At 40.8% G+C, this 72,089-nt stretch overlaps 1 long non-coding RNA gene across 1 annotated transcript; it reads right to left on the reverse strand.

Annotated features, from left to right (window-relative positions):
* Window positions 1-37,120: 37,120 nt before the first annotated feature.
* Window positions 37,121-38,113, reverse strand: LOC311286804. Its single transcript, XR_014626650.1, has 2 exons — window positions 37,800-38,113; window positions 37,121-37,190 (listed from the first exon to the last, which is right to left on the reverse strand). It is a non-coding gene; the product is annotated as an uncharacterized lncRNA (long non-coding RNA).
* Between the last annotated feature and the right edge of the window lie 33,976 nt (window positions 38,114-72,089).

Below are 72,089 nucleotides of genomic sequence, written 5' to 3' on the forward strand. Positions count from 1 at the left end.
GGAATTAATTTGTTAAATTTAATTAATAATATTGCTTGTAATCTGTTGCCACAATTTTATTGATTAGATATTGCGTATTCATTTTTACAGTGTAACTATAAGTAACTTTGTAAACTACATGTCAACTGACTCTCATTAGTGTTAGTAGACTGTAGAAGACTGTTAGTAGACTGTTAGGTTAGGATTAGGGTTAGTAGATTAGTAGAATAAATTGACGTGGTTGCAAAGTTACTTAGAAGAATGACTGTTGGGGAGCATCAGAAATAAAGTATTAGCAGATATTAAGCAGGCAGTCTACTCTAATGAGAGTTAATTGGCATGTAGTTGCAAAGTTATTCATAGTTAATAGAATGTCTAAAGTAGACTATCAATATAAAGTGTTACTGTTTAATTTTATATATTTTTTTATTTCTATTTGCCAAAACAATTTTTTTTTTTTTGTACTTTTTTTTTTTTTTTTTTTTGCTGTTTAATCTTAGGCTAATACACTAATTAGCTTTTAAATGGTAAATTCCCTATTCTGGGAAATATCTGTTGGTGTAGACATGTGTGACAACTAGAAAGATTTAAGAGGTGTAAAAAGTACAGCAAACTTAAACTCAGATTATGGTTACCGTGTTAAAATTTACCTCATTAAAAGCCAAAGTACTGTATCGGCACAGTATTTGGGTGAAAGTTTCTATTTATTAAGTTTTATCAAGTAACAATTATAAGGTATTAAAGGTAAATATGTTCTGAGCTTCAGTAACTGAAACATGACCTCAAGCAGCGAAGGTGATTTTCCCATTAAAGAAACTCTGATGACCAAACTTTGTAAAGCAACTTGTTTAACCACAATGATCTCAGGTCAATGACTTTGTAATGCTCAAGGCATTATAAATGTAGTTCAAGTAAAGTTCAACCATCATCAATGTTGAATATTAAAACTACATTAATTAATGCATTAATTAAAGCATTTGTTTTGGGTGTACCTCTGTATTGTGGAGACTAAAGAGAGGTCTCCTCGCAAGGACGAATGACTATAGTTGTCGCCAAATAGATTTTACACAGAAATGTTTTCAGGAATTTTAAAGTTAAAAAATGTTTTATCATTTAATTGGATGTTGTTTTTTAAAGAGGAAAAATCTAAGCCACTGTGACCTTTTGGAGGTCTGCATTTGCAAAAAGTTTTTTTTTTTCGAAATGCTTCATTTTGATTGTCCCTTTTGAACGAATGTTGAATATAAGTAACTTTGCAACAACATGTCAACTACTGTAACTCTCATGTAGTTGCTTTATATCTGCTAACTCTTTGTTGTGATGCTCCCCAACAGATATTCTGACTATAAGTAACTTTGCACAGGTCAGCTTATTCTAACCCTAACCCTACCAGTCTACTAATACTCTACAATCACTCTAATGAGAGTGAGTAGACATGTAGGTGCAACATTACTTATAGTCAACAGAATGTGTTAAAGGGACCATCAAAATAAAGTGAAACCGAAAAAAAATTCAAGTATCAGCAGTACTTGAGTAAAGTACAAATTCATCTAAATAATACTTCAGTACAATTAGGCTACTAAAGTAATAGCCAAAAATACATTGTATGGGTCAAAATTATAGATTTTTCTTTTATGCCAAAAATCATTAGGATATTAAGTAAAGATCATGTTCCATGAAGATATTTTGTAAATTTTCTACCGTAAATATATAAAACATTTATTTTTGTGAGTGAATGCAGCACATTAATCGCGAACATAAATGGACAACTTTAAAGGCGATTTTCTCAATGTTTTGATTTTTTTGCACCCTCAGATTCCAGATATTCAAATATTCCGTTTTTTATTCATTTATTTTTTTATTCATTTATTCAGTAATATATAAATCTAAATTTAAAAAAAATTGACCCATGTGACTGGTTTTGTGGTCCAGGGTCACATTTACCCCCTCATCCAGGAAAGAGAGATGGAAATAGACTCTTTAAATGCTCCATGAGTCTGCAGAGAGCGCAAACAACATCGTCAACATAACTGCGCACGCTGCTCAGCTGCATTGCCCACATGCGATTCAGAGAGAAATTCTTCATGACTGCAGATCTCAGGGGACAGAGGGGCTCTAGGTTTATTGACGATTTAACCGCAGTGTTAAAGGTGAGCTAATCTTCAACCTCAGCTCAGTATGTCCTTTATATGCTGAGTCCAGTGGTTTCGATGCACATCACATGTTTTGTTACAGCCAAATAAATCGGTATAACAAAACAATACCTAACAGACACAGGACTTTTCTAGTACCTCAAAACATGAACAAAGATAATGAAAATACAACTATAAATATCTCAACACTACGTGGAACTCGCCAGCACTGGGCTTCTTTCCAAAATTGATTATGAAGCGATGCCAACAGCTCTCGGACTGCATTCACGTGAGAACTGCAGAGGATGTGCGGCATTGCTCTGCCTCATGTCTCATTTGGTGGCTGCGAAGATGAAATAATTTGATTCAAACCAACACACACTGCATAGTGGTGCAAAAAGCATGAAGATTTCTTGTGCCGTAGTTCATTTTTGTACACAAAGTCAGATAATTGGTCTCCTGGGAGACTCCCGTTGCTGTATGTTAAAAGACATTAAGGCTTAATAAGTCTGTAAATACAGTCTCACACTTAAAATACGCTCAAAGTCGCACACAGACACGCATTTGCTCGTGAGCTTCTTACAGTGCTACGGTCTGTTATCTGCAGCATTGTACTGTACTGTACTGTACTGTACTGGAAACTGCTGTCAGGAGAGCTCCTTTTTAATTATCTCAGGGAAATCTCAAATCTCGCTTTAAAATCAATCATGACAGCTAACGTCTTCTATTTTTACATTCTTCTCTATATTTCGCCCTCTTTCAGTGCTCTGGGAACAGCGTGTTATCTTTGTTACTCTTAAATCTCTTAGAGAGGAAGACAAAGAATTCAAAGAAAGAGAGGTGGGGAGAGAAAGCGAGAGAGAGAAGATGCACATGCTTGCAGAAACGGACACCTTTCAAAAAGCTAAAGCTCCATCATTTTCTTAATCTGCTATAGACAGCAGAGATCTCTATGATGATTTCACTTACAGTTATGACATTGAAAGTCAAGAGAGGGTCAACAACGGCAGCAGGAAATGGAATGCAACTCAATGCCCCTGTGCTCTGGTAATATGCATACCTCTTCACTTATTTATAAGGTTATGGGCAAATCCAGGCTTTTACTGTCATTACAGAGCTGTAATGTTGACTGTTACCGCCGCACAACATTGTGATTCATTTGCGGTCTGTTTCCATTGACTTTTTTCTCTTTTTTTTACATAAACAGAAAATAACTTTTTGTAAAAAGTATTGTATGTGGAACAAAAGCAGAAGGTTAAATTACTGTAATACAAAACAATCTCAAGTGCTCTATGACATTGTGGTGAAGACCATAAGACTATAAATAAATACACATTCACACTGAACAACAAAACGACCAGAGGCATTTATAGACTTTATGCAAATGTGTAGTAGCACGGTGTGGGATAACCAATAAGCACTTGTATTCGCCTCAATCCAGTCGATTATAAACGCCTACTATCAACCAGTGGGATAAATAAACAAATAAATTAAATAAAATAGGTAGCTTCTAGGAATACTCAAAATGATCAGCCACTAAACGGAAGCAGCTGATCATATTTGACCAATTTCCTTCAAAATTAAAAGGCAGGAAATTCGAAATAAATTTCATACCTCTATCGAACTGGCATTTGCCTCTTTTACTAAAAAGGCAGGACCATTCATATAGCCACTATACTGATTTTTGGGATGAGTCGACAGCAACTTGTCAACCTCCAGTGTTTAAGTGCAAACGTTAGCAATATGACACCATAGTTTAGGTGACGATTTAAACATTATTATATAGGCTGACATTCAATGCTTTTTCTCATGACGACACAATACAGTGGTACTCATGACGAACCCTGAACTGACACTGAGAGGACTCACTGTTAGATATTTTAAAATGCTCATGTCTGTCATGTCATTATGCTAAGTCTACTATGACAAAGCTGAATGCTCTTTCTACTATTTTGACAGTAGTTGAATCAGAGGTTTCAGGCTGATTTTAGCCCCACCTGGCTAACGCCCTCTGGCTGCTGGAACCAGCAAATCTATAGGGGCCAATTATCATGGAGCACAGTCACAACACACACACACACACACACACTCTTCTCGAACTATTGTGTGCCTCTGTCTGTATGTAATCAGTCAAGGTCACAGCAGCGATTAATGTGAAGTGAATATGTACAGCACTTTTATTTCATCAGCCACTGTCATAAGTTATCACTCAGCTCAAGGTCTACGCAATTTACAGAGAAAAATGAATGTGATACCAACAGAACAGGAAGGCCAAAAAAGAAGGTCTTATTGAGTCTTTTCACACAGCGCCACCTAACAAAGATCTTCACTTGAGTTTATGTACAGAATGCTGTTATTTTGTATGGCACTTCCCATCGAGGTCTCGCAGAGTCCCAGCTTTTATCACTTTTTGTTTTTATGTCAGTGGTCTACAGTATATACTCTCCACCCTGCTGGAAACGTATGCTCTGCATAGCTGCCTTCCTCTCCCAGCATCCCAGGGGACGAGTCACAGGAGCCGGAAGGGGTTCAGTAAGCTTCGGTGAAAGGCCTGACATCGCCTTGGGGTGGATGTTTAACAAGCTCTCATGCATATGCAGCTTCCACTGCGCAACGGATGTTTGGTAAATACAATCAACGACTAACAAACTAATAATTTATATTCTGTCATATTATTATATTACATCTTAATTTTCATCTACTCAGAAATATACGTACATGATTTACTGTATATTTTTCTTACATTTTACATTACATTCTTACATTTTGACCAGTGGTTCTCAACGGGCTTTCTTTCAAAACCCAGATCTTACACAGAACATCAAGTGGTGAACCTTAGTAATTTAGCATGCAAAAGTAAACAAAAAAATCTTAAAAATGAAATACTGAAATGTAGATTGGTTTATTATTGGTCTCTTGAATTGGATAAACTCGCAAGGATGAACTGGGTAATGTATTTTTTGAATACCTTGTGCTGTTTATTCCAGTGTTGTTCTTGTTAACTACTGCTAAAACTATTCAAAATAGCTTTTGGTAATTGAAGTAAAGCTAAAATATAATAGATGGAAATCTTAAACAAAAAAAAAAAACAAAAAAAAAATTTCAACTAATTAAATTAATTAGTTGAACTTTAACTAATTCAATTAAAGCTATATAGATTAACTGACGCTATATAGAAATGTAAAAAAAAATGAACCAGTTACACTTCAGTATGGGGGCACAACTTTTGCCTCAATAAACTAAAGTTAGTAAGGTAATTATTAAGTTTAGGTATTGGGTAGGGTTAAGGGATGTAGAATAAGGTCATGAATAAGGCATTAATATGTGCTTTATCAGTACAAACAGCCAATATCCTTGTAATATGCAAACTAATATGCTAATATGCAACTAGAAGTGAGAATTGAATACTAAAATAATGTGTTACCAAAAAACGAATAAAAATGACAAATAAAGCACCTAAAAAAATGAAATCAAACCAAAACTAAAATTAAATGAAAACTGAAAATATAGAAATACAAGCTAAATACTATAAAAGCATATAAATAATACTAAAATATAACTGGTTTGCTCCTGGTTTTCAGTGAGAACATGTCACAACCTGTCAATGTTGGCATATGGCTAATTTGGCTATAGCTTACCAAGTGACATATGCATTTGGCCCAAAATAATGAGTTTGACTGGCACAACGTTTGACATGAACAGTAAATAAAATAAGAAGGATTTTTTCCTCCATTTTGAATTTCTTTGGGTATATATTTTTCATATTAATTTAATGTTTATTTACACCAAGCATGATTTATAATATTATATATAATTTATCAACTGGAAATGTTAAAATTTATTCATATAAATTAATGTCACGATTTCGTGTGTTTTATGTTCAAGGACTCTTATTTTGATATTCTGCTGCCTTACTGTTTCTGTTGTTTCCTTTTTTTTTTTACTTCCTATGTTTAGTTACTGTTTGCCATTGTTTCCTTTGTTACCCTTGTTAGTCACCATAGCGTTTAATCAATTTCACCAGCCTCTTGTTACCCAGTGTATTTATATCCCTGTGTTTCAGTCCTTGATTGTTGGCCATTGTCTTTACATCCTTTTGTAAAGATGTTATGTTTCCCCGTTGGAATATTATCGTCTTCATGCTTGGATTTATGGTTTTTGGATTATATTCATCTGTTGTTTTCCCATTTGGATTACCTTTGTCATTCCAAACCTGTATTACTTTATTTCTTCTGTGGAACATTTAGTTGAACTATCCCTTTAACAAACATATACAAACTTGTAAAGTGTTACCGTATTTTGCAACCTGTGCATGATTATATGGTTAAATGAATTATTTTATTCGATTTTAGCAGTTTTCCCCCCCTGCTGTCAGTGACCCTGTCACAACAGACCTGTGCCCCTTTTAGGGGTCACAACCCACCAGATGAGAACCACTGTTCAAGAAAATTTGGAAAAGAGTGGAATTTGGAAAAGTAAAGGACAGGAAAAACAGCTTAACAAATTTACATACAAAGAGTGCTTCACTAGCTTAGCAGTGCCCGCAGGGTAAACACATGCACTTAGAGGACAGAACCCACACGCACTAACAAACAAACGCACACAAAAACGCACGCTCATGCACAACAAATGTACTTTTGAATCTAGACATCTTATTCGCTGAAGACTCTTCAAAGGCTCATTATATGAACATGTTTACGTGTCCCTCGAGTCAAGGACATTACACATTCAAGTCACGGAAATCATAAAGAGCAGTTATCCTCTCTATCTTTTTTTCTCAAACACACACACACTCCCTCTCTCTCTCTCTCACCATCTGCCTCAGCCCCCAATACACACATGCACATAATCAACCCAATAATTTCACATGAAGTATGTGACCAACTCTCTCTCTCTCTCTCTCTCTCTCTCTCTCTCTCTCTCTCTCTCTCTCTCTCTCTCTCTCTCTCTGTCTGCTTCTCCCTCTCTCTCGTTTCATTGTTGTCTCTCACTGACACTTCAGGCGTAACCCCAATCCCATCATCCTGCTTTTTTGCCACTAGAGTATTAATCATTCATAACAATCTCTGAACACTAGTTATGATCTGTCTTCTGTCATAATGCAGCCTGACAAGATCAGCTAAGAGACTAAATTACAGTACTTCATATAGTGTCTTGCCCTAGGGAAAAAAAATGCACGGCCCGGCTCCGACTTGAATCCTGAGATTTATATCTCTACTTTAACTTGGCCTCTCTTTTTTATGTTTATCTGTCCAGACTTTTTTATGTTTATCTGTTTCTAATACATGTTTCGAACTCCTTCATACACACAGATACTCAGTTTCCATTGATGTAACAACTCATGGGTGTTTCTTTAATTAAGGGATATTTTGGAGAAATGAAACTTACATAAACAACAACAACAACAACAACAACAACAAAAACCTCTATAATTTAATTTGTCTACTAGTTGGTCCAATGTTGGTAAAGATGGCAATATGGATGTTTCCTGAACTGTGATGGATAAATGTATTTTCCAAAACATATCACATCAACATTTATTTCATGGTGGACATTACATTTTAAACATTTTAGAACAAAACATTTGCTAAGATCAATTTCATATCCTAAATTTGACAAAATTACAATTTGTTTTGAATTATGCAAAACAAAAATGTTCTGTCCATGATATTTACCTTGATTATTCATGGATCATAATACACCTCTAGCATTCTCTTCACTTCATTTTTGTTCATTTAAATAAAGCTAAAATAGTCTAAAATAGTCTAAGCATGAATTACTAAAATTACTAAAACTTAAAAAAAAAGCTAAATAGAAATACAAAAAATATATATTTTAACTAACTAAAAACTAAAAAAGCACATAACAAAATACTAAAATACATAACAAAAATAATACAAATTAAACTAAAATCCAAATTAGATATATAAGTAATATATATATATATATATATATATATGTAAATTATGTAAATGATATATATATGTAAATTATGCATACATACACACACACACATATATATATATATATATATATATACTGTATATATATATATATATATATATATATATATATATATATATATATGCATAATCTTTAATATTATACAAGTAATCCTAAAATATACTGTTTGCAATGAATTACAAAGGCATCATACAAAGTTTTCAAGGCAGTTTCAGAGTGACCTTCATATAGCAAAAAAGAAGTAATCTGTTTTAATAAGCATTAAACCACTGGGACATCAACATTGCCTGTGATTGAAGAAATACCCAGCTATCTCACCTGCCATGAGCTTAGTGAGCTGTTTCTATATCACACTGATTTAAAACAAGGATTTGAGAGCACCAGTGACTCCCTTGACAAGGATGGACATGCAGGGAATTGGTGTGTTTTATGGTCAGCGCAGTGACGGTGTGTTTTTGTGATTTAGAGAGAGAGACAGAGAAAGGGAGAGAGAGAGTAAAGAGCAATATTCTGCTTATCAAAAAACTGCAAAGTTGCTTCACTAGGCAATTGCTGTTTCTACTCCCTATATTAATAAGGGAAAAACCCAAAGAATACAAACAGAGAGCATTTTCTAACATTAACGCTTTCCAACAAATCCACAGGAGCAGGTCCAGTGGGAGCACTTGGCTAAATGTTCACCGCAAAATGCTAATGCATTCGAAATGGTCTAATCAATTAAGTTTTCACATACAGTAAATAATTATTTTTTCAATAATCCCTTTAAGGTTGCCATACTAAAAGGTGTTTCAGAAAGTAGCTTAACGACTTCACTTCTATGTGCCAACATGAAGCATTAACGGAAAAATTGCTTTCTAACTTAATCCTATTATCTCTTCTTCTCCCAAAGTCCACCTCCATCATCTCCCAGCAGGTATAGCACTCGAGAACTTAATGTTCAATGGCCACAGTATGACATCTTTTTTTTCTAACTAGGAAGTCATTAAATTACATGAAAGTGTGCAAGAAGGATATAGCCAGGATTAGAAATCATGAAAACAACTTGTCTATGGTGTTAATTTTTTGTGTGGAATGCAGAGTAAAAACAAAAACAAAAAAACCTTCAGATGTCAATCCAGAGTGTAAAATGTCACAAACCCTAGAATGTCAAAATATTACAATAAACTATTACTCTAAACTATCTATTACTAAACTATCAAATAGTCTCCGTTGGAGAAATGGCAAATAGCATGGAAAAGGTTATGACATTTTTATGCATGTATATACAGACCCTTTCCAAAAAAATTTAATATCATGGAAACGTTTATTTATTTTCATAATTCCATTCAAAACGTTAAACTTCCATAGATTATAGATTCAGGGCCCACAACTTAAACGATTTCAAGTATTTAGTTGTCTATTTGTACATAATTTGGGCTGTATGTATGCACAATATGTATGTGAATGACCGTATGTATGTGTGTTTATTTATTTGTTTATTGTTTTGTCCGTATATTTATTCATTTACTTACGATTTTTTATTTATTGTGCATATTTATTTATTCATCCCCCCCAAATAATATCAGTAATCCATGTATCTGCTAGTTGGCCGTGCGTGTCACCCACTGACCTTACACAACAGTGTCAATCCATTAAAGAGGATAGACCTACATACAGACGACTACAGTTAAAAAAAAAAAATCAATATCTCAAATACCGCCAGCTTAGTCATATGTTATGTGGGCATCTCCAACACAGCACTGTAAAACTTTTTTGAATGCATAATGGGTTTCACGAGTTCACACGTACATAAAATTAGATTAGAGTAAGGGATATGCGTATTTGGCGTGGTGTCCGGGGGGAGGGTATACTTGCTCATTAAGTATAAATATATACTTTAATATCATATATATTATTTTATTTATTGTATTTATAAAAAAAGGCAGATTTCATATTGTACGCTAGGGGCTGTGCCAAGCGAGCAGCTGCTATTGAGACAAATGAGAAGGCTAGCCGACAGATTTCTCCCAATACTCGCACTGATAACATCGCAACAAAACTAGAACACTCTCATTATACATTATTGCTTGTCTGCAGCTTCATTGATCATAACAGGAGTGGTCTAGTTGTGTCGCGCCACTAGCTTGACATTGTGTCAGGCTTCAGAAAGCAGAAGGATCAAAGTGTGCTGACCTCACATCAGCCGGTCCTGCACTAACAGGGAGGAGCTGAGAAATGCTGATTGAACAGATTTAACACGGGGCGGCAGGTTTCCACATCCAGCTGAGAATAACCTGCAGCAAGAAGAGATAAAGAGAAAATCCAAGAGCGGGCTCTCCAAAGGCTCATTAAGAAGAGATCAGAATACAAAGCATTTAATAAAAGCAGTTTCATGGTTAATCTTGGCAGAAAGTGGATGGGCATCACGCTGGATAAAGACATGAAGATTTAGAGAGAACCGTGTAGAGCGAGGGGGGGAAAAAACAAGGGAGAGTGTAAAAAGTGGGTGTCAAGGTCAAGGCACTGGACCGGAGAAACAGCAAGAGAGAGAATGGAGGGGGAGAGTGGGAGAGGGATGGAGGAGGAGGATAAAAAGAAGAGACAGGGAGAGAACGCAAGAGAGAAAGAAAGCATGACATATTAGGCATGAGGGAGTCTGTAGCATGCCAATCCTCCCCTGGAGCCTCTCTCTGGTTCTTTAAATACCCTCGCAGCGCTTTGTTAAATATGAAAGATATGATGAGGTTTTATTCTTTAATAGATCATCTTACCATTTTAAAGTAAAAGACATATAGACATGATGGCCTTTTTGGGTTAAGAAGAAATTCTGTTATTTTGAGGTGCAGTGAGGTTTTATTCCTTCATCACACATGAAAGAGTCTCAATCATCAGTTCAAAGGTTGATGGCAGATGCTGTAATTACACTATTATGCTGATTTTTTTTTCTTTCATTATTATTGTAATTAACTCTTTCCCCGCCCACGTTTTTTTTAAGTTGCCACTGCCAGCGTTTTTGATCATTTTCACAAAAATATGTTCGAATTTGTTGTATGAATCCATGAACATGCAATATGTCAAAATAAAGACCTCTGCTTAAAAAAAAAAAAAACGTTTTATTCTAGATTCATGCATTCTTTTTAAATCAACACTTGAATGATTACATTACCTCTAGATCGGATTCAGAACGATGATCAAAAGATAGATGGAGTAGATCGAGTTCATCAACACCCCTGCTTGCACAGTTATATACCTCGTCCTGGGTCGACATTAATTCAGTAATTTTAGGTAATTTGATTTATATGCTGTTTAATGTTGATGATAGTGTTATTTCACATATGCATGTGATTACATATCGCGTGTTTCTGCATCCTCTTCGCATGTGTTTTGATTAGGAGATTCAGAGTACTCTTTCAGAAGATAGTAGCGCCCCCTACCGAATAACAGTGAAAACATGGACAACCGGAAAATTCCGTCAATGTCATTTTTCAATTCCGTCATTTTTCAACAAATCGAATAATCTGAGTGAAAGATTCAGTTACTCATTTATAAAACAGGTGCTGCATCAACAGTTAATACTGTATGTCTGTCCCATATTTCTGTTGACTCAACCAGCGATCCTAATTATTCATAACTTAATCATTCTTTTGAGTCGGTTCTTTCTTTTCAGTGAATTAGTCAAACAGTCTGAATCAATTTGCATATGTTCAAATCGGCATTTTCTCAGTCAGTAAAACAAGCAGATGGTTGATGTGCTTGGATTATTTTTATTAATTAAATAATAGATCAAAATAAGACATGATTTGAACTGATTATTGGCATCCATTCATCCATCTTCATCTGTACAGCCGGGTAAATGATATTGGAGTAAAGAGTTATGTTCCTATAATGTTAGGGGAAAGTTCTGCAAACATAAAAACATTCTAATTCTGAAAGAAACCGTACCTGGCTACCCATGGTACCACGCATGTTCTGGGAACGTTCTGAGAACTTTCCAGGAACCAAAAACTAACGTTCCCAGAACTTTTTTGGTAACAAAAGTTGCTACCTAAGCAAGTGTTTTTGTGTCTGCCGCTGTTTTCCTGTTGAACATGTGCTACAGTAAATGTCTTTGCAATATGGCAGAACAAGTCCTGACGTCTAAATAAAATAAGCAATCGTCAATCGGTAAGCTGACATTAGACTCTCCGGTTCCCAGTTCCGCTTGGGACTGCACATGCGCATTGGCTGGTCCAACTTGAAATATACGTTTTTTTAAATGCTATTTGACAATAAGAAGCAACATTTATGGGTCAGTGCATGTTCAGATTTTACTGCTGAAATATATTATTTAAATGAGAATTTGTCAAGCAGTTTTTGAGATTTCAGTATTTCTCTATTCTCGGAGTTAGTCTTGTATGCCCGAAATAGTTGCCCGGAGGCGTTGCAAAAATGGCCACAGAGTGAACAGACTTTCCTTGAAAGGTACTTTGATGCACTTTATTACTATTTTTAATTAGCACACATGACAGAGACATCAAGCTCTGCATTTAATTCAAACCCATCGGCGTATGAGTGTATGAGGATCAGAGGCGGATCCTGGCATAGACGATGTAGGCAACCGCCTAGGGCACCAATGTTCTCCAGGGTGACACGGGTGCCACCCCCGCACAAAGCTCTCAACTGTATTGCTCATTCGCTGCAGTACACAGATTCAGTACAGGTTCTTTCAGATATATATTATATATATAGGCTCAACCAACAGCATAAGTTTGGGGGCATGCAATTTGGGAAACCTGTTTGGAAACAGTCACTATTTTTGTCATTCACTCACGTGCAGCTTTATTTATAATATTTGTATAGTATTTGTATGCATTTTTTAAAAATGCAATTATTAACCAATATTGTATTATATTCCATTTTATTGGAATGGAACGTGATCCATGAGGCACTAAATGCGCCAGGTTGATCACTAACCAGGATGTATGACTATGGGTACAGAACAGGTGCAGTAATGGATCAGTCATCATGGTAGTTGTTGTGGCGACATGCGTGCTGCCCTCAGGTGGTCGTTGTGGGAGTGTTGGGCAATCTTTGAAGGACAATCTTTTTTCTCTCTCTTTTGAGTGATTGTTCTTTTCTCCTCTTTCTTACTGCAGAGTCAGGGGTTTTGTCTCCTCTACACTGTATGCACTGATAGACAGAGCTTAAAAACAGACACAGCCTGGGGGAAGTTTGAGAGTGTATGGGTGTGTGTGTACGTGTTTATGTCCATGCAAGGCATGCATGCTCGTGTTAAAGCCAGTGTTCATCATCTATGAACACATTGTGTGTGGGATGGTGTGTGTGTGTGTTATGCCAAACAAGGGTCAGTGCCTTGCTTTCTCTCGTCACATCAGAGTCAACATAAAAGGCTTGTGCATGTGTGTGTGTGTGTGTATTTGAGTGTATGCGGCTGTGTGCTTTGGGTAGGTGGCTATGGACGGATCAGTCGGGTTGTGACACACGCTGGTGAATTTAAATTTAGAGAGCTCAGCGCAATATTGCCAGAGGCAAGAGTTGTCCTATCTAATACCTACTTAAAACAACAAGCAAAAAGAAGAGAAAATGGGAACCGAAGGGGAGAGGGAGAACAGAGAGATGAAAATATGGATGTTAAGAAGACAAATTAACTTCTACTTTTGCTTAAAAGAGTTTGACTAACCTTTTAGGGTCAAACGCACAAAAACTGCAGTTCATATGAATTCAAACACAGATAAAGCAAAAATAAATGCATGTTGTTTGCAATTGTTTAATCACATGCCTGAAAATCATAATTGCAGCTGAAACGCATAATTAAAATCTTCTCTCCCCTCTGCCTGAAATAAAAGAATAGTTGTATTTCCACACAATTCACCTACACGTTTACTATTCATTTATTGTCCACAGATCTATAGCAATCTACTATACATTGTTTAAAAAAATGCATCCATGAGTAAATGCTGCTTTTATGCAAAAATCCCTCAGATATGTTTTGTCATTTGACCCCATCAATAAGGCAACACATTATGGCTAATAACAATCATGTATTCTTTTGCACAGACAGGTATTGATCAACAGAATACAAATAGATATAAATGAATCCCCCTCAATATTAGGTCTTGCTATATGGATATACAGTATGTGCTTTAGTGTGAGTGTGTGTGTGTGTGTGCGTGCGTGCGTGCATGCGTGTGTTGCTTGTGATCTAGTCGATCGTTACTTAAAATCTAAACAGATTTTGTCTCCAGGGCTTAAATAAGGCAAGAGAAAATCAATATACACATGGGACATGAGAAAGTTGTATTTATGTGTGTGAGAGTGTGTTTTTTGTTACTTATGTAGTAAGAAATAAGCTTTTTAAAACGTGCATTGTCCCAATCGATTGTGAGAATCCAGATGTTATAATCAAACATGTCTCGTGGAGCATTCTCGGAGTATGCATTTATTTGTCGTTTCTAACTGTTTGACTTCAAAGATTTATTTTTTGTTGCGTCCTCCATAAGCCATGACCAGCGACTAGTTGACGTCAAGCTTAAAGCGTCATGGCAGAGCATTTAAGGCGACTTATCTGTGCAACCCCTAATATATATATATTAGGCCTGTCCTATGATTAGCCAATCATTCTTTCAAGTGCTTTTAAACCATTCAAGCTTGATAAGAGAACTCAAAATGCAAACGCAAAACAGAACTCAAATCTTTACTGGTGCGCTCTCTGTGTAGCCTGGAAATCCAGACCCAATTCTGAAAGATGAATGGTCTGGCATCGACTAATGAAAATCGCCCAGCTCGAGGGGCGGCACCAAGCATTCATTTGAAAATCTCACTGCACGCAATTGGATAACACTACGACCAATCACAACAATAAGCCCCATACACTTAGCTACCAGCGGAGCTAACTTGTAGATTAAACTCTTGCCGTATCCGGTCGGCAAAACAGCAAAAACGTCCTTCTTGCAAAGGAAGGATTCGAGCACCGTCTTCTGTTCCTCTTTTAGATAAAAAGCCAAGTCTAACTCGTTCATTGTAGCGGCCAAAGCCGTTTCAAACAAATGGTGTTCATCCATAGCCATCTTGCAATGTTTACTAATGACTTTGACGTCACAGCGCTGTCGTCATCTCGCCTCTGGCCCGCCTATATCAGATAACCCAATGTGATTGGTGAAGCTCGGATACAAGGGCATATTTAATGAGCATCATTACTCAACGCCAAAGTAAACTCGCTGACCAAATTCAATTTGTGCTCTCGCGAGAAATCTGGATTTCCAGGGTACTCTCTGTGCGCATACACTTGAAATGCGGGTGTATATTTTATGACTTATGTGGTAATATAAAAATAAATAAATATAATATTTCTTATAATTACAATTGAATTTTTTTAGAAATGTATTTAGGACGAAAACATTTCAGTTATACATGGTATATAAATATATATAATTTAATATAATTAAAATATAAATACAGAAAATATATACAACCAACCAACCAATCTCACGACCAATTCGTACGAATGATAAAAAGTTGGCTAATTCGTATTAATTCGTATTAATTCGTACGACCTCACTCGTACGAATTTGTACGATTTGTCTAAACCCACATGATGGGTAGGTTTAGGGGCGGGGTCAGGGGTAGGTCATGGCCAATTCGTAAAATATGTACGATTTTGCAAAAATCGAGTCAGGTCGTATGAATTCGTACGAATAAGCTACCTCGTAGAATTTGTACGTTTTCCCGTGAGATCGGGCTCATACAACTAGCATTGGGGTCAGTTTAAAATGAAAGTGCATTGCACTCACTCTATATTCTCTTTTTGTCTGTGTGTATGTGTGTGTTTTGCTGTGTCAAACTAGGCATGTGTGCAACAGCAGAAGTGGTTTCTTCTGGCTCTCTTGAGTATACACTATGGGAATACTTTAGGCACTCACTATGCAGATTAGTATTCACAGGCCAAAGGAAGCACTGCGACACTCTGTCTCACTCTGACACACTTGCATGCCACTAAACCACCCAAAAAACGTATACGGGTTCATGCTGGACACTCATGAGAATTGCGAGCCCTCTAATGAACCTCGAGAGGCAAGATGTAACATCAGATATGAACTTGAAACACAGACACGCATATTTACACCGCGACAATCTCCCAACAAAAATCTTTAACAAGCCACACAAGACTCTGATTCACAAAAACAATGGAGGACAGTCTGAGGGATGTGAACAATTGTGTGTCTACCCACACAAAAAATAATCGAAATGCCCTTTCACACTTGTACGTTTTGTAAATCTGTAAACATAGTACTGAAAATCTCTAAGAGTATGAAAGAGAAAGCAAGAGAGAGAAGGTGATAGAGGGTGCATGCATTTTATTGTCACAGGAACATTTATCTGCGGCACTTTGTCTTGTCTGTAGCCCTATTGAACCAGAACACCACACTACAGATGACTAATAGAGACATTATAACACACTCAACTATACAAACACACACACATATGCTACAAACACATGCACATATAAACACATGCATGCACACACACGCTCGCACGCATGCACACACACACACACACACACACACACACACACACACACACACACTATTATGGAGATTATACTAGATTAGATAACGTTAGATTAGGGATGTGAAAATCAAAGCAGCAGTAAATGTCTGGAAACAGAACAGATTGGCATTTTGATCCAAATGTCTCATTTAAAGGGTAACTCTCGCCAAAATGCAACCTAGGTTCTTTTTGTTAATCTACTCGAAGCAAACTTTCATTTAAAAGCATAATTAGATTAGATTTTCGTTTTAGGTTAAACGCCTTGTGAATGGGAGTGAATGGGACACTTTTATGATAACATCAAAAATAGCTATTTTTAAAACACTAAGAAGGTTCGACACAACATGAAACTTTGCTCGAAGTATCATCAGGGGCTCTACACATAAACTCGAGCATTGAGAACATTGTTTGTGTACAAAGAGTTTTACTAAAAAGAACGATTTTGAACAGCTCACTGTGTTTCCGTCCGCTGGCATCAGTCATAAATAGTCGATCTCCGTAACAGGGAGGAGAGTAAAGATGGAAAGCTCCTAAAGCTTAGTTCAATATAAATTCACGGATAATTTGTTGTTTTCTTGTTAGTGAAAATCAATATTGACCTTGTATTTGAAAAAGGATCCTCATATAAGAAACAATACTAAAATTCAGAGTCAGTTCATTCACATTCGGAAATCGACTATTTTTGACTGTCAAAATGCCGGCGGATACAGCTACAGTGAGTTGTTCAAAATCTTTCTTTTTAGTAAACTCTGTGTACACAAACAATGTTCTCAATGCTCGAGTTCATGTGTAGAGCCCCTGGTGATACTTCAAGCAAAGTTTCATGTTGTATCAAGTTTTAAAAATAGTGATTTTTGATGCTATCATAAAAGTGCCCCATTCACTCCCATTCACAAGGCATTAATTAAACAAAATACGGTCAAACTTAAAAGTGGCGTTTCCATTCTAATTATGCTTTTAAACGAAAATTTGCCTCGGGTAGATTAACAAAAAGAGCCTAGGTTGCATTTTGGCGAGAGTTACCCTTTAAGACCTTCTGATGACAAAACATGGCTCTCTCCAGTAAACCTCATAACATGCACACACATTTGTCACAGTTTTGGATTTATCTTGAACTCGCACACAACTCCTGCAGACACAGAACCTTGAATTTATATTCTTACAGTTTTCCATTTACATCTATTCAATACATTTCATGTGTTTTGAAACCTGTATTATCATCCGCCTGCTACGGAACACAAAAGGAATTGTTGTCAAAAGATTTCAAGGTTTTCAGTGAAAAACAACAAATTTACGTTTATTCCTAATTTTCAAAGTTGTCATATGGCTTGAGAAAATTTTGAGTATGGCATGATAGGTTTATGAAACTTACCGTTATTTTTGTATTATTATTCTTTGGAGCCTTTCACTGTATAAAATACATTTTACTAAATGTATCTTTTGGTATTCCACAGATGTAGTGGAATGACATGTGGGTGAATCATGATCATGTTAGTTGATTTTTTGTTTGTTTTTGCTTAAATATTTAATTCCACACTAGATTTCATTTTAAAATGAATGCTTGGTTACTTAAAAAATAAAAATAAATGTTATTTGTGAAACTACAAATTACTCTTGAGAGCTGATAATGAATTAGTAATGAAAGGGGCTGGTGGGCTGCTGGTTTATTCCCTGATATCTTAAGGAGCGGTTTGTAGGATCCTTATTCTTGAGAATCTATAAATTAACACATTACTTATCCAGCTGAAAAGGAGGTTTACTGGTTTTAGTGAGTTTTTGCTAAATGGCCTTCAACTGGTTTAGCAGATCAGCCAGCTGGTTTTTAGCTGACAAGTACCCAAAAACACCTAACCAAAACACCTTATGCTGGTTTAACCTGTGTTTTTTTGCAGGAGGTTACTGATTTTATGAATCTTTTTACACACATAAGGTCAGACACAAACAAAGCAAAGTGAATCAAGTAAAATCAAATGACACACACACACACACACACATACACACAAAATGATGAGAATAAAAACAGACAGAATGAAAAATAGAGAGAAAATATGGCAATTTCTCATGCTGCCACTATGCAGAGCATCAAAAATCAGAGGCCGAGGGAGTGAGATGCACACATCAGGTGTCAAGAGACAGAAAGAAAGAGGGGCGAAAGAATGAGAGAGAACATTGACTTGCAAGACATACGATCTGTCAAGTGTCATTCCATCTCTCCGACCCCTCCGTATCACTCCACCCCGTAACACAAACAGACAAACAATTCAAATTTGCGTCGGTGGCTGAGCAGAATTACAGTGGCACTTTTGCGTATCTTTCAAACCTCACGTGTATAAGATGATATCATCCAAAGTAATATAATAGATAATAGGCCTACGAGAGTCTCTGTCTTATCTTAGATTCTTGATTAGCAATTAACAATCCACAATTAGAAAACCATTTTAGGTTTGTCCAGGCGAACAGGATTTGTGACAGAGGGATATCCACTAGAGTAACAGAACGAGCGAGCTGTCTAATAGGATTAGCAGCATGTCATTAAACGAGTTGTCCCGGGCGGAGAGAGAAAGAATGGGACGAGAGAAGGACAGAGAGATTAGGGATGTGAAAGTCAAAGCGGCAAACGTCTGAAAACCGAACAGATATTTTCATCTAGGAGTCTAAATTAAGTAGCCTGGTAATACCAAACTCTGCTACTTCGCTTTGCTTCGTAGACAGAGTCTGGAATGGCATAATAGAGTAGTGTTTTCTCTCTTGAGGGGGGTGCTTGTCTGAAGTTTAAAATCATTGGTTACCCGTAAGCCAATCACATAACGTTTGGTTATGGCGTGTGTTATGCGCATGCTCAGCCGCATCTAACTTCCACTGTAAACACATGTATGATGCGAAAACAAAACCATCGAGCGAAATACCGGAGTGAACATGGCTGTGCGCGACTTTTGCAGATTATGTGAAGTAAAAATCAACGCATCCACGGTACAATCAGCGTCTACGTCACGGCTCTCAGCCCGCCCTCTGTTCGTTGATTGGCTCGGCTGTTTTCAGGCCGGAGGCTAACGGAAAGCTATTACGCTGTATCAGACTGACTACAGAAGCGAAGTGAAATTGAGCGGAAGAAGTCTGACGTAGTCAGGCTATAAATTACTGTAAGTCCTCTAACAACAAAACATGGCTTTCTCTAATAAATGACGCACAATGAGGGCCGAATACACTAATAGGGTTTTAAATGTATTCCACAACAGATACATTTACATACAGATCATTTTATGCCAGATTGCATGCCATAAAATGTCATTTGTGATGTATTCCATTATATTTATCCTCTTATTTTAAAGTTGTCAAGAAACGTAAGTTGCAATAGTATTTTCTTGACTTTTGTGATTTATTTCTGAGTGAAACAGCTTCTCGAACAAGAAAAAAATGTAGGGCTTGATTTTGTCTTTTGGGAATTGATTGGATCGTTGTGGTTTGCTATTGCTGTGATATGACGTCATCATAGTGATAGGCTTGGTGAGTAAAATTATATTTATATCGTCTTGCTGTATATGTCGTTTTCTGTAAATTTTCTGTCTAAAAGTAACCCCCCCCAAAAAAAGCCATTTTAATGCAGTTAAAAATCCTTGGGAGAGGATCTGACCTCTACAATTTTGTGTGCCTCCATGTCTTTAATGAATACCAAATGTAGGTCAAAGGTTTTGAATATTAATTCAAATTGTTGGCGTACTCAGCAATGGATTGTGATTTTACAAGATTACTTACCTTAATTTGTACTTAAGTACAAGTAGAATTATATACTCCTAAAAGTACCCAAATACAAATACAATACAAGTAACCTCAGTAGTTGTAATCTGTTACTTCCATCCCTGGGAATTACACTGTGCAAGTGTACAGCACAAGTGTGCAGCGCAGATATTGTGAGCACATTTGCGCCCTTACCTGATTTGAACCTGCCAGTAAAACAACACAGAAAGCATGTGCAAATAATCGGCACTATCAGCCGGCACATTTCAGATTTGGTGAATTGCCTACTCTGTTTCTTTTTACTTGTTGACAATGATAACCCATTGCGATGTAGATGTGTTGCTCACACTGCAACGCTGTGTCCTTGTAGTGTGCATGTCAGAAGAACTAAAAGTCTCTCCATATTTTAATATTTCTTCAGATCTTCCTCACTCTTTCTTCTCTCTGCCTGCACTACTCAAAATTCCCTTTTCAATTCACGAGAGTGGAGGGAAAGGGGAAAGACTTGTAAGACATTCTCACTACCAATTGGATCAGTCATTTTTACCGCCTCCTCACAATCAGTTGACTGGAGCATGTACATTTAGAGCAGCTGAGTGACCTGCACTGATTTAGAACCAGAACCAAGTGCAGAAGCTTGTTTAAGTGATGTTACACTACCTCAGTTCACTGGCAAAGGCAAGTAGAGCATGCACCTTAGAGCATTCTCACCTCCCCTGAATTTTATTCACCCTGACGCACACACACACGCACACACACACACACACACACACACACACACACACACACACACACACACACACACACACACACACACACACACACACAGACTGACTGCACAACACAGCAGCAACAGCAGCCAAATTATATCTGATTTGTTCTTGCAACTGCCGAAACGAAGCTATTGTGAGAAAACTATGAAACCAATATATATATATATATATATATATATATATATATATATATATATATATATATATATACATCACAGTATATATATATTTATTTATTTATTTTTATTTATTTTTTTTATAGGAAATATGAGGTCAATAATAACCACAAACCAACATTTGATCCAAAACTTGGTAGATCACTGAAAGGGTTAGTTCACCCAAAAATGAAAATTCTGTCATTAATTACTCACCCAAAAATGAAAATCTTTTTAATGAAATCTGAGAGCTTTCTGTCTCTTCTTTGACAGCTTATGCAACTACCCTTTTCAAGTCCCAGAAAGGTAGTAAAGATGTCATTAAAGTAATAAATAGCCGCGTTTCCAGTGTCGGGCCAGTGCGAGCCAGGGCTTTAAACGGGCCGTGCCGGGCTAATAGCCTCGGGCTAATAGCACCGGGCCTGCGTTTCCACTGTCGGGCCAGAAGCTCCACAGCGCTTCACTAAAACACGCCCGTAACACGCCTCTCTGGGACAACATCACACTAACCCATCATTTCACCAACAAATGGAAGTTTTATCAGAAAACTAATCAGAAATCACTGGAAACAGCGTTGAAAACAAACATGATAAAAGCGGCCGTTTGCTGGCATTTTTGTTGTTTACTTGAATATTTAAAACCCAAGCAGGTTTACAATAAAAAGTGATACATTGATCATAATGAATTAATTTATGTAAAAATTGCACATTAGTCACTCAGAAATAAATTACCGTTAGGTCTATTTCACAAAAGAAAGAGGACACACTTACTTCTTAAATTGCGTCTGTTTCTGTTTATCTGGTAGTTACAGGACATATTTACATCACATTTAGAAAGAATGATAATTTCTACAAATATATGCCACCAAAAATACGACCTGAGGAGCTTTAGCACTCTCTCGACTCCCATACAGATATTTTCAGTCAGAGAAACAGAGGAAGCTCCCGAAAAAAAAGTTGCTTTATTTTATGATAGTCCGGTATAAAGAGACGAGACGTAGGCTACTGACAGATAAAATAAAAACATGACTGTGATAGCTTTTATGATTGGTCTGATTTCTTCAAGCATTCACTATGTTTTTATACTATGCGTATCTTCAAGCGTTTACTATGTTTACTATGGTAATTGTTAGCGCGCATAGTCTTTTGCATCACAAACAGAAGGCATTCAAACATGAACGCGAGTTAAATTATTTTAAAAGTCTTTAATGCTGACAGAATCATCCGGCGCTGCCGTCTCCCGACCCGACCCGACTTCGTAACCACTCCTCTAGCCCGAGCTGGCCCGCTTTGGCCCAAGGTATTCGATGGGCCAGAAATCCTGGCCGTTGGCCCCGAGTAAGCCCCGGAAGTGACAGTGGAAACGCGACTGGCCCTGGCACGCACTAGCACGGCCCGGCCCTGGCCCGACAGTGGAAACGCGGCTATTGTGACTGTTTAACCTACATTTTATGAAGCAACGCGGTTGCTTTGTTTGCGCACAAATACCCCCAAATTACCACTTCCATTACAAAATATGACGATTAATATCTTGCGTTGCTTCATAAATTTGAGGTTTAACCTGAAGTCACAAGGATTACTTTTATGACCTTTTTTGGGGCTTGAAAGTGGTAGTTTCCCTCAGATTTGATTAAAAAAAGATCTTCATTTGTGTTCAGAAGATGAACAAAAGTCTTACAGGTTTGAAATGACATGGGGACGAGTAATTAATTACAGAATATTTGATTTTGGGCGAACTAACCCTTTAATGTGGGTTAAACTTATAATCTACTTACCTATTTTTGTATATGATTTTTTTTTGTAAGTTTATTTGATAATTATTTATTGTTTCTTGCAGAACAAAATAACTTAGGCTACTGAGTTTTAGCTATATTTAATTTTGACTAACATTTATGTGTAACTGTATCGGTCTGTTTTTATTTAATTTTCATTTATTGCACAAATAACAGTATGCAAAAATTCATACAGAAAATACAACAGCTTATTAATATTTAGTTTAATTTTATGAAGGTTGAGCACTTCCTTTGTTTGAATATCTTGTTTTGGCTATATTTTTCATGAAAATGCTTGTATCATTCCTGCTCAACAATAGCCAATGTCTGTCTTGTAATAAAACATTGAAAACGTATAACTTTTAATATCTTAAAGTTACAATAAAACATTAAACAAGATTCAAACAGAGGAATTCATTAATATTAATGGCCCTCAACACAAAAGAGCATTGGTAGACCCAGTTTTGCGAAGAACCTGCTTTGCAATTAGTTTCGCTTTTGTCCATAAAAAGGTGTATCTCTTGACAGGAACTCCACAAATGACTGTAATTACTGTAATGCGGACTGCGGTAATTGCCAAAGTACATTTACATAGTCATGTCAATGTATCGAGTGAAGTTTTTGTTGTTGCAGTGTGTGGTCTTTCCGTGGACCTGACAATAGTACGAAAAGTGAGCTTGTAAACAGGACTTCACTCTTAAATAAAGGTTCTTTATGGGCATTAATGGCTCCATGAATTACATTTAACATCCATGGAACCAACCAGGTTCTTTATAGTGGAAAAATGTTCTTTAGATTATTAAAATGTTCTTCACACTAAGAAAATAAATGGTTCGTTTAAGAACTGAGAGGTTCTTTGGGGAACCAAAAATGTCATCATTATATGGCATTATATGGCATCACTGCGAAAACCTCCTTTTGGAACCTTTACTTATAAGAATGTGTGATTGTATTACATCTCTGCATAGTTTGTGTCAAATCAACAATCAACTTGCAAACTTATGATACATAATTTTCCATGATTCTGATTACTGAGTATATTGATGCTGCCTCTTTGCATTTAAAAGGTCTATGTAATTACACCTTTTGTTATATGCCAAGAGCCAAAGATAACACTAGTCAAGCGGCAAATTCACTGGCAAAATGGAGTTTTGTGTCCATGAGGAATGGTAACAAACTTTCAAGAATGCCAGTCTGACTGGCAATGACTGTCCAATAATGATAGAAATGATATCATTCTGAATTCACTAATTCATTGGACCTTTTTATGCTACTTCAGCTACAACTAAATTTGAAACTAGAATTCTCCTTTTTTCCCCTGTGGCACAAAAGTAAAACTCCATATGTGCCAACGGCTAATTTTAAATTCGGTTGTTGGAAAACTAACATCAAAATGGCAAATAAGTGTGAAACTGCTGACTGAATGTGTCAAGTCCAAGGGACATCTCTGTTACCAAAGTTAAAATTAGTGAGTGTTCCTGACAGGCCCTCCCATGAGTTTTAGGGTGCATTCACACCTGGCTCGTTTGGAGCGTTTGTTTCAGAACCTGGTGCATTTTCTTAGTTTGGTTCATTTAAGCATATATGAACATGGCAATCGCGCTTGGATCCGCACCAAAACAATCACTCACCTGAAAGAGGAGGTAATTGTAAACAAACTATGGAGAAGTTCGGTTGAGTTGAGAAAGCAATCCGACCCAACGGACAAACGAACCAAGCGTTATCATAATTCATAACGGCAAATGTGTTATATAATAAAACAGCAGTGTCTGATTCTGTGAGTCAGCACATTAGATACTGCAGTTGAAAACCTAAGAGCGCCTCTTCATCTTAAAATGTTGTGTAATTGCTCTTCTTCGTGCATTGCAAAAAAGCTGTCCTGACGAAGCCTTGCTTCCTGCTCTAACTGCATTATATAGGCTATATAATAATTGCGGGAATGACGGCTACATTTGTGTATTTGCATGCGGGTCTGTCGGCAGTTACAAATAAGCCACTATAAGCTTGTGGGTGATGCAGAGGAAACTCTGGCCAATAAGAGGATCAGTTTTACTTGCATGTAACTTGCATAAAGACATTTTGGTACACTTTGAAATGTTGCCCAGCTAAAGTGAACCTAACCAAGAAGAAAGTGCAACATTGTAACAAATTAAGTCCCTTTTTAGGAACAAAGCAAATGATCTACAGGTCTGCAAATGCCCTTACTTTCCCCCAAACAAATCAAATGGTTCATGAAAAGTCAGTGAAATCCAGTCCATGACCGTAAATATGTAATTAGTGATGTATCAAAAGTATTTTTTTTTTTTACATCTTCAAAGAGACTCGACTCGGATCATATTTTATGTGCAAACATTCTTTCAGTAATTAATTTGTTTATGATGATCTCACACTTGTAAACCTGGTATTTGATGCAACGGAAGGGAATGTTTTTGTGAAAATAAAATTTGAAACAGAACATTTATCAAAGGAATCACTCTATGCTATTTCAAATTATCTAGTTACAAGATTCTATTAAATGATTTATTTGAAAGTGATAATATAATAGTACTAAAAACGAGAAGATACCAACAGTGAATATTATAAGACCATCCATATACAAAAGGGTCATTAATAAACCCACTGCTTATTAATTGCTTCGCCGTATGAAAGGGTTTGGTTTGTCACACCTCCTTCTAGAAATTTGAGAGATACTGAGACAAGAAACTTCTTTTGACAGAAGCTCTACAAAAAGCTGTAATTACTGCTGTGCTGTACTGCTGTAATTGCCAGAGTATTGGGGGCATTATACTGTAGAGAAATTTTGCACAAGCCAGCACGTTTTCCCAAACTGTTTACAGAACACAACAAGGAGATGACAGGAATGTTTTCTCTGAGTTGGGCAAACAGAAACAGAGAAAACTCTACTAAAGCTCTGAGACAACCATTAAACAGCTACCATTTACATAAATTAAGTAAAGTTAGCTTTAGCTCCAGGGATGGTAATGCACAAGCGCCTCTTGCATTTCAACCAAGTCAGTTGGCGTTGATGTTTGGAAAGAGTTTTGTTGGTTACATTAAGACTGTCAATGTTGGCAATTAAAGTTTGTGGTCCTTCGACATTTGGTAGGCCACATATACACTGCTTACGTTTAATGCATGTTAATGATTAAGTTTATGACAACCACGTTTAAATGTGGGAGTTATTCTTTTTAATTATTGTTCCGTGTATGCAATGCAGAAATCATGATGGTTGACAATGTTAACCAGAGCACATTTTGCCATCTAACAGCTGTAAATGAGACAGATAGATGCCAACAGTTTACCCCGCATGGTAAGATTAGAATGCGGAGACATATCATCGTCCAACAGTTTTGGTAAACCACCATAGTCAAAGGTGAAATACTCTTTACTATATGGATTTCATGAAAATTCAATGACCATGGGTAGCAGAGCGAGTAGATTTTCAGGGCTTCAGTAGATGACTGAATGGAGCAGTACTTTATTAAATATTGAAATATGGTCTTATAATACATTTGTGGGTATCATTTTCTATTGAGTAAATATTTCAGTATTACTGAAGTTGAAACTAAAAAGGTCCCACTAACCTTAGTCTCCGCCTTAGATATGCAGTAGGTCTGAAGTTGAGCCTAATACATTCTTTAATACATGGTGGAACACACGTGTGTGTGTGTGTGTGTGTGTGTGTGTGTGTGTGTGTGTGTGTGTGTGTGTGTGTGTGTGTGTGTGTGTGTGTGTGTGTGTGTGTTTATACTCCTTCCCCTAACTACTAACTAATTACTTTTATGCTGTTTTCCTCATGGGGACCGGAAATGTCCACACAAGGACAAGGATTTCGGATATAGCCATTTATGTGGGGACATTTTGTCCCCATAACGTTGGGTTTATCAGGACCACACACACACACACACGTTTACTTAAGCTATCTAAATGGGGACATTTCATAGACTTATATTGTTTTGATACCTAACCCAAACCCACACCCTAAAATAAAACTTTATTTATTTGATTTTTATTCTGTTTTTACAAATTATGATGTCCCAAAACGAGGTTTAGGTCACTTCTGGATAAAAATTTGTCCCCAAAATATGGTTAAGTAGGTAGGAACATTCACAAAAGACGTTTGTCCATTTTGGCCTTTCATAGTCCAGTGTACACATGACTGAGTGTCTGATTATTTAGAAGTTAGTTGGCAGTTAAAATGAGAAAAAGATTTCTGCCATTGTGTGTTGAAAAAGTTTTACGAGAACTGAAAGTGGTCAGACTATTGTCTTAAATTCTGCAGATTCCTCAAGCACAACTGAATAATTGAATGAAATATTTGGTGCTTATTAAATCAGGATGGAGCAAAACTCTGACCACAAAGGTCACAAGGTTTCTTATTTGTTTTCGGGGTTGCTTGCAGAATAGGCTCTGGAATATTTTAACTGAGCTGGAAAAAATTGCAGAATACCTTACAATATGCGTCAGTGTGTTCGGCACTATGCTGGATTTACAGAGCAGATTGAAACTAAATATTACAGGACATAGCTTGTATATCTATTAAAATAGGTTAAATGTTCAGAGCAGAGGGCACTCTTTATTATGGAATTGATATTGAATGATCATGTGGTACAAAAAAATGGAGAAATGAAGCAGAAACACAAATACACACCCACATACTGTATACACAATGAAGGTTTTTCAGAGATCGGAACACATTTTAAAATACAGCATTAGATATGGCCTTGCAAAAGGCGACCTTCACAGTTGGATTAGATGTGGTCAGCACTGTATGTTTGTGCTTGTAATTAGTTACAAGTTCCCTGTTTGGAAGAAAGAGTAACACACAGTTGCCTTACACTGACCTGAACAACTGCACTCTGTACTAAAGTCAAAAGGAAAGCACAAAAGTGAGAGCTACACTGCTGAAAGCCTCTTGATGCACCAAGAACCATGTCTGAATTGAACATGTCTGATTGGTGTCACAGGAGACAGGACAAGCATGATTCTAGCTCTGTTACCCTAGTGAGCTGTCTGTGTATGGAGGTGCCTTCTATGCAGAATCCTTACTGAAACACAACCTCATTAGTGACTGACTTGGAACATATTACAGTACATAATGTATCCACATGCAGCATGTAGTAACATGCTAAGTGCACAGGGGACTTGACTCAAAATTTCAATACAGTCAATGTAAGAGAAACAACATTGTTTAACCCTCTGGGGTCAACGAACGTGCCGGCGCATTCTGCTGGATTTTTTCTTCATAACAGCGGAAACCTATACAAAAATTTTGGGCATACAGATGTGTGTCTCGATGGAGGGTGGGACTAAATCTGCCATTCAGATCTGCCTCCATTTAGTTACCAAAGCCTACGATCCAAACAATTCCCGAGGATGAAATCCAGTCCCACCCTAAAAAAATATTTCTCATTCTAGAAGCCTTTTCATTCATCACAATATGGAAAAAAAAGACAACAACAACTTCTGTTTCATGACGACTTTAAAGGGTAACTCTCACCAAAATGCAACCTAGGGTCTTTTTGTTAATCTACCTGAGGCAAACTTTCATTTAAAAGCATAATTAGAATGGAAACGCCACTTTTAAGTTTGACCGTATTTTCGTTTTCTGTCTTCTGTGATAGCATCAAAAATCGCTATTTTTAAAACACTAAGAAGGCTCGACACAACATGAAACTTCGCTCGAAGTATCACCAGGGGCTCTACACATGAACTCGAGCATTGAGAACATTGTTTGTGTACACAGAGTTTACTAAAAAGAAAGATTTTGAACAACTCACTATAGCTGTTTTTGACAGTCAAAAATAGTCGATCTCCGAATGCAACGTAACAGGGAGGAGAGTAAAGATGGAAAGCTCCTAAAGCTTAGTTCCATATAAATTCATGGATAATTTGTTGTTTTGTCATTAGTGAAAATCAATATTGACCTTGTATTTGAAAAAGGATGCTCAAATAAGAAGCAATACTAAAATTCAGAGTCAGTTCATTCACATTCGGAGATTGACTATTTTCAAAATGCCAGCTGACACAGCTACAGTGAGTTGTTCAAAATCTTTCTTTTTAGTAAACTCTGTGTACAAACAATGTTCTCAATGCTCGAGTTCATGTGAAGACTGGTGATACTTCGAGCAAAGTTTCATGTTGTGTCGAGCCTTCTTAGTGTTTAAAAAATAGTGTAAAACCGCACGCGATTTGGCAAAGGCTGCGATTATTTTATGCGCAGCTTGTCAGTGGAGTGCGGCTGATTGGTAGTAAATACTGCCCCATTTGAACGCCAGAGGGCGCTCTCATGCAAACACGATAAATATGCCCCGCCGCAGAAGTACAATAATGCGCATCATTCCAGGAAATCCCTATTGCTGTAGCCAGAGAATGTCTAATATGGCGAGAAGTTTCACTCTCACTACACTTCCGGCTTCTGAACTGGTTGCAGTTCCACTCTGATTCCATATGAGGGCGCTCACAGGACGAGTGCAGAATGAATGGAGGTCAATGGCGGTATACCCCTCAAAATCCACTTTTCTCAGGATATAATTTTTTGTCTAGTAATTTGAATGTTGTATTCGAAAGGAGATGCAAAGAAATTACACATTGCTGGGTGTTAGATTTTTTAGAGTCTCTTATTTGCTTTAAAAAAGTCTTTCAAAATGTCAATGACGTCAGAATGCTGACGTCATTAGCAGAATGCTAGCGTGTTATGGGCAACAACAACTCAACCTGTAAGAAATCAAAACGACATAAGTACTCGTTCATTCAACTTTCGACCTAAAACCCATGTTGAACTTGCAAAATCTACAATCACATCTGAGATTTCTCAACGGCAATCGGGTGAAAGAGACAAATTTAGCCGTCTAGCCCCATTGACTCCCATTCATTTTGCACTCATGGCGATCGCCCCCAGTGGAACTCTGGTGGTACTACAACCATAATTCGGTACAATAGGGCTTAATAGGGAGTGGACAGGCTCTCCGTAGACGGGCTCTGGCTGTAGCTGAATAAACAGAAGATTGAAACGCTTTGATTAAACATGACTTATAAATACATGACTGCCTTATTCTGTGTAAGACGGCACATCATCTCACAGAAGGATGCTCAACTGTCGTTATGAAGTGAGTTTGGAGTAAATGCATGTTATTAAATGTTGTCTTTTGTTGGACAAGAGGTTCATAAATGCTTCTCATGTTTTGGAAAGATGTTTGATGCGTGTTGTTTTTTCAAATGTACGTTATAAGTGACTCAAACTCACAGTGCTTTCAGACGGAGCAGCGTTTACAGAGCCGTACATCAATGACAAGCTGCGCATAAAAAATAAGTGTAGCCTTTGTGATTTTAAAATCGCGATAAGCCATCTCGATTTAAGTACGATTACATGTAAATTGCGATTAATTGTTCAGCCCTAGCGTTAATTTTTGATGCTATCATAGAAGTGACCCAAGCACTCATTCAAAAGGCAATTTGACCAAAACCGAAAATACGGTCAAACTTAAAAGTGGCGTTTCCATTCTAATTATGCTTTTAAACGAAAGTTTGCCTCGGGTAGATTAACAAAAGACCCTAGGTTGCATTTTGGCGAGTTATCCTTTAATTAAAAATAACATGGCCAATGTCAAACAAATACTTATTTGAACACTAAAACTATAAAGCATTTGACCATTTCTGAATGACGCGGTGTATTAGCTTAGCATTAATTATGGAGGACATACCAAAAACAGGTACTCTAAATCCTGCTCTTAGACAGGATAATCTGTTGGCAGTTGTGATCAAATAACAGCACGTTCTCATTGTCCAGTCATATGAAAACTATACAAAACTTTTGGTTGGCAAAAGTGTCAGTTAACAAGAGCATTTGGAGCAATTATGCTTATGGATTTCAGATTTTACAAAAGACAGAGGGATAATAAAAGTTTTATGTCACTAAGCCACAAATGAATTACAAAGTATGACCAGAATAAAGGTAAAAACAAGCATCTGTAAACAAGCGACTTTTGTTGCATTAAGTAATTAGACTTATTTACACATTTTGATGCATTCTATAGTGGCCAAAAGTGATGTCCGGTCTCCTCACCCTTTATTCAAATATTATGTTGTTTTATTTCTGATAACACAAAAACATGCCAAATTGTGCAGACATAATTTTTGGTCTGGCTGCCATGCAAAGAAATTATGAACATATTATGCAAAACCAAGACAGTAAAGGATGTAGTTTGCCTTTTTGCCAAATAATTTAGTCAGATAAATGCCTCAATCAAGTTTAGTGTTTTGCTCTACACTCATATTTCAAATGTTTAAAAATGATAAAATATTTTCCTCATATGATTATGGTTTAATCAACCTTGTAGGGTCATTAAAAACAAATATCCCCTCCAGACATCACTTTTGGCCACTATCGCGCACACATTATTTTATGCAATAACATTATATATAGATGATGCATGTGAACTGTGGTTTTACCAGTGCTGCTGATTAGACACATTATGAATTAATTTGATGATGTGTCTGTTGTTGTGGGTTGCAGAACCGCCAAAGATGAAAAGCTGCATATGGAAATGAGCGGGTACAGTCGGAGACTGATATAACATCCATATTGGATTGCCTATTCTAAATCAGCATCAATGAGGTTATTTTTTCCATTTTTAGTATTTGTAGTTTGTTTGGAAATCCCCTGTAGAGCTGCATATATGAAGATTATGCAGTTTCATAACCAGATTGGATGATTATAGGGAGAACCGTACATAATGAGCATCACCCTGACATATGTGTCATACATGTTCACATGCTCATGCAAGCTGTTCAGAATGAGGGTGATGAAATCATACACAAGTCTTTTCATGTAACATGCCAGCTGGACAGTCCATAGTTGTCAGGGTTAATGCAGGCGATGTGAGACATCAGAAGTCTGTGCAGGCAATTCATAATTACAGAAATGTGCACCACTGGGCAGCAATTATTCAGGCATGACACTCTTGACTTTCTTAAAAAAAATGAATGATTTGAAGACGTGGGTTCTGTAGACGGAAGTCGTGAGAAGTTAAAAATGTATGTGGAACCCAAGTGAGATGACAAATTACAAGACATTGTTAGTGATAGCTGCCTTAACTAAGCTCTGAAAATATTCAATGGACCAATCTACCAAAAAAAAAAAAAAAAAAAAAAAAAAAATCAAGCATCATAATTTTAAATGTTTTCCAAGGATATTTAATGTATAATTTCTGTAGTGGAGTTTCACTGCAGTTTTTCAATTTAATTTATTCGTGTCTTTTATATTTTCTCTTTTGGTATATAAGGAATAACTCACCCAAAAATGAAAATTGTCATAATTTATTCACCACCATTTCGTCCCAAGCCTGTATTCATTTATTTCTGCTGTAGAACAGAAAATTAGATGTTTTGTTTGCATAATTGACACATATATTGATAATTGATTATATATTATTATATATAGGCAGTATATGTGTGTATATTGTACAGTGAGTGAATTATGACTGAATGATGGGAATTTGTATTAACTGTCTCAAGGGTCTAGTATATTGACATGTGATGCATCATCTTGATCAAGTAAGAACTTGTCTGGCTTTGAGAAACTGATTATCACCAAGAAGACTGAGATGTGAAAGTCTAAAGTCTATGATTGTCTACAGTGAGGCTTTGGTAAGCAGTATTGGTTAGGCTAAGTCTAGGCTAAGACAATAACTGCTTGATTAAGAAACACTTAGTGATAATGTGTTTATAAATATAACCAAGGGTTTTCTTAGCTTAGTTACATTTGGGCCCTGGTTTTTAATGTGATACTCAAGACAACTGATTTCCTCTAGCATTATAGAGATATTTAAGCTAACATGGAAAATTTGTCATTATTTATTTACCCTCATGTCATTCCAAACCTGTATTTATTTTATTTTTTTCTGGCAACCCAGGCTAATTGGAAATAAGTGCTTGTGGTGACATTTATGCAAACTGATATTACGTTGCTGCATGTTTTGCAACACTTTCAAAGTGAATGTCCAGTAAGTGGCATACACAAGGGAACGAGAACTGCGTCGATATGACACTTTGGAGAACGCCCTTAGCGTAATGCATCTAAAGTATGAATGAAATTAAACATTATATTATATTATTATACTATAATATAATATAATATATTATACTGTATATGAAACATTATACGTGCCGCGTAATGACGTAACGTGACGGCATACACAGAATTTTTTTTCTCTGTATCCTATTCTTCCATTATCCAGAATGGCAGCACAGCTGAAAGGTTTGCTTGCATTTCCTTCAGCCTGGGGCTTATTATTTCACTTTTGGTGTGAAAGGGTCTTTACATTTGCGTAACGCATTACTTTTCAAAAAAGTAACTAAGTAACGCAATTAGTTACTTTTTAAAGGTGAACTAAGTAACTTTTTTTACCTTAACTGAACAGCTTCGGAGTCATTGGAATGGTTATATTACTTATTTCGGGTTGAATGGTGGTCGTTTCGCACCCCCCTGGTGCCCGTGAGCGGAAAATCCGCACTTGCAACTTTGAGCCGGCGGGCCGCCGTGTCAGGAAGTATCGCGTGATATCAGGTCTCGCGATGTAAACAATTGCTTTACGGCCAAAAGAAATCTGCTAAAATGCTGTCATTATTGCGCTCCCTCACGCTGTTCGAACCCGAATGAAGAAGACGTTTTAAAGAATGTCCCATCTGCTTTGATGTCGTTGATCTACTAGCCTCTGCTGTCTGAGAATCACCAACGAGTTTTTACAACAGTGTTGTCAAATATCTATTCCGAAGCTGTGGGGGGAGCTCTAGAGAGAAACCTGCGAGCAAAAAGCGAGAATACAGCGAAGAAATCCCGAAATTACTGAGCCCCGCTTTAAGGGAGTAAAACAATATTGTAATGTATTACTTTTCAAAGTAACTTTCCCCAACACTGGTTCTGTTTATCTGAAACAGATGAACGTGAATCTGGCAACAATTTTATATTTTGGTTGTTGTACGCATCATGGCAGTTCACAAATGAAATGTAAGGTGAGTGGCGTTAAAAGATTAATGCTCTATCGTTTTGGAAAAATAATGGAGCACCTACATGAAAAACCCTACCCTAAATCTAATCAATTGTGTTAACAAAAGCAAACATGGTGGCATATCTTTGAGCACTTTTAGCATGATTCAAGTTTCATGGGATTCATTACCGAGCGCTCCGCAAGTGCAATGTTGCATCGGGTGGGCTATCGAGCAAGTTTATTACATCAGATGGAGCTGGTTATGTGATGAGTGTCAAAATGTATTATATGCTATGTTTTAAGAGTTTTATGAAATCATGACATAGTATTGCACAAGAAATTGCACAAAAATAAGTCTTTATTAATCAATATTTGTGTGAAAAGAAAAAAAGTTGTTGCCATTTTACGCTAGCACTAGTGTTCATTTCCCCTGGAAAATGCAGTGAATTTTATGTACAGGTATGTTCCCTTTTGAGGGAACTTGAGCTGCATCATACTATGGGGACACTGTGGGAACGCCTCTGCGTGATTGCGTCTTGAAGCATGTGTCAAATCAGTCCAATTGAATGGCGGGACGTCACAGGCATGGTGACATCATGACCAGGAAGTTATAAAGAGTGCCCACTCTGTGTTGAATTGTTCTGTCTATTTATTGTTGTCTATCCAAGCACTATCATATATCTGTTTAGACATGATCATGGAGACACAATTTAAATTCTGTTTGTGCATTGTTTGTTTGGGAGTGGAGCATGCATGGTCAGCTCTCGGTCAGCTCTCTCAATGTGTTCACTGTGAGCGGCTCTCACTGCATTCCCTCTACTCCCAACGCTCGCGGTCTCAGATCGTGGGGATCACAAATGGATCTAGTGGAGCGGATAGAGACCTTTCTCTGCCCTCACCCATTGGATCTAGCACTCTCTCACTGGGTGTACTGGGTGTACTGGGTGTGGAAGCATGCGCTGCGGTTTCTTCCCCCGGAAAAAGAGCCCGGTGCTCCAGCTATCCAGCTAAAATAAGGGGACTGAAAGAGCACGGGTATGGGGATATTGCCTAAAATGGAACAGACGCTTGCTTGGTTTCTGTCGGCATTGTCCATCAAGGCCCAACTTTATCCACCAAGCCATGCAGAACAACGTTGGCTTTGGTGGGTAAGGCTTGTACGACAGCAGGTCAGACCGGTGCATGTCTGCATACTATGTCGCTGTTGCAGGTGTACCAGGCTGACCTTCTTCGAGACCTGGACGAAGCGGAGGAGGTGGACCCGGATGCAGTTCAAGAAGTCCAATATTAGATATATATCTAAATCGGTCGGTCAAAGATTTCAATTCCAAGATGTTGACATTGAAACAAATCGTGACTCAAACAGATCCGAGGACTGGTTTGTCACGATAGACCTCAAGGATGCATATTTTCATGTATCCATCCTTCCACACCACAGTAGATTCCTGAGGTTTGCTTTCGGGGGCGAAGCATACCAATATTGAGTTCTTCCCTTTGGCCTAGCTCTATCACCCCGGACTTTTGCAAAATTCGTGGATGCAGCTCTGGCTCCACTGCGACTCCAGGGCATTCCTGTATAAAATTATATTGATGATTGGTTGATATTAGCTCAATCAGAGCACATGGCGATTCGGCATCGTCCTCACCATATGAAAGTGTTGGGGTTAAGGCTGAATGCAAAGGAAATTTTGCTTTCTCCAGCACAGAGAACCACTTTTCTAAGCATGGTGTGGAATTAGACAATAATGCAGACGTGTCTATCTCCTGCTTGTATCGCTTTGATCCTCGCAGCCGTAAACAAGCTAAAGCTAGGCCAGTCACTCTTTGTCAAACAGTTTCAGAGACTGTTGGGTCTGATGGCAGCAGCATCCAACGTGGACTGCTGTACATTGCAGAGACCCTTGCAGTGGTGGCTCAAGACCAAGGGGTTTTTCCCGAGGGGCAACCCGTTCCTCATGATCAAGGTTACACGCTGGTGTCTTCGTAACTTGGTGATGTGGAAAGATGGTTCCTGTCCCAATGCTCCATGCTGGGAGCTCCTTGTCATCACGTGACACTTACGACAGTTGCATCTCTCACTGAGTGGTCGCTCAGAACTAGGTCTGTGGAGGGACCATCAACTTTCGTGGCACATAAACTGCCTGGAGATTATGGCGGTCTTTCTAGCTTTGAAACACTTCCTCCCAGACCTACCATCATGTGGTTGCAGACAACACATCGGTGGTCTCATATATAAATCACTAGGAAGGTCTACGGTCACGCTCACTTTACAAACTGGCACACCAGATCCTTCTATGGGCTCAGGGAAGGCTGCTCTCCCTGAGAGCAGTCTACATTCTGGGGGCAGACATCCTCTCGAGGCAGGGTCTGAGGCCCGGGGGATGGAGGCTCCACCCCGAGGTGGTGGAGCAGATATGAAGGGAGTTTGGCCAGATGGAGGTGGACCTTTTTGCATCTCAAGAAACAATACACTGTCTGCTCTGGTTCCCTCTCACACTTCCAGCTCCTCTTACTGTATGTCCCTCCTCGATGGCTCCCCTTGGGAGATTCTGATCAGGAGGGACCTTCTGTCTCAGGTGGGGGGCTTAATATTTCACCCCCACCCACAGTTGTGGAAGCTGTGGGTTTGGCCTCTGAGGAGGCCCAACTCATAGACTCTGGTCTCTCAACTGTGGTTGAGACATACTGTACAACATACTGTACTGCACTCCAGAGCTCCCTCCATGAGGAAACTGTACATCCTTAAGTGGAGAGTGTTTACTTCGTGGTGTGAGAATCGTCAAATGCCCGGTTGGTACAGTGCTAGACTTCCTGCAGGAACGGGTTGTACAACTCAAACTATTGTTCCTTGAGAAGGGAACGAGACGTTCCCACAGCATCGCTACACTCTAAAAACTCCTGGGTCAAAAATAACCCATAATGGGTTATTTTTGACCCAACTCCTGGGTTAAAAAGGGACCAACTAATTTATGGGTTATTTCAACTAATAATGGCACAACAAAATCTTGCACTTACACATTTAAGTCTTATTAAAAAAAATGTAGGTATAGAGAGATGATGATATAAGGGCAATAAGAGTAAAATGCTCACCTCTAAAATTCTCTGTCAGCTCAGACAGCTGCCACTCAGTTAGCTTATCAGCGACAAAACTGTCCATTCAAGATGACCTGGAGAAAACATAGCAATATAGAGGTTAGGTTAGCAACAATTTGAAGACTTGACCCGCTTCTTTAACTCTCACTACTTCAGCCAGTAGAGCACTGTATAATATGATAAGCACGGCGCAGCTGGAAAACATAACTCAACTATTGTGTTGCGGACGAGAAGCGCCGCGTCGCGTCTCTAGGACAACTCGAGGTATCGCTCACCGGACGTGCAGTCTCTCAAGGGGCTCACACACCGGACGAGAAGCGCAGTGCCGCGTCTTTAAAATTCGAACACATTATTCTCTATGAGTGTACACACACCGGCGGCGCCATCCGGCGTCTGTCCGCGACACCCATAGATATATACATATATAGTGTAGTTATATCTATGCGCGACACCCAGCAACGGCTCAGGACCGTGTTCAAAATCGCGTCCGGTGTGTGGTAACGTTACCTCGAGTTGTCCTAGATGTTGTCGTGATAGATAGCCGCGGCTACATGCCAACCACAGAATTACCACGGCTAACGCTAGTCTCAACGTATTTTTTTTAGCAAATGGTGATAAACTAGCAACAGGGACATGGACACAGAAAAGTTTATATTACATCAACACTGAAAATACTCTCTTACCTTGAATATAGATGAAGTTGCACCGATGAAGCACAGGCCAAAACGGATCGAGCGCGAAAGCGACGGTTATTTCAAACGACTGTTGTGAGAAAATTCCAGAACAACTGCGGGCGAGAGAGAGAGAGAAAGCCAACCCTATAACCCAGAACATGGGTTACTCTTTGAAAAATAACCCAGAAACCCAAACAACCCATGAATTGGGTCAAAATATTAGCCCTATAACCCAGAAAATGGTTACTCTCTGAAAAAATAACCCATAATTTTAACCCAACACAAATAACCCAGAAAATGGGTTGAAGAAATAACCCAGGAGTTTTTAGAGTGTACTATGACGCAGTGTCTCATATCTCAAGTCGAAGGAGAAAAGAAAAATTTAATTTGGTTACACTTTATTTTAAGGTGACGTTGTTACATTTTACTTACTCAAATAAGTACTGAGTAATATTAATTAACTACATGTACTGACTATAGATTTACGGTTAGGGTTTAGTTTAGGATTAAGTAATTGTAATTATGCATAATTTATTGTTATTACTATAGTAAGTACATGTAGTAACGTGTAACTACGTCACCTTAAAATATAGGGCCCTATTTTAACGATCTGAAACGCAAGTGTCAAAGCGCAAAGCGCAAGTAACTTTGTGGGCGGGTCTTGGCGCTGTTGCTATTTTCCCGGCGGGATAAATGACTCTTGCGCCTGGCGCAAATCTAAAAGGGGTTGGTCTGAAGTAGCTTCATTATTCATAGGTGTGGTTTGGGCGTAACGTGAAATAAACCAATCAGAGCGTCATCTCACATTCCCTTTAAGAGCAGGCGCGCTTGTTCTAAAGCGGATTCCTATTATAACGGTGGATTTGCCAGGCGCACGACAGGAGTGGTTCAAGGCCGAGGAGACCGACGTTCTCGTCAGGGACGTTGGGGATGGAGAAACACACCCAAATTAACTTCGGTTAAACAGGCGTATGATAATTTGGGTAAATGTGTAAGCTAGATGTATGCTTTTATAATAAAATGTCTATCTATCTATCTATCTATCTATCTATCTATCTATCTATCTATCGTAATAATGTATGATTTGCAAAAATAACGGCTGCGTCTGTGTGTAGATGAGAGAATCAAAGTGTATGCGCGTTGTGCACACGCTACATTGATTAAGGCCAAGCATGCGCCCTTAAAATAGCATATGAATAACATGCGCAACGCACCACTGACTTTAAACTGTTTTTTTTCGGTCAGTGGCGCAATTGTTTTCTAAACCTGTAAAATAGCATGAGGGAACGTTCGCGCCGGAACACGCCTCCTCTTTGCGCTGAACCGCCCTGGGGAGCGCAAGTGTATTTCTTAGTTAACCGACGTGCATCTGTGGAGGGAAAAGTCCGCTTTGCGCGGGTGCAAAATAGGAATGATTCATGCGTCGGTGTACAAAGTCAATTGCGCTGGGTGCAAGATAGGGCCCATAGTGTTACCTTTCAGATCATTTGGACGTGTGCTGTTTTCAAGAGATAACAACGATATAAATACTGTTCGTTTTCTCACACAAACCGCTCGTTTCGTGTCTTAGGCCATCAATGTGTACTTATGATGGGGAATTGTTTCATTTGGACGATGGGGAATTGTTTTAATTTGGACTCTGTGCTTGTGTTTTGAGCCAGTGACCATAGACCTGCATTATATGACTGACAGACAAGAACGGTTTGACCTAAAAATATCAAAATTGAAACTACTGCGGAAACAAAGACACCTACATCTTGGATGCCCTTGAGGTAAGCTAAAACATATCAAAAATTAATTTCAAAGTGAACTATCCCTTTAACAGATATTTAGAGAGACGATTATCCGTGAATAATAATTCACATTTTAGTCGGTTTAGTCCTCACACACAAAACTTCAATTTGGCTTCAGAAGAGTTTGCAATATATTGCATGAGTCGCATGGACATTTTTTCATTTGTGGATCTCAACAGAAGTGGAAAGTATGAACAAAAAATTTTTTTGTGTTCTATGGAACAAATAAAATTATAAGAGTAAATATTGACATAATTAAGAGTGTTAAAGCACTTGCATTTAGTACTGTTTTCCATTGTAGCATCTAAAATCCCATCTCTCTGCGTTCACCCTGTATCCCCCTCTCTTTCTCCATCTCTTCTCAGATGACTCAGCGTAATCCATCGGCACAACATGAGAGCAACTACTCTGAAAAGACTGTGGACCGTGATAAAAGGTTTTGTAAGAAAAGTTACTTCAGTTGCACACATTTCCGTGAAAGGACTCGCAAAGATGATGCTCTAAAAATAAAGTTTCAGTCTCACTGAACTTTAAGTGCTACCCAGATTACTGATGCTATTTGTGTGATTTGAAACCTAATGCATCAAAAATGCAGGCTACACTTCCTGGTTTTAAATTGGAGGAGCACACTGAGCCGTTCTAAAGATTCTCATTAGGTATCGTTAGGGAAATTTGTAGGAAGTCAAGCAAGGTCCACAGTCCACCAGAATAAGAGTTTTAGCATGGCATAATTGAGTAGTTAGTGCCCATCTGGGAATGGCAGGACATCCATGGAATTAAATGGAATTAGGCAGGAATCCCTGAGGAGTGCTACAGTTAAAGGAGCTGAAGGGGTTCCTCTCCTCCACACTTCATTTAACTCATGATCCACTACTCATAGAGAGAGAGAACATGTGATACATTTTCTGCCATATAAAAGCTGAATTTCAGATTAGCTCCAGTTACTTTCAATGGGTTCAAGTTTCCAAGGCGATTTGACTTTACTAACAGTGTAAGTGTATGGTGTAGAGTGAATTAGTATATTTGAAATGCAGCTTTGGCAAAGCAAACTCATGTCTTCAACTCACTTACTAAACTTAGTTTCATTTTACTCTTATATGTCGACTTAATCCATCTGGGCAACAGAGGCCTGTATCTGCTTCAGATATCCTTTATATCTTATAATTGCGACTTTATTTCTTATGTTTGATATGTATGTGTACATACATAGATACATACACAAGAGAATAGAAATAACATTTAAACAAGTGAGACTAAGAAAAATAAGAATAAAAAACAATAAATAAATAAAAACAATAAAGTAATACACATCTAGGTCAGAACACTTATGTACAGATGTGTGCATTATGTACTGTATATACAACTGTACAAATAAAAATATGTATTTACATGTATGTATTTATTGCCTAACTCTCAGGTGGAAATAAAATGCATAAGAATACTGAATTATGAATTTAAAAAACAGGTAAATGTGTGCTAGCTATTTAAGGTGGGGCTGTTTTTATGCCTAGATGTTCTAGTACACAGTGATCTGTAACATCTGCTAGAAGTGCAAACAGGTTGTGGCCGGGTTGAGAGGGGTCTGTGATGATGTCACCAGCCTGTTTCTTCTCTCTGGAGATGTACAAGCCCTGAAGGTTGGGTAGGTGCACACCAATTATCTTCTTGGCTGTCCTAACAGTCCGTTCCAGTCTTCTGTCTGATTTGCTGGCTGACCCAAACTAGACAGTTATAAAAGTGCACAGAATCGACTCAGTAACAGCTGAGTAAAACTGTGTCATCTGTGCCTGTGGCAGATTAAACTTCTTCAGTTGACAAAGGAAGTACAACCTCTGCTGGGACTTTTTCACAATGGAGTCAATGTGACTGTCCCACTTCAGGTCTTCAGATATGGTGGTGCCCAGGTACCTGAATGACTGCTGCCACAGTGCTGCTCATGATGGTGAGTGTGGGGTTCCTCGTGAAGTCCACAATTATCTCCACAGTTTTGAGCATGTTAATCTCCAGGTTGTTATGACTGCACCAGTCAGCAGCTAAACCGCTTGTCTGGATGCAGACACATCACCTTCCTGGATGAGGCAGATGACTGTGGTGTCATCTGCAAACTTCAGGAGCTTGACAGATCCTTCTTTGGAGGTGGAGTCATTTGTGTACAGGGAGAAGAGCAGTGGGGAGAGCACACACCCCTGAGGAGCACCAGTGCTGATAGCGAGGGTCCTAGATGTGAGTTTTCCAGCCTCACATAGCTACTGCCTGTCAGGAAGTTGATGATCCACAGAATGATGGAGGTTGGTACAGAAAGCTGGCTAAGTTTAGTCAGGAGGATATCTGGGAAGATGTTGTTGAAAGCTGAGCTGAAGTACAGAAATGGTTTGTCCAGATTTTGCAGGATGTAGTGTAGTCCCATATTGACGGCATCATCCACGGATCTTTTTGCTCAATAAGCAAACTGCAGGAGGTCCAGCAAGTGTCCAGTGATGTCCTTCAGGTGGGCCAACATCTCTCATATGACTTCATGACCACAGACATCAAAGAAACATGTCTGTAGTCATTTAGTTCAGTGATTTTTGGCTTGATGGTTGTGTGGAGAGACGGTCAGAGTGGGTTTGGGTTGTGAAACCTGAATTTTCAAACCTGCAGTAAAACAAATTCAGATTGATTTTGTCCAGTTGTTGATTCTCCACAGTGCTGGGGGATTGCGTCTTTTATCTGGTGATGGCTTTCAGGCCTATCCACGCTGATGCAGGATCATAAGCTGAAAGCTGTTTTCAGATCTTCTCCTAGCTACTCTTATCTCCTTTGTCAGTGTGTTTGTGGCCTGTTTGTACAAGGCTTTGTCCCCACTCCTGTAGGCACCCTCTTTGGCCTGGTGAAGCTGTTTGAGTTTTGCAGTGAACCATGGGTTTGTCATTGCTATATGTTAAATAAGTCCTGATGGGAACACACATGTCCTCACAGAAACTGATGTAGGATGTCACAGTGTCAGTGAGCTCATGCAGATCAATGGCTAAAGCTTCAAAAACACACCAATCAGTGCATTCAAAACAGGCTTTTAATTCCCGCTCTGTTTCATTGGTCCATCTTTTTGCAATCCCTACTACAGGCTTAGCAGATTTAAGTTTCTGCCTGTAGGCTGGGAGAAGATGAACCAAACAGTGATCAGAGAGTCCCAGAGCCACCCGGGGAACAGCGTGATGTGCATCCTTCAAAACAGTGTAGCAATGGTCCAGTATGTTACTGTCCCTGGTGGGGCATGTGATGTGCTGTTTGTATTTAGGCAGTTTGCGGGTGATAGTAGCTTTATTAAAACGAAGGACATTAAAACAAAAACAGTAAAAATACTGAAGAGCTCCAAACCGAGGCAGCCATCTGTGGCGCCAAATTGATAGAAATTTTTATGCTTTATACTTTGTTTTTGTAATTCTGCTAGGTGCCACTAGTGGCGCAGAAACTACATACTTCACCTTTAAATTGTATCATACACCAAAAAAAAAAAAAAAAAAAGATGTTGTCTCTCTTGCCAATTGACCCTTCGCAGGGAGTTTGATTGACCAAGGCAACAGTGGCAAGGAACCAAAACTCCATCAGGTGACAGAATGGAGAAAAAAAACTTTGGAGAAACCAGGCTCAGTCGGGGGCCAACGAGCAAACAGTGTATGATTATGATTTAGGCAGCAACAGGTCAGAAGTCAGACTGGATCAGAACATTCACAATATTTATCCAGTTCCATCTGGTTGGAGGTCGGAGTCATCATGCCGGTATGGAGATGGGTTTGTTGAGGTGTCCATGAGGCTGGCACTTCAGGGATGCGTTGTGGTCGTGTCCAGGCGCAGGTTCACCATCTGATCTAGATACGGCCCGGATCCGGCTGACTTCAGTAAACCTTGGAATAAACGGAAAGACTAACATTAGCGTAGATGCCATTCTTCTTATGATGTAACGAGTACATCGGGTGTTATAAGAAGTGTCCCCGGTTCCGGCTGACCTAATCTATGCAGCCTAATAATCATTTAACAGATCTGAATAATAGAAATGTACAATGTTCTATGTGAATGGCAGGTAAAAGAGATGCGTTTTTAGTCTAGATTTAAACTGACAGAGTGTGTCTGCTTCCCGGACAATGTTAGGGAGACTGTTCCAAAGTTTAGGTACTAAATGGGAAAATTATCTACCACCAGCAGTTGGTTTTGATATTCTAGGTATTATCAACTGGCCAGAATTTTGAGATCACAATGTGAAGGACTATAATGCGTTAAGAGCTCACTCAAGTACTGCAGAGCTAAACCATTTAGTGCTAGTAGTCAGCAATATTTAAATGTGTATACGATGTTTAATAGTGAGCCAATGCAGTGTTGACAGAACCGGGCTAATATGGTAATACTTCCTGGTTCTAGTGAAAACTCTAGCTGCTGCGTTTTGGACCAACTGGACTTTGTTTATTAAGTGTGCAGGGCAACCACCCAGTAGAGGATTACAATAATCTAGCCTTGAGGTTATGAACACATGAACTAACTGTTCTGCATTTTTCATTGAAAGCATATGTCGTAATTTAGATATATTTTTAAGATGGAAGAATGCGGTTTTACAGATGCTAGAAACGTGACTTTGAAATGAAAGATTGGTATCAAAGAGCACACCCAGGTTCCTAACCGACGAAGACTTGACAGAGCAGCCATAAATTTTTAGACAGTATTCTAGGTTATTAATTGAGGAAGTCTTTTGTCCAATAATTAGAATCTCTGTTTTTTCAGAGTTAAGTAGTAGGAAATTACTAGTCATCCAAATTTTTGTATGAGAACGAATTAAACTAAGTATAATTTCAGGGGATATCTTGCTTTTCAGTTGTTTAAACTTATTTTAAAACTATTTAAAATAGGTCGAAACAAGTTTTAAAGCATCTTGTGACCTCCTTGAAAGTTCTGAGGCCCCCCTCCCGGCCCCCTGGTTTAAAACTTCTTATCTAGCATCCATCCATCTATCCATATATTTCTCAACGACATGCACAACCACACAATTCCATTGAATTATAAAACAGCAATGACACAAACATCATGGTGATGAAATGACTGGAATGATGCACAGACAGTCTGTGAGAATGCAAACAAACACGCATGACCTTCTGCGATTTTTCAGTACTTTTTTCCATACTGTTTGCTGCATCAAAGAGCAGCTTGTGAGTTGAACCATGTGGACATGGCAATTTCAGTGGAACAACAACTCTACAAAGATAAAAAGCAAAGTTAAACATTCAGCAGATGCTGCCTCTATACGGATTGAAGCTTAACATCAGCATTTCTGAAATTACAGACATGGCTTCTCATCACAAAGAACAACCTCAGCCAGCCGCAATTTCAGATAAATAATAGCCTGTGAACTCATTTGAAAACATGAGCTGTAACTTTATCTGTGCAAGTAATAACAACGTAAGCTTGCTTGCTATAGCACTTGCAATACCATTATGGCTACAGAGCTGACCGGGGAAGTATTATTGTTGGCTTAAACTACAAGTCAAGTGGTCAAATTACCTTTGTGAACAGCATTTCATTGACGAAAATGGAGGCTTGGGATCATATGTGGCTTCTAGCTGATATGTACAATAACAATAAGCATTGGTGAAAACAATGACAACAATCTACAACAGAAATGCTGTTTGGATGTGCAGCAAGAGTCTGTCGAATCACACTATGGGATAGTTTGTGGCAATTCCGCTGTGCCTCAGAAAAATCTTTGTTTTGTAATGTGTATACTGTACTAACCTGAGACACAAGCTATATCCGATACACTGGGTTTGATAATCTCCATCATTTAAGCAAAGTGAAGGCTGAAGGAAATGCACATTTCTGTAGCTGTAAATCTAATCATATACACCATTACCCCCCTGTGATCCTTTATTTTTTGCAGATTTGCAGAAAGACCAAAAGGTAGCTAACTATCAAGAAAGCATTTGCTAATTCATGAATGAGTCATTGGAAAAATGTACCTCTAACAATTTTTTTTTTTTTTTTAAGTATACAGGTGCTGGTCATGAAATTAGAATATCATTAAAAAAAAAAATCTTTTTTATTTCAAGAATTCAACTTAACAGGTGAAACTAATATAGACTCATTACAGATATAGTGAGATATTTCAAGCCTTTATTTGTTATAATTTTGATGATTATGGCTTACTGGCTCACCCACGAAATCAAAATCCCAGAAAATTTGAATATTACATGAAATCACACAGTAATTACACAGTGATACCATGGTCATTGAACCAGGTTTTGGCTCTTTTGGCAGTGTGGGCAGGTGCAAATCCTGCTGGAAAATGAAAGAAGCATGAAGTGCTCTGAAAATGTCCTGGTAGACGGCTGCGTTGACTCTGGATTTAATAAAGCACAGTGGACCAAAGTCCTCTTTTTCTGATGAGAGCAAATTTTGCATCTCATTTGGAAACCAAGGTCCCAGAGTCTGGAGGAAGAATGGAGAGGCACACAATCCAAGATGCTTGAAGTCCAGTGTGAAGTTTTCACAGTCTGTGTTGGTTTGGGGAGCCATGTCATCGGCTGGTGTTGGTCCACTGTGCTGTCCACTCAACGCAGCCGTCTACCAGGACATTTTCAGAGCACTTCATGCTTCCTTCAGCAGACAAGCTTCATGGAGATGCTGACTTCATTTTCCAGCAGGATTTGCACCTACCCACACTGCCAAAAGAACCAAAACCTGGTTAAATGACCATGGTATTACTGTGTAACTACTGTGTGATTTCATGTAATATTCAACGTTTCTGGGATTTTGAAGCTGTAAGCCATAATCATCAAAATTATAACAAATAAAGGCTTGAAATATCTCACTTTGCATGTAATGAGTCTATATAATATCAATCAATCAATCAATCAATTTTTATTTATATAGCGCCTTTACAACAACCAGAAAGGTGCACAAAGCGCTTTCCATAAAACACATAAAAAAAAGGCAGCAGGATATAAAAATAGCAAATTAAAGCTAATTTAAGCAGTTAAAACAAAGTAACTAACACAAAGACTAAAAACACAAAACAAGTGGTTACATGTTGAAAGCCTCCCTGAAAAGAAACGTTTTTAACTGCGATTTAAAAACACTAAACACAGTTACGTTACGAAGGGAAGTAGGTAAGGCATTCCACAAAGTAGGTCCCTGGATGGCAAAAGAGCGGCCTCCAAACTTTTTGCATCTAAACTTAGGGATAATCAAAGAAGTGTTCTGAGAGGAGCGGAGGGTTCTGGCAGGTTGGTATACATTGACCAGCTCGGAAAGGTATGCCGGGGCCAGACCATTGATGGCCTTAAAAACAAACAACAGAACCTTATACTCCACCCTAAATCGTACCGGGAGCCAGTGAAGTGAGCAGAGGACGGGGGTGATGTGTGAATGTTTATGGGTATTGGTAAGGAGACGCGCTGCTGCGTTTTGAACCATCTGAAGACGGTTGAGAAGTGATTGGTTAAGCCCAATGTAGAGGGCATTACAGTAATCTAGCCTTGAGCTGATAAAGGCATGAATAGCTTTTTCTAGATCAGCACGGGACAGGAATGATTTCACCTTACTAATAAGCCTTAGCTGGAAAAAGCCAATCTTAACGACTGCACCAATTTGTTCATCAAAATGCAATCTATTGTCGAAAGCAACACCCAGGTTACGAACAGTGGATGCAAATTGAGGCGTGAAAGGGCCAAAACTGTAAGAGCTGCAAGGTGAGTCTGGGGTGAACAGTATGTACTCGGTCTTACCTTCATTTAAATGAAGGAAATTTTGAGAAAGCCACTGTTTAATGTCCTGGGTGCAGTTATGGAGGGGGTCTAGTGCTGAATGATTGTTCAAAACTACAGGAAGGTAGACTTGAAGGTCGTCAGCATAGAAATGAAATTGTACGTTGTGTTTTGAAATGAGTTGACCAAGTGGCAGCATATAAAGGGAGAACAGGATAGGACCAAGAATAGAACCCTGGGGCACACCAGATGATAAAGGGGCAGCTGAGGAGGAAAAATCATCAAGCATTACTGAGAATGTTCTGTTGGTGAGATATGACGAGAACCAGTTTAGCACCGTGCCCTGTAGACCCACAACATGTTGTAGACGGGAGATGAGGATTGCGTGGTCCACGGTGTCAAAAGCAGCGGTGAGGTCAAGCAGCACCAGAACCACTGAGTTTTTATTATCTAAGGCTCTGAGAATGTCATTATGAACCCTCAGTAAGGCTGACTCTGTACTATGCCTAGACCTAAAGCCAGATTGAAATTTGTCCCCCATACCATGCAGATTGAGGTATGACTGAAGCTGGGAGAAGACAAGCTTTTCCATAAGCTTAGACAAAAATGACAGGTGGGATATAGGGCGGAAATTAGACAGTACTGAAGGATCAAGGTTTGGTTTCTTAAGTAGCGGTCTAACAATGGCGTGCTTGAGAGGAGTGGGAACAACGCCCAGACTAAGACAACAATTCATGAAGGAGACAAGGAAAGGGCCTACGATGTCGATGGCTTCTTTCAGAATCCTAGCAGGAACAACATCTAGAGGACAGGAGGTTGGCTTCAACTCATGAACAACTTTTTTGAGATCAACAAAAGAAACCACCTCAAAATTCTCCAGCACACATTGTGTCGCTTGGGAGGAAGTAATGACAACAGGGGCTGGTATGATAGTTTGCCTAACAGACAAAACCTTATCAATAAAATATTGTTTAAAAACATTGCATGTATTAACTGAGTAATCATTCAATACAACAGGGACTGGATTTATAACAGAGTTTATAGTACTGAACAAGATACCAGGGCGGTGGCTATTGTTATTAATGAGCTCGGAGAGATACTGACTTTTAGCTTCCTTCACGGCTCTCTGATAGGTGACAAGACAGTCTCTAAATATCTCCAATGACACCTGCAGCCTGTTTCCTCTCCATTTCCGCTCTGCCTGCCTGCACTGGCGTCTAAGGGTCCATGTCGTCTCGTTCAGCCAGAGGTCCGAAGAGCCATTTGCAGACTTCACCCTGTAAGGCGCAACTGAGTCCATAATCCGGGCGCAGGTGATGTCGAATGAGGAGAGAAGAAGCTCTGGACATAGAGGCAGGGCAAGTTCTGCAGTGGAGGTGATGTTAGAAGCAGAAAAAGCAGCGGTGAAGTCCTCAGCTGTAGATGGAGTAATAATGCGCCGACGCCGGGGGGCAGTGGATATGGGTGCAGGTGGAACAGCACAGATGTCAAAACGTATGAGGGAGTGATCAGAGACAGGAAAGTCCAGAACCTCACAAGATGACACTGTCACCCCACGAGAGATAATAAGGTCAAGAGTATGGCCTAGCCTATGAGTAGGACAGGATATGGACTGGGCTAGGTCTAATGAATCTAAAAGAGCCTTAAAATCATTAGCAGTTTTATCAGAGGGGCAACAAACATGAATGTTAAAATCACCACAGATTAAAATATTGTCAAACTTTGCCAAAAAGTCAGACAAAAACTCTGAAAAATCATTAAAAAAATTCCCATTTAGTTTTGGTGGCCGGTAAATTACTGCACAAAAGATTGGATTAGGTAGAGTGAGTACAAACGTCTGCAACTCAAAACTGGAGTACCCTCTAGTGGACAGTTGACGGCACTTCAGGGACTGTCTGTATATACTGGCTATCCCCCCGCCCCTACCCGTTTGCCGTGGAGTGTTTAGAAACAAATAGCCAGAGGGAAGGATTTCAGAAAATGCACTAACATCACCAGGAGATAGCCAAGTCTCCGTGAGAAAGAACAAGTCCAGATTGTTAGTGGTGATGACATTGTTTAGAACAAAAGTTTTGTTGCTGAGCGATCTGGTGTTACATAGTGCCATACGGAGTGTGGTAGAGTTGACAGGGGATGAGGACATACGTGGAATTGGACGAAGATTGTCTAGGATCGAGCCCCGAGAATGAGTACCAGATGTTCGGCGGTAACAGGAAAAAGGAGCGCCAGTGTTGTCGAAGCTAGCGGGCCGAAGCCACCGATAGCATACCCGTAATCCGCCAGGCCCTGGTTTGACACCACTCCATTGCAACAAAGAATCCAGGTGAGTCCTTTTTCTGACGTGTAGCCCGCTTCTCCTACCCCGTCTCTTGCGACGCTTACTGCCTGGTAGTAGATAGACAGGATGGCTCAGGAACGGAGAAGTAGAAGTAAACAGCGGCGGAGGTGGTTTAAAGGTTTGGGCGTTCAGGTGGTGGTTTGATGAAAACCGTAATTCCAGCAAAGTTGTGCGATCATAAACAATAATTGTAGAGACGGTGGCAAAAACTAGCATGAGAAAACACAGGAGCAAACAGAGGTGCAAGAGGCAAGCCAAACATAGCGGCGCCATCATGAGCTAAACTCTCAATCTATGGGCGTGAACTCGGCCTTGTCTAATAGTATTAGTTATCAATATATTAGTTTCACCTGTTAAGTTGAATTCTTGAAATAAATCAAATTTTTGACGATATTCTAATTTTATGACCAGCACCTGTATATACAATTGACAGTGATTCCCAGCTAAAATGAACATTAGTGGCAGTTTAACACTAAAAACGTTTTACTCTTTTTTTAAAACAAAGTATGATTACGGGAGCAGATTAGATTAATACATTTTCTTGAACAATACTATGTTATGACACATTTACCATAGTGCATGATTTGTATACCAAGACATTTCAATATTTGCATCACATAACCAGCTCCATATGGATGGCTTTTCTGACAGTAAACTTGCTCGGTAGCTCACCTGGTACAACATTGCACTTGCAATGTGGAGCACTTCGGTACGAGTCCTGTGAAACATGAGTTACGATAAATTAGCTCAATTACTTGTAGAAGCAAGCTAAAATGGCACAGGTGCTTTAGCAAATGCATTTCTATCTTATGTTTGCTTTTGCTAAAACTATCGGATAGCTTTAGGGTCTATGTGGTACGTCATTTTCAAATGCGATGGAGCTGCCATGATACGAACAACAATCCATGTTATTAAATGTTCCAGATTCACATTCATATGTTTCAAATAATACTGAACAAGCTTTTATCACCATTCACTGGACATTTCACTTTTGCAATTTGGGAAGTTACATAATTTTGCTGAAATGTTGCCACAGGTAAGTTTTTACGAGTTTGGGTTATTTAGCGTAATGAAGTTTTCATGGATATCCTGTTGTGCCCTTCCCTTGCAATGGATTTGATACCTTGGATACCTGATCATAAGATAAGGCTGCTTTTAAAACATACAGGTAAATCAGTGTCGCCTTAGCTAGCTGTTATCATATCCACCAGTAACAACACACCGGCTAGACGTGATACAAGTACAATGCTTTGTAAGTACAAATGCTTTGAACAACTGTAGTGGGACTGATGCAATGAGTAAAAATGAGCTAAAGTTAATTTCAATCCATTTGCTTGGTCAGTGATAAAATATGTTAATGTTACTGCTCCATGCACCTGAGAATCTGCTGGTTTTCTTTTTTGAGCGCATACAACTTCCTTTGATGCTATTCAGAAAAAAAAAAAAAAATAGTGTAGTTCTGTAAATGTTGTACTGTATTTTTGAAAGAAAATGAGGAAATGCTGTTCCCAAAGTCACCAGTATGATTTTAGTGCTGTTTTTACAATAAAATAAAATATTGAGGGAGCATGCCCCCTAGAAAATAAATGATTAATGGCTAAAAATGCCCGTAGGATAGAGGAGAACTTGGGAAAAGGAGAAGACTGACTTGCGAACTGTTCACTGCCATGCAGCAAAATTAAAATAGTCAAGGGTTGAATTTGGAATTTTGGAGGTCTTGCTATTGACTCAACTTTGTCCAGGGTTCATAATTCACCCATCTATGCAACTTATAATAAACTAAGCAAAATCGAATCCATGCTGTTGTAGTAAATGTATCCTTTAAACTAGAAGGTATATTAAAATTTGATTATAGAATTGATTGACAAACAATCCATGTTCTTAATCATGTTTTTAATATGCAGAATTGTGTCTTGTGTGACTAACTTAACATCACATTGCAAATCTGAAATAATTCCCAAATAATGAGCTGTTAATCATGTCATGTCATGATAATATTTACCATTTGACCTACAACAGATAATCTGCAATTGATCAAGCACTCTGAAACACAATTAGCTGTGATTCTTGATGCTCAAATGGATCCCAGCTGAAGCCTAACTAGGCCCCAGATACAAATCCCAGCAATGAAACACTGTGAGCTTTTCCACCTGAACGCTCATATGATGGTGATATTCGTCTGTGACTGTAGAAGACAGCTTGTTTCTTAAATGGAAACCTGATTGTGTATTCAATTCTTCATTTATTTCCCTTCTGCAAATGAAAGCTTGTAAATCGCCAACATTCGTGAGTAATTAAACATATCAGCAGATTTACACATCCCTGTAATCTTTCCTCTTTCATGATGAACTTTAAAAGCCGATTCACACGCTCACGTCAGTATTAAGTGCCGTAAATGCACCCCTGTAGGTACCAAAATGCTTTACAAGCGTCATGTTGTGTGCTTTTACTCCTGTTCTGCTTCCTCTCGCTCTCTCTTCCTCAGAAACGTGCTACTTAGCTGAAAGAATCTCAGCATGGGAGAGTTCAACATAGAGAACGTTGACTTATTTAACTTATACTGCAAGCTATAGGGGAGACCGGGGCTAGATGTCACATCCTTAAAGGTAGGGTAGGTAATCCTGTTCAGAAACACTTTTTTTTATACTGGGTGAAATGGTCCTTCCATCCTGATAGTAGTCAATACATTATGTGTTCAGAAAAAGGAATGAAAACAATCAGACCTCTGTGGCAGCTGCAGGACAGTAAAAACTCTGACCAATCACTGCCATTCGGTGCGAATGTAAAGAACCAATCAGATGCCTTCATGTCTCGTGCCCGAGCCCCACTGCGCGCGCTGCCCTGCGTGCACTCATCACATGTCACCGTTCCCGGAAATATTCAGCTCAAAGCACCTGCATATGCAGTCAGCGAAGGCAAACAAGGCAAAAACTACTTCCTCGGACCCTGCCCGCACTCTTGAACGACCTCCTCTGCTTCGCCCTCAACCCCGGACCTGTCCTCGAACCGACGATGCGGTACTTGTCTCCGGACTCGGAGTGTACGTTAGTGTCACAGGTCGGGATGGGCCAAGCCGGACTGCGCCCACCCCTGAACCAGGACCACCCTGAGGAGCGTGTCAGAGACGAGACGGAAACAGAATTCAAGGGAATCACAGTTCTTTTTATTAAAGTTAAAAGTAATTTGAATAACCTATGCTAAAATCTTCCTTTCCTCTTCTTCCCCGGAATCGAGGCAATGCAGCAGTCTCCGGGGCCCACTCCCACGCCGATACAAGGTTCACAATGGCCTGAGATGGATCGATGGATTTCCACAGGTGTGTATGCGGTCGGGGCTGTTCCTCTTCCCGCACTGATGCGGGGTCCGCAGGGACCTACGACAGACAGGTGAGTTTCCACAGGTGAGCAGACAGTCGGGCTGTTCCTCTTCCCACACTGATGCAGGGTCCGCCGGGACCTACGACGGACAAGTGAGTTTCCACAGGTGAGTAGACGGTCGGGCTGTTCCTCTTCCCACACTGATGCAGGGTTCACAGGGACCGACGACAGACAGGTGAGTTTCCACAGGTGAATAGACAGTCGGGGCCCTTCCTTTTCCCACACCGATGCAGGGTTCACAAGGACCGATGACAGACAGGTGAATTTCCACAGGTGAGTAGACAGTTGGAACTCTAGGGCTACAGCAGACTCGAGTCCACAGGCTGAACGGAGCTTCTCTAGGGCAGACAGTTAGAACAGACAGAGTCAGCTTCAACAGCAGTATATAGGCCTCACGTGTGTTGCCGGGGACAGGTGACTCCACACCATGCAGATGGGCCGGGGGCTATAGCAGACTCAAGGTGCAGGCCGAGCGGAGCTTCTCCTGGACAGACAGAATCAACTTCAACAGCAATATACAACTCTCACGTGTGTTGCGGGGGACAGCTGACTTCGCACCATGCAGAATGGACTTGGGGTTGTAGCAGACTCAAGTCGCAGGCTGAGGTGAACTTCTCTAGGACAGACAGAATCAACTTCAACAGCAGTATACAGTTCTCACGTGTGTTGCAGGGGACAGATAACTTCACACCATGCAGATGGACTGGGGGCTATAGCAGATTCAAGTCGCAGGCTGAGTGGAGCTTCTCTAGAACAGACAGAATCAACTTCAACAGCAGTATACAATTCTCACGTGTGTTGCAGGGGACAGATGACTTCGCACCATGCAGAATGGACTTGGGGTTGTAGCAGACTCAAGTCGCAGGCTGAGGTGAACTTCTCTAGGACAGACAGAATCAACTTCAACAGCAGTATACAGTTCTCACGTGTGTTGCAGGGGACAGATAACTTCACACCATGCAGATGGACTTGGGGTTGTAGCAGGTTCAAGTCGCGGGCTGAGTGGAGCTTCTCTAGAACAGACAGAATCAACTTCAACAGCAGCATACAATTCTCACGTGTGTTGCAGGGGACAGATGACTTCGCACCATGCAGAATGGATTTGGGGTTGTAGCAGACTCAAGTCGCAGGCTGAGGTGAGCTTCTCTAGGACAGACAGAATCAACTTCAACAGCAGTATACAGTTCTCACGTGTGTTGCAGGGGACAGATAACTTCACACCATACAGGTGGGCTTAGGGCTGCAGCAGACTCAAAGTCAACAGGCTGAGCGGAGCTCCTGCTAAGACAAACAAAATCACAATTGCAGATAGAGTGTGCAGTCTCACGTGTGTTGCAAGGGGGGGGGGGGGGGCAAACCTTCTCACCATACAGGTGGGTTGACAGGCAAGGAGCGAACTTAAGTCAACAGGCTGGACAGAGCTTCTTCTAAGACGGTCAGAATCACTACTTCAAAACAGAGAGGTTAGTTTGACTCACAGATGATATTCCTTCTAGTCCTCAACAGATGGGGCCGATCGAATTATTAAGCTCCAATTACTGACAGTAGACCAGCATGGCACGTGGGGAGTGCACGGCAAGAGAAAATAAATCTTCCACACACACACGGCAATTTCACTCCAAACAGGCAACGTGAGGGGGGAAACGTCAATTTAAGCACTGCAATCCACTTCAACAAGTGCAGATAAGGCCAGCACTCACCCAGGGGTCTCCGTGCCACAAGCAACGAGCTCCAATGTTGGGAAAAAGATGTTTCAGGGTTTTCCTCCACAGACATAGACGGATTCACATCACCGTTCCAACACGGGGGAAGAGGGCAAGAGATCGAACATGAATCAGTATAATTCACTCAGTGACGTTTAGGTAGCACAATCAAAGCACTCCAATCCACCTCAAATTCAGTGTTGAAACATGCAGGTACGAGATACGATGGTCGATTACTTATCTCTCTCCCTTCCAGGCAAACGGTGTGTTTTCACAACTCTTCCACACTCCTCAAGTCCCCTCCAGCAGCACTTCCCTTTGCACCCCGCAATTCCTTTCTGCAACACTCAAATAGAACGACTTCTCACGGGAGAGAACCACACCACAGTCTCTCTTCACTGGCTTTTTATATCCTTCTCAATGCCCACATGGCTTTGTCATGGCTCCAAATTAATTGCTCACACCTGGTGTCAATTTCCTCATCCCGGTTGGCAGGGCAACAGATATACACTTACACGGGGGGGTAGTGTTTCCTTATTATTGTACCGGAGGGGACACAATTGCGGCGAACTTTAGTTAAGCCCTTATTTGTCACACCGTGACATACTCCCCCGCCAAACCGTTCTAGTCCCGAGAACGGGAGCCAGACACCCATTCTCCATATCTAGCTGGGGGCCGACCTCGGTTCTCCCGCTGGGGCCGCCTGGGTGGAGAAATAGGCTCTTCGGGCCGTGGCTCTATGCCTAGTCCCCTCGGGACCACCGCCCATCCTACCAACTGGGGCATCCATGCTGTTTCACCGGGGGGCTTTACGGCAGCAGGAGTCGGATAGTTCGGACAGGGGCGAATCAGGTTGCGATGCAACACCCGCTCTGGACCGGCTCTCCCTTCGGGACGGATGGCATAAACCGGCTGGTCTGGGTGTGGTTGCCGCTGGACTACATAGGGCTGTGACTCCCACCGGTCGCTTAGTTTGCCCTTCCCCTGGCGACGGTTGTCCCTTACCAATACTCTCTCCCCTGGTAGTAGCGGTGCTTCCCGAGCCGTCCGGTCGTATAGCCTTTTGTTCTTTGCTGCAGCCCGATTGATCTGATCCGAGACCTGCTCATAAGCCGACTGAAGGCGCTGGTGGTGCCTGGTCACCCAATCGGTCAGACTGCTCCCTTCTTCCGCCGCCATGGTCCCCAAGAGCAAATCAGTTGGAAGCCTCACATGCCTTCCAAACATCAGGTAAGTTGGGGCGTAGCCCGTAGTACTGTGTACGCTATTGTTGTATGCCTGAACTAATGCCGGAAGTCTGTCGGCCCAATGGCCCTGCTGGTCCTCCTCCAGGGTCCCCAGCAGGCTCAGCAGCGTCTGGTTAAATCTCTCACAACCCCCGTTCCCTTGGGGGTGATAAGGGGTCGTATGGGTCTTCTTCCCTCCATACAGCTGGCACAGCTCGTGGATCACCCTGGACTCAAAGTTAGGCCCCTGATCAGAATGGAGTACTTCGGGACACCCGAACGGCTGGATCACGTATTTCCACAGGGCGTTGGCGGTGGTAATGGCAGTCTGATCTAGGGTCGGAACGGCCCAAGCGTACTTCGTGAACAGGTCCGTAACCACAAGGATATACTGGATCCGGTCCACCGGCCGACCCAGGGTCAGATAGTCCATAGCGACAATGTGCAAGGGTGCCTTGGCCTGAATTGGAACCAGCGGAGCCCGTACCTCTTTCCTGGTCTTAAACAGTATACAGCGTGGACACTTCTGTAGATAGGCTCTCGTCGTGCCCTCCATCCCGGGCCAATAGAAGTGTCGCCGTAGTAAGGCCGTCGTCCTCTCCTGCCCTTGATGCCCCATCCTGGTGTGATAGGCTTCCAACAACGCTGGCCAGCGTCCCTCGGGGACCACCACCTGACAGACCCTGTCGCCCCACTTGGGATCTTGGAGGGCCCTGCAAATCACCCCTTCCTTCAAGTAGAGTCTCTCTCTCTGGCCCAACAGTCCTCGCACTGTTCGGGTCTGAGCTCGGCATTCCGCCCCGGCGGGCCATGCCTTCCGCCTCAGCCAAGTTCGGACCACCAGCAGATCCTCGTCCTCGCCCTGCCATACCCTCCAGCGCTGCGGGTCCCATCCCCAACTACCCGGGGGTTCTTCCAAGGGCTGGCCGGGTGCCTCCACAATCCCCACCATTAGTCCTTCGTCATGTCCTGCTTCCTGAGCCAATACCGGGCCCGATGATCCTTCCTCTGGCAGCCTAGATAGGACATCGGCGTTGGTGTGTTCCCTCCCTGGCCGGTACTGGAGCTGGTAATCGAAGTTCGCCAGTTGTGCCACCCATCTCTGTTCTACCGCCCCCAGCTTGGCGGTCTGCAGATGTACGAGCGGATTATTGTCCGTAACCACTTGCACCCTGGCTCCCCACAGGTAATCTTTAAATTTTTCACTCACCGCCCACTTCATTGCCAGCAGCTCGAGTTTAAAGGAACTGTAATTGGCGTCGTTTCTCTCGGTGGGGTGCAGGCTTCGGCTCGCATAAGCGATTACCCTCTCCTTTCCTTGTTGCTTCTGAGCCAGGACAGCTCCTAAACCCAGGTTACTGGCATCTGTGTACAGGATGAAAGGCTGTGTGAAGTCGGCATAAGCCAAAATCGGGGCCTGTAATAACTCCTGTTTGAGCCTCTGAAAGGCCTCCTCACACGCCGGATCCCACTGGATCGAGGGCGACCCTCGACCCCGAACTCGTCCCGTACCTCCCAGCAGCTGATTGATCGGCTTGGCGATTCTGGAGAAGTCTTTAATGAATCGCCTATAATATCCGACGAAGCCCAGGAAGGATCTAACCTGCCGTACCGTCTTAGGGGTGGCCCACCCCTGCACAGCCACCACCTTCTCCGGATCGACAGAAATCCCTCCAGCACTCACAATGTGGCCCAAGAATTTTACCTCCTTTCGGAAAAGCTGACATTTATTCGGCTGGAGTTTCAGCCCATACCTCTCCAGGGAGAGAAAGACCTGTTCCAGGTGTTGGAGATGGGACCCGAAATCCGGAGAATAGACGATCACGTCGTCGAGGTAGACAAGCGTGGTTTCCATTAGTTGGCCGCCCAGGCAACGCTGCATGAGCCGTTGGAAGGTGGCTGGGGCGTTGCAGAGGCCAAAGGGCATCCGGTCCCACTCATATAACCCAAAGGGGGTAGTGAACGCAGTCTTCTCCCTGTCCCGCTCATCCACTTGGACTTGCCAGTATCCGCTGGCCAGATCGAGTGTCGAATACCAAGCTGCTTGTGTAAGGCTGGTGAGAGAATCTTCTACTCGGGGCAATGGGAAAGCATCCCTTTTGGTCACCTGGTTGAGCCGCCGGTAGTCCACACAGAACCTCCAAGAACCATTTTTCTTCCGTACCAGTACTATCGGCGCGGCCCAAGGACTGCTGCTCTCCCGGATAATTCCCTTATCCAACATCCCCCTCAGGAGGGTGCGAACCTCTGAATACAGGGTCGGAGGCACGGGTCGATAACGCTCCCTGCTGGGTGTGGCCTCTCCGGTCGGGATCTGGTGCTTAACTGCATCCGTACGGCCGTAGTCCTCGTCGTGGGTAGAGAACAAATGTTGCCATTTCGTCAAGAAACATTGGAGTTGTTGGACTTGGTCCTCTTTCAATCCCTCTCCACGTAACGACTCTCCTTCCAGGTGTGTCGGCAGTCTTCCTCCAACCTCTTCCACGTGTCGACCTGTTTGTGCCAGGGCCACCTCTACCACTGTTGGACTTACTCGACAGAATTCCACTTCTCCCTGTTCTCGAATTTGATGGGGCTTCACCGAGGTAACTCGGGCCAGGCGTTGGTGGCGGTATAGATGGATCGGGAAAGAATTTGTGTTTCGGACTCTAACTGAGACTCGGCCTCTCCTTGCGGACGCCAGCCCCCGAGCAACTTCCACCTTGGGGCCATCCGGGTAGGGCTCCACCAAAACCCACTCCTGGGGGCTATAAAGCCGAGAGGGCACCCTGGCCCAGACCACGGCTTCACTTCGAGCGGGAACGGACAAGGCATAACGGCAGGCCACTCTCCCAGTACTCTCCCGTTCGCCCTGCTGCTCGGCCAGGCAAACCCGGCGACAGTCGGCTCTCACCCGATCCCACTCCTGGCCATCCGATGACGAGGCAGCTCGCACTGGCCTGCCCCGGAACAGTTCCTCCCAACACTCAGAGATCACGTTCATGCCCAGTAGGGCCCGATGAGACCCCAGACAGCCATCTCGCACCACCACTACTCCCTTCTGGGGTACCACAACCCCGTGTATCTCCAGATCCATCACCAAATATCCAACGTATGGTATGTCAAGTCCATTTGCCCCACGCAGGGTCAACCAGGGGGCTTCGGCCGTCGACCGACCCTGGGCACCAAATAACTCATGAGTCAGGCTCTCCGCAAACAAGGTTACTTGCGACCCGGTGTCCAGGAGGCATTGTACTTCCTGGCCGTTGACCTGAATCGCCACAACCGGGCAACGGCCCACCAGGTGTTCGTTGGGGAGTGTGGGAAGCTGAGGGTCTAACAAGGGGGTCCCGACCACTTGACCCACAGTGGCCGGACGCTCTAAAAACCCCCCTGCGATGCCCGTCTGGAGGAGCACTGACGGAAATAATGACCCGGTTCTCCACAGTTATTGCAGAGAGGACGACCCTGTTCATCCCACTGGAATCGAGGCCCCAAAGGCCGAAGTGGACGGCGTTCTGGGAGGTGGCCCCCATCGGAGTACGCCCGCTCCCGTGGCGGAGGCAATGAACGGGGATGTTCCCGGCGAAGTTCTGCCACGAGGGACTTAGACAGTTCGGACAGTTGCTCACGTACGTCCTTCTTCAGCTCCTCCCGAAGGGCCTGTTTCCAGTCCGATGTAGCAGGGGGCGGTGGAACACTAGTGGCGTTGGTAGCCAGACAACTGGGAGGATCTACGCTCGCAGCATGGTCACGTTCAAGGGCTAAAGCTTCTCCACGCAGTTCTTCAAAAGTAAGGTCGGGTTCTCGTCGTAGTTGGACCCGCAGACTCTGACGCACAGGGCCTTCTCGTAATCCTAATAGAAACTGATCTCTCAACAGGACTTCCTCATCACCCAGACCGTGATCCTGTCTTCCTTTCAAACGGGAGAACTGTTCCCTCAACTGTAGTGTGAATGCACGGACATTTTGTCGAGGCCCTTGTCTACAATTGAAAAACTGCGTTCGCAGGACAGCTACCGGGGTGGTGTCTCCATATTGCCCCGTGAGAAATTCAAAGATTGCTTGGACCGTCGTTCGATTTGCTTCCGGCGCTGCCTGTACCTCTCTTCTTGCTTCTCCTTCCAAGGAATTTAAAACAAACTGTACTTTCTGGGGGGCACTCAGACCTTGAAGTCCGGCTAAGTACTCAACCTGCGCTTTCCAACATGACAAACTCACTTCTGATCCAGGGCCTCCGTACTTCTGGGCCCACGGGGCTCCCATAAAAATCGGCATTGCCGGTTGCCGCACTACTGGCTCTTCTTCTTCAGCCATCTCACTCTGATCGCTCAACTCAAGGTGGTATCCTGCCGACTTACGCCAAATCTGTCACAGGTCGGGATGGGCCAAGCCGGACTGCGCCCACCCCTGAACCAGGACCACCCTGAGGAGCGTGTCAGAGACGAGACGGAAACAGAATTCAAGGGAATCACAGTTCTTTTTATTAAAGTTAAAAGTAATTTGAATAACCTATGCTAAAATCTTCCTTTCCTCTTCTTCCCCGGAATCGAGGCAATGCAGCAGTCTCCGGGGCCCACTCCCACGCCGATACAAGGTTCACAATGGCCTGAGATGGATCGATGGATTTCCACGGGTGTGTATGCGGTCGGGGCTGTTCCTCTTCCCGCACTGATGCGGGGTCCGCAGGGACCTACGACAGACAGGTGAGTTTCCACAGGTGAGCAGACAGTCGGGCTGTTCCTCTTCCCACACTGATGCAGGGTCCGCCGGGACCTACGACGGACAAGTGAGTTTCCACAGGTGAGTAGACGGTCGGGCTGTTCCTCTTCCCACACTGATGCAGGGTTCACAGGGACCGACGACAGACAGGTGAGTTTCCACAGGTGAATAGACAGTCGGGGCCCTTCCTTTTCCCACACCGATGCAGGGTTCACAAGGACCGATGACAGACAGGTGAATTTCCACAGGTGAGTAGACAGTTGGAACTCTAGGGCTACAGCAGACTCGAGTCCACAGGCTGAACGGAGCTTCTCTAGGGCAGACAGTTAGAACAGACAGAGTCAGCTTCAACAGCAGTATATAGGCCTCACGTGTGTTGCCGGGGACAGGTGACTCCACACCATGCAGATGGGCCGGGGGCTATAGCAGACTCAAGGTGCAGGCCGAGCGGAGCTTCTCCTGGACAGACAGAATCAACTTCAACAGCAATATACAACTCTCACGTGTGTTGCGGGGGACAGCTGACTTCGCACCATGCAGAATGGACTTGGGGTTGTAGCAGACTCAAGTCGCAGGCTGAGGTGAACTTCTCTAGGACAGACAGAATCAACTTCAACAGCAGTATACAGTTCTCACGTGTGTTGCAGGGGACAGATAACTTCACACCATGCAGATGGACTGGGGGCTATAGCAGATTCAAGTCGCAGGCTGAGTGGAGCTTCTCTAGAACAGACAGAATCAACTTCAACAGCAGTATACAATTCTCACGTGTGTTGCAGGGGACAGATGACTTCGCACCATGCAGAATGGACTTGGGGTTGTAGCAGACTCAAGTCGCAGGCTGAGGTGAACTTCTCTAGGACAGACAGAATCAACTTCAACAGCAGTATACAGTTCTCACGTGTGTTGCAGGGGACAGATAACTTCACACCATGCAGATGGACTTGGGGTTGTAGCAGGTTCAAGTCGCGGGCTGAGTGGAGCTTCTCTAGAACAGACAGAATCAACTTCAACAGCAGCATACAATTCTCACGTGTGTTGCAGGGGACAGATGACTTCGCACCATGCAGAATGGATTTGGGGTTGTAGCAGACTCAAGTCGCAGGCTGAGGTGAGCTTCTCTAGGACAGACAGAATCAACTTCAACAGCAGTATACAGTTCTCACGTGTGTTGCAGGGGACAGATAACTTCACACCATACAGGTGGGCTTAGGGCTGCAGCAGACTCAAAGTCAACAGGCTGAGCGGAGCTCCTGCTAAGACAAACAAAATCACAATTGCAGATAGAGTGTGCAGTCTCACGTGTGTTGCAAGGGGGGGGGGGGGGCAAACCTTCTCACCATACAGGTGGGTTGACAGGCAAGGAGCGAACTTAAGTCAACAGGCTGGACAGAGCTTCTTCTAAGACGGTCAGAATCACTACTTCAAAACAGAGAGGTTAGTTTGACTCACAGATGATATTCCTTCTAGTCCTCAACAGATGGGGCCGATCGAATTATTAAGCTCCAATTACTGACAGTAGACCAGCATGGCACGTGGGGAGTGCACGGCAAGAGAAAATAAATCTTCCACACACACACGGCAATTTCACTCCAAACAGGCAACGTGAGGGGGGAAACGTCAATTTAAGCACTGCAATCCACTTCAACAAGTGCAGATAAGGCCAGCACTCACCCAGGGGTCTCCGTGCCACAAGCAACGAGCTCCAATGTTGGGAAAAAGATGTTTCAGGGTTTTCCTCCACAGACATAGACGGATTCACATCACCGTTCCAACACGGGGGAAGAGGGCAAGAGATCGAACATGAATCAGTATAATTCACTCAGTGACGTTTAGGTAGCACAATCAAAGCACTCCAATCCACCTCAAATTCAGTGTTGAAACATGCAGGTACGAGATACGATGGTCGATTACTTATCTCTCTCCCTTCCAGGCAAACGGTGTGTTTTCACAACTCTTCCACACTCCTCAAGTCCCCTCCAGCAGCACTTCCCTTTGCACCCCGCAATTCCTTTCTGCAACACTCAAATAGAACGACTTCTCACGGGAGAGAACCACACCACAGTCTCTCTTCACTGGCTTTTTATATCCTTCTCAATGCCCACATGGCTTTGTCATGGCTCCAAATTAATTGCTCACACCTGGTGTCAATTTCCTCATCCCGGTTGGCAGGGCAACAGATATACACTTACACGGGGGGGTAGTGTTTCCTTATTATTGTACCGGAGGGGACACAATTGCGGCGAACTTTAGTTCCGCCCTTATTTGTCACACCGTGACATAAGTCTTCATTAGAGTCAACAATGTTTTCATCATGGAAACTCTTACATGCAAAACACCGTATATGTTATGAATCTTACACGAAATTCACCTTCATCACAGTGTAACTGATGGTAATGGAAAAACGTGTATCAATGCAACCTGTTTTTAGTTTTGCCTTATAAATATAGCTCGTTACCGAATGAAACTTTACCATTATCGATATGCTAGCTTGATAGTGAGTACTAAAATAAATCTTATTTGTTTATAGTCATAGTGATAAAGTTAGGTATTTTATTACATGTGATTCTGACATGATGTCACTGTATGTACTGCGCTCCTTCCTCTCCACTCGTCTCAGGTAATAAATGCGTCTTGTTCCAGCTGAGCCTGAGCGTTTGGCGTCGCGCGTTCATGTGTTTTGGGGGCGTCGCTTTGGAAGGAGCTCAGAAGGGAGGGGGTGGGAGTGAATGGAAATAATGAGCTGTGTTTATTGCAGATTAAAAGGTCTACAGTCACTCGATTTTTATATTTTCTTTTTCAGAGTACTTACATTTTAATTATGTATTGGTATATAAAGACAGTTTAAACAAATTTGGAATGTTTTTTTTTTTTAGAAAAATCCTACCTACCCTGCCTTTAACTCCAGTGAATGTCTCTCATGGCTAGGGTCTGTTTATTTTTGAATAAAATAAATAAATAAAAATGTAAATTTCCCTACACTGTAAAGAAGAAAAAAAATCCCCCTATCCATCTTAAAACCAATTTCAGTTGCTGACTTACATTTTTAAATATAATTTGATATACAAGTAATTTTATTTTATTTTTTAAATCTTGACTAAGTGAATCTTGTATTAAAAAATGTTTTTAAAAATTGTATTAAAAGTTGACAAATAGTTAAATTAAGAGTTAAAGTAATGGAAAATCATGTTCATTTAGCAAATGTTGACCTTTCGTGATGGCATTTCACAACAGATTATTTTTAAATTAATAAATACTTTTATTCAACAATGATGCATTAAAAAAAAAAAAAAAAAAAGAAAAAAAAAAGACCTTTACACTGATCTAATACATGCTGTTCTTTTACATTTCACAGTCAAAGAATACTGGGGAAAAAAATTATGATAGGTTCCACAAAAAAATATTAAGCATCACAACAGCATTCAGCATATTAAAATGATTTCTGAAGGGTCATGTAACATTGAAGACTGGAGTTATGTTTGCTGAAAATTCAAATTTTCAACTTCTTAATTTTAAATTGTAATACAATTTCTTAATATAACTGTATTTTTGATCGAATACATGCAGCCTTGGTGAGCATAAGTGAGCATAAGACTTACCGACCCCAAACTGGTTTCACACCAAATGTCCCAAATGTTTGAAGCAGAAAGAGAAAACGTTTTGGCATCCCTGCATTACTGCATAATTCAGTATGGGTCAGGTGACTACATTTATCATGCTAAATGCCAATTACTGAAGAAGGCAGAAATATGAACCAACCTGGTAACCAAAGAGCTCCCTAGAATAGACTATGTGCATTTGTATTTCACTGCATAACCATCCATACCTTTATAATATATAAATAGCTCTCATTCACCCTCTCTTTTTCTGTCTATTTTCTTTTTATCTTCTTTTACAATTCTTACACACATGTTGACCACCATTTGGACACTTTGAATTCTGGTGTATGACAATATCCATTTTTTTTATAAATTTTATGTCACTTTAAGTGCCCATTTATCATCGATTTTACAGTGTGCAAGCCAATCATGATCCAATCCATCAGGGCAACAGCACTTATTAAGATTCTAAAAGTCAGTGTCAATGCATTAATGTGGAAATATTCTTTTACTGAAAATAATATATTGTCTGTTTATGAGGAAATATATCATCGGGGTATTGCGTTGTGTGACAGGTGCACTCTTGCTCTCTGTTTCTTTCTTTCTGTGTGCACGACTGTTTCCCCAGGACAACTAATGAATAGGAATGTCTTTAACTAGAACACACCATTTGGCTATTAATGTCAAGATAATGCATTACGCATCGATCAAAGATTTCAAGCTTTTCAGATGAAATAATCACTATTATTATTGCGTTATTTATTTAATTTCTTGTGGCTTCTTAAGTCATAAAAATCTCTCGCTGGCTTGGGGCTTCTCTCTGAAAACATCTACTGTTTGGTAATGTTTAAAGGGGCCCTATTGTGCTTTTTCACTTTTTAAACTTTAGTTAGTGTGTAATGTTGCTGTTTGAGCATAAAAAAGATCTGCAAGGTTACAAAGCTCAAAATCCACTTCGTAGGGAGATATTTTATTTAACAGAATCCACTTTCCAAGAACTACAACGAAAGGCTCGTTTGGACTACAACTCGATTTTTCCAGGCTTTATGAAGTCATAATGTTCCTCATTTAAATAATCCCCGCCAACGGAATACGGAGAAAAGCGGACAAGGCCTGGATGAGCTGCTTCTATGTCAAAGAGATGCTGTTTTTTAACTCATTTGTTTGACCTTCCCAAGGCTGATGAACTTAGAGCGGGTAAAATCTATTTTAAACACTGTTCCTGAACATTATAATCCCGATGTTTATCTGTGCGCTGCACATTTTATGAAGAACAGCTTCCAGAAACACAATGCAGGCTACACCCAAAGGCTTCTTCTGAAATGGAGCAGTTTCCACTTTGTCAGGACAATCTATTGTTTGTGGATGACAACTTGTAAGTAGGCTATGTCTTATTATTAGTAATTATAAGTTTTGTGTTGCTGCTACGCTCGCCTGCTTGCCAACATTAGTGTTGATATAGTGTTGTTTACTATAGTTTTTATAAGCTCTCGCTTTTGTAAGGCTGGTCACCGCCCCTTAGGAAAATTAACCATGTTTTTGTGATCGATTACTGTTTGTATAACCATATTTTTCCGACAAATATCATGATTAAATGGTGGATAACATCGTACCTATAATGTACAAGAAAAACATAACACTCTGAAACGTCCTGTGAAATACGTGCTTGCAAAGTCCGTGCATGAATTCCACTCTGGATGCTCATCTTGCTTATTAATATTGTCAGGGTCTGAATCGGGTTTAAAATCACCGCCATCCTTTTATATTTACACTACAGCAGAACTCACGGGTTATGGAGGGGTGGGACATTTCCCGAACACACGCTAAACGCTGCCAATCACAACACACTGGGCCAGCTAACCAATCACAGCACATTTATTATTTCAGAAGGAGGGGCTTAATCGAAACCGGAACTAAAGAACGTGTTCAGGACAGACTGGGGGAGAGGAGCTGTAATAATGTAAAATATGTGAAAAATGATGTGTTTTTTTAACAATCAAGCATGAAAGAACACCCCAAATAATAAAAATCAAGACTTCATAAAAGAACATAATAGGACCCATTTAATGTGATATTCTGACAAAGAGCAGTCACTGCTGTCCCTGGGTTGCCTGTCTCAGGGACACTTCGAAGTTGCCTTCCTCAGGTTCTTCGTGGTCACCTGACAAGCGGGCTGCACCACTTTCCTGTGGGCAGCTCAACGCTGCAGCCTAGTTGTGGACTCAAGCGGCAGTGGAGCTGGTGTGGCGACAAGCAGTCGGCGACAAGCAGTCAAGCGTGCCTCGCAGTTTGGAGGCATCTCACCGAGGCAAAATGTTATAATTGCCTCAGTCTGCTTTTCTACAGAGGAGAATTGCTGGGCAAAGTCCTTGACAGTGTCTCCGAAGAGGCCACCCATGCAAGAAAGGGCAACGAGAAAGTGCACTTTGTTGAGCTTCCTCATCTCCACAAGGTTAGCCAAGGATGGCATTCTAGGGCCACAAATGTGGACATCGTCAGGCCGAGAGACTGAGCCCTGACTTTAGTTGCTCTGAGAGCAACAACAGTCACTGAATGCAGTTCCTGCATCTATCTTGGCTCAGCACTACCTCAGCTTGTGCAGCTCTTTCATAGCTTTTGCCAGATGGACCTGCAGGATGGCCATGGCACGCAGGGTGGAAGTGACCTCTCCAAAGGCACTGTAAGCCTTCATCCCTAGGGAGGAAGTAGTCTTACAGGCCATGGACAGGAGTTTAGGACGATTCCACAAGGTGGCAGCGCTCTGTGTACCCCCTGGCCATCCCACCGTCGAGGGTATTAATGGCGAAAGAACTTTTGAAGTAGGTTTTGGGAGCACACTTTGTGAGCTCTTCATGCACTTCTGGGAAAGAAAGGCACCAGAACCCAGAAACCATCCTACTGCGAGTTCTCAGGACAGGGTGGGGAATTCCAATCTCGTCCGATGCTTGCAGCGGCCTAGGCAAGCATGGCTGCCTACTCAGCGTTACACTCAGACTGGGTTTTTCTCTTTCTTGCCAGGAAAGGGAAGCAAGATCACAACGTTGGCATGGTCATGTTCTCACAGTTTTTCACACAAAAATTCCACACACCAAATCTATTGGCCTTTTCTGAATACGTCAGAGGTGTTTGGGGCTCTCAAGGGACCCCTAGTATCGGTATTTTGACACAACTTTGAATGTGACCGACAGAAAGGGAAACACTGTTACTCACACTTGTGTGTTGCGACATTACTGTCGGATTTTTTCCACAAGTTGGCACTTCCAAACGTCTTGTAATCCTCAGAGGCAACTCTATAGTTTTGTTGCTGGAGTAATCCTGTGTCTCTCTCGTATTTACTACTACATGACATGGGTGAATGGGTGAGTGGGGCTAATGAGGCAATGATGTAGAAGTAGGCATTGATTTTCTTCTGCAGAGGCGGTCTTTCGTCGCACTATGGCATAATAATTTGACAAAATCCAAAATGAGATGTTTTCTGAGCTTGGTTTTAATAAAAGCTATTTTTGGACTAACAAGGAAGTTCTGAAACTATTTTATAGTACAAAATTACCTCTTATATGTCAAACGATCAAGGAAAATATGTTTTCTCAATTCATGACCCCTTTAAGTAAAATAAATATCTCAATTACACTTTTTTTTGTCTAAAAAGAGTAATTGCATCATAGACTGTATGCTCTATTTATTGACTGTTTGGCCACAGGTTGTGAGGTCAATGACTGTTTATATGTGGCAGGAACATCTGCATGGTCATTGTTCTGTGTTGTCATGTCAGTGTTCTTAATAGTTTACATTATTATAGAATGATAATGAGAATGATAGTTGCTCATGGCAACTGTACAAATAACAGAAAGAATAAAAACAGAAATTGAGCCATATGCTGTCTATTAGCATAATTTTAGCATTAATAATGGAGGACTGGAGGAATATGTGAAAAAGCTGAGCAGCACCACGCCTTTCCTCTGAAGGAAAATTAATCATACAAATGCAGAATCGTGTGGATAAGTCACAGAAAATGTTCCATATTAACAGAAAGCTCACACATTAACCGCACAAGCTTTATTTTCTTCCTGGTCACGACTCTTGGTGGAGATATGCAAACTAGGAGGAGCTTGTCAATTAAAAGGACTTTTGAATTGCAGAAGCACAAATAATGCATAACGGCACACGCAGCATTTCCATACCCACAATACAGAGGAAATCCATAATACTGAAATAAACAGAACACATACGGAAGAGAGAGAGAGAGGTGGAGAAGTGTGGAAGTGTGGAGAGGAAAAGTAATGAGGGATGATTCAGGGAGAAAGAAAAATGCGGATTAGTGGAGATTTTTAATGAAGGGTTTATGCAGGCCCCGTTAAAGCTTATTAACAAGCATGGAAACACACAGACACACAGACACACACACACACACACACACACACTCTGATACTCTTTTTCTCTCCACACACACAGAAAGAAAAAGACACACAGTTAGGTCCGGTTACAAATTGGTTACAGAACAGTCAGCAAGAGTTAATTTCTAATTGCAGTGCATGCATGAAGTCTTATTCTCAGTAACTGTAATACAGTACAGAACAGACAGCAAACTGTTTGTGTGCATACGTTTTCCATCCTTCTTAATAATCATTGTGTACTATCAGCAGAGGACTCAAAAATAAGTTTGCATGTCTTTGAGCAGGAAAAGAAGAGTGCATTTGGCTTTTGTTCTCCCTCGGAAAGCTGGTAGAGATACATTTATTTTCTCACCGTGATAAATTCACAGCTATTGATGACAAAGAACAGCTATGAATATGTGTGCGTACAACACTGTTCAAACACACTGTCCTTGTTTTGTCCTTCTCTGTTTTCCAATAAGGGAAAACAACAATTTTATGCAGTTTTCCTCTTTAGGGAGACAGATAAAACATCCTCATCCACAAATCGGTTTCGAATGGGGGTGGTGGTGGTATATTTCAGTAAGTATATGATTTAATTTTACTTTTTGCAAGACCAGTTTGAGTTAATCATTAAAGGAAACTCTAAAAACTTGCAAAGCAGGCAACTGTGCTCATTTGAAGGATACAATCCTCACTAGACTAGAGGTGCTGTTATCGTTAACTAAAACTAAAATTGCTTTTAAATAATAAGCTTAAATTGTACTAGATTATTGACACTAACTAGATCTTTAAATCATATTACTCCAGTTTTAGCTTCATTACAGTAGTTACCAAAGCCGCTTTTCCACCATCGGGCTGAACGGTTCTCATTGCGTAACCGTGCCGATCCGGGCCAGCTGGTACGGTTGCGGTTTCATTTTCTCTATGGAATGTACATCAAACACGTCAGTTTACTGATGATATAGCGACCGCGTTACGGAGAATGATCAGCTATTGCTTTTAATTTTATTATTGCTTTGTTTACTTCACTCGAATAGCATGCTTAACCAGCTACAGAGAAACTGGTAGCCAGGCAACAGACAAGTGACCAATCCTGAATGGCGGCGTCACTTCACGGATTCTACCAGCACGGTTACGCATGGTTATCTAACCTTACCATTCTAAGAACTGTTCGGCCCGACGGTGGAGAAGCGGCTCAATTCATTTTAAGATATTTTTTTAAAGATATTATTATTGACATATAAAGCACTACATGGTTTGGCACTTTTCAGATCTTATGAAACAGTTAGATGTCTCAGATCTTCCAGTCATGGATTGTAGGCTGTTCCAAGATCCAGATATAAAACAAAAGGTGACAGAGCTTTTGCAGTGAAGGCTTCAATGTTATGGAATAGCCTGCCAATGGATTTTAGATCTGCGGAATTTTTCTCATTTAAAGACTAATTTGTACTAACTTACTTTGTGAAGTCTTTTTGTGTTTTATAAATCCTTTGGTTTATGTATAAAGCTCTTCATGTCTTTTTACCTTTTGTAAAGCACTTTGTGCTGAGTAGCTTTAAAAGTGATATATATTTAAAATGTATTATTATTAATACAAAGTTCTGTCATGAAACTCTAGATAGCGCAGGCTGATAGGTCCTTAACTCTATTTGGTAGCAATCACATCATTATCTTTATAGCACAGCTGATTGGTTGCTATGGCATCAGCAGCCAATTAGCTTGCTGCTCATACTTGGCATTGTTTGCTGTTAGCAATCTGCAGCGCGCTTTCAGAAACCCTGCACCTTCCCAGGCTCCACCTGTATAGATCTGCTGTGGGGGTTATTTCATGTATGTTATATGTGAAGCAGCAGCATGTCTGTGAATGTATTGGCAGTAGTAAGTCTCTGTACTTGCTCTGCAGCAGCAGAAATAATCAACAGCAGCATAGCAGATCTATTCCGCCAAGACCAAATACATTAACATTGCCATATTCTTTATGCCACTCTCTCAGAGATTTAAAATTATTCAAATAAAATTATTACTAAAACAAAAAAAAAGACAAAACTAATAATAATAAAAAAAAAACTAAAATTACTAAAACTTAACTAAAATTGTAATACTTAAAAAAAATAAAATAAAAATAATAATAATAACAGTAGACTAGTTCGTGGATTTTTTGGGAGTGCTATCAAGCTGTAAGCATTTTATTCACACAAAAAAAATATCAAGGTTAATGAAGGTTATGCTGTATAAGCACTATTGGTGCTGGAAGATCTCTCCTTTCATTATCTGTTTACATGCACATGAATATTTTGCATACTTTGAGTTTGGTCATATTCTGATTATGTACGAATATATATCATGTAAACATGTTAAACCAATTTCTTTAAACCACTTAAGCCAATTAATTACTATGTATAAAAGCATGCTTGATTCTTGTATTTTTGCTGTACATTATAGCACTAGCAACACCAAGGTCATGGGTTTTGATTGCCAGGGAACACACATGCCAGCAACAATGGATGAAAATGTAATCCAAATGCACTAGAAATCTAAAAAAGACATCTGGCATATGCCTGTATAATGGGAATGAAAATGGTTTCAAAAGAAGCCAAAGCCTGAATGTGTCAAGAAGCACTCAAAGACTGAATACTGGTCTGAAGCAGCATATTGTGAATTTGAGTGAAAGCATCTTCAGAATTATTAAAAATGCAAGAAAAAAAAAATGCAAAAGAGAGAGAGAATAAATAACATGCATAACATAATTTATATGAAATATGCTGATTATGTGTATAGGAAAATGGCAAGAAATGTGAAGCATGCAATCCTATTTTTAAATCCAAAATGTGGACCTCAAACTGAAAACTATATGAGCATGAGTATATGCATTGGAATATGTGTTTGTTGTCATTACAGTCTTCGGCCTGGCATCTGGTGTGTAGGTGGTGTTAAGACATTGAAAGACCTTGAAAAGCACAGTCCCATCACTAAAGTTTGGAGTCGATGTTGTGATGTTGGCGGGTGAAACCAGCAGCTACAGTGACTTGGATGGAAAGATGTGTTCATTAGGTCATACGGTGTGATGAAATATTTTCGAACAAAAATATCTTACCCTGGTTCAACATTGCCAGCAGAGGGTTTCCAGTGGGCAAGTCAAGCTATGTGATTAGATGAAGAAGAAATGGTGATGATGATTGATGTGGGTTTCCCAAAGGGACATCCAAGCCAGACATAATAAACACCGACATGCTGGGTATGTGCTGCCTACGTGAGATTGCAAGTGTATGCGTGGAAAGACAGGCTGTCGGGATGCTGATGGGCAGGCGGGTGTCAGTGTTTGGTTTTGAAGCATTTAATGAGCTGCGCTGCTTGAGCGCAAGTGATTAATGACGTGATGTTCCTGAAGCCGAATTGGCGAATGGTACGTTGCCGAAGAGGTGAAACAGCTGTCCGATTGAGTGTGACATATGAGTTGGC

This window comes from Rutilus rutilus (assembly GCF_951802725.1).
Source record: "Rutilus rutilus genome assembly, chromosome: 2".
Lineage (NCBI taxonomy): Eukaryota > Metazoa > Chordata > Actinopteri > Cypriniformes > Leuciscidae > Rutilus > Rutilus rutilus.